The 70,696-nt window shown below is 49.5% G+C and overlaps 9 protein-coding genes across 9 annotated transcripts; 7 read left to right on the plus strand and 2 right to left on the minus strand.

Annotated features, from left to right (window-relative positions):
* Positions 1-7,864: 7,864 nt before the first annotated feature.
* On the plus strand, positions 7,865-10,050 carry EI90DRAFT_3020573 (uncharacterized protein; the record flags this gene model as incomplete). Its single annotated transcript, XM_039057520.1, has 10 exons — positions 7,865-8,259; positions 8,352-8,652; positions 8,755-8,793; positions 8,832-8,932; positions 8,954-9,116; positions 9,157-9,342; positions 9,366-9,495; positions 9,575-9,624; positions 9,669-9,749; positions 9,895-10,050. The coding sequence occupies 10 exons, from the start codon at positions 7,865-7,867 to the stop codon at positions 10,048-10,050; spliced, it is 1,602 nt and encodes a 533-aa protein (XP_038910236.1).
* A 1,523-nt stretch (positions 10,051-11,573) lies between these two features.
* Positions 11,574-14,426, plus strand: EI90DRAFT_3292931 (uncharacterized protein; the record flags this gene model as incomplete). Its single annotated transcript, XM_039067359.1, has 11 exons — positions 11,574-11,681; positions 11,714-12,014; positions 12,071-12,400; positions 12,456-12,601; positions 12,657-12,751; positions 12,977-13,060; positions 13,097-13,320; positions 13,411-13,469; positions 13,635-13,842; positions 13,918-14,030; positions 14,284-14,426. Exons 1-11 carry the CDS (start codon positions 11,633-11,635, stop codon positions 14,424-14,426), a joined length of 1,752 nt encoding a protein of 583 aa, XP_038910237.1. The 5' UTR covers positions 11,574-11,632.
* A 1,680-nt stretch (positions 14,427-16,106) lies between these two features.
* EI90DRAFT_3158169 (uncharacterized protein) lies at positions 16,107-17,920 on the plus strand (the record flags this gene model as incomplete). Its single annotated transcript, XM_039066163.1, has 1 exon — positions 16,107-17,920. The coding sequence occupies exon 1, from the start codon at positions 16,547-16,549 to the stop codon at positions 17,918-17,920; it is 1,374 nt and encodes a 457-aa protein (XP_038910238.1). The 5' UTR covers positions 16,107-16,546.
* Positions 17,921-28,910: 10,990 nt separating this feature from the next.
* Positions 28,911-29,494, minus strand: EI90DRAFT_3132083 (uncharacterized protein; the record flags this gene model as incomplete). The annotated part of the gene is made up of 4 exons (XM_039064450.1): positions 28,911-28,962; positions 29,014-29,216; positions 29,275-29,346; positions 29,468-29,494. 4 exons carry the CDS (start codon positions 29,492-29,494, stop codon positions 28,911-28,913), a joined length of 354 nt encoding a protein of 117 aa, XP_038910239.1.
* Positions 29,495-43,030: 13,536 nt separating this feature from the next.
* On the plus strand, positions 43,031-43,786 carry EI90DRAFT_3132087 (uncharacterized protein; the record flags this gene model as incomplete). The annotated part of the gene is made up of 1 exon (XM_039064451.1): positions 43,031-43,786. One exon carries the CDS (start codon positions 43,031-43,033, stop codon positions 43,784-43,786), a length of 756 nt encoding a protein of 251 aa, XP_038910240.1.
* A 1,452-nt stretch (positions 43,787-45,238) lies between these two features.
* Positions 45,239-45,626, plus strand: EI90DRAFT_2841442 (uncharacterized protein; the record flags this gene model as incomplete). The annotated part of the gene is made up of 2 exons (XM_039053687.1): positions 45,239-45,406; positions 45,456-45,626. Coding segments are annotated over 2 exons (339 nt in total), but the record flags the coding sequence as incomplete, so codon positions are not given.
* Positions 45,627-46,665: 1,039 nt separating this feature from the next.
* On the plus strand, positions 46,666-47,335 carry EI90DRAFT_3020576 (uncharacterized protein; the record flags this gene model as incomplete). Its single annotated transcript, XM_039057521.1, has 2 exons — positions 46,666-46,930; positions 47,013-47,335. 2 exons carry the CDS (start codon positions 46,666-46,668, stop codon positions 47,333-47,335), a joined length of 588 nt encoding a protein of 195 aa, XP_038910242.1.
* Positions 47,336-48,242: 907 nt separating this feature from the next.
* On the plus strand, positions 48,243-49,596 carry EI90DRAFT_3020577 (uncharacterized protein; the record flags this gene model as incomplete). The annotated part of the gene is made up of 6 exons (XM_039057522.1): positions 48,243-48,659; positions 48,712-48,917; positions 49,075-49,198; positions 49,254-49,353; positions 49,400-49,422; positions 49,522-49,596. The coding sequence occupies 6 exons, from the start codon at positions 48,243-48,245 to the stop codon at positions 49,594-49,596; spliced, it is 945 nt and encodes a 314-aa protein (XP_038910243.1).
* A 10,262-nt stretch (positions 49,597-59,858) lies between these two features.
* EI90DRAFT_3132091 (uncharacterized protein) lies at positions 59,859-60,703 on the minus strand (the record flags this gene model as incomplete). The annotated part of the gene is made up of 2 exons (XM_039064452.1): positions 59,859-60,379; positions 60,451-60,703. 2 exons carry the CDS (start codon positions 60,701-60,703, stop codon positions 59,859-59,861), a joined length of 774 nt encoding a protein of 257 aa, XP_038910244.1.
* Positions 60,704-70,696: the final 9,993 nt, after the last annotated feature.

Raw genomic sequence — 70,696 nt, forward strand, 5'->3', positions numbered from 1 at the left:
CTGATCAGCTTTTTGGGCTGATCGTTCAGTGCTTACGTGTTTTTCGCGCAAGTCGATCACCTCGTGTGGAGGTGAGGGATCTTCCCCAGCTTGGGTTAGATTGGGATGTCATGGAGTTCTGGGGGTATTTGGCCCCGCACTTACTCCACATAAGTTTCTAAACCCTTCAGGGACCAGCCCTGAGGTGGTTGCTAATGCCGGATCATGTTGATCCTCGTCATCGTCTGACAATGGCTTTTGGTTTGAATCTCCCATCATGGGAGATTGCGGTTTCTTAATAAACCGCTCGTTTATTTTTAGTGTCGCTGCAGATGCGACTTTGCCCTTGCAGGCGTGTTTAGGCGCCATACATGCTACCGAGTCAGAAGTTAAGATTATGTAGTTGTTGTGGGTTGTGTTGTAAAACACACCTCATACACTCAAAAAAGTGTGAGGTCTTTGGGTAGCTCAGCACACAAGGCCATAAGTGATACAAGAGTGTGTATTTTACGGTGGTGTGTAAGCAGTTACCCAGAGGTTCCCGCTTACCCACGTGACTATATGTATCTAATTTACATATGACTCGGGGTTCGGGGCTATTGCCCTGACAAGGCATCCTCTTAAGAATTACCGGGGGTGCTGGCACTTCAACATATGCCCTATTCGGTGGCACTGCGTGCTTCCTCAACTCATCCTGTGGTATTACTCTGACTTGGGGTGGAGGTGGTGGAGGACTCTTTGGCCGTTCATAAGGTTTCGACTTAGATGGCCTTCCCCTCTCCTTCTCCGTTCGCTCAGCTGGAAACACCTTGTATACAGCATCCCCTAGCCCTCCAAACTCATGATTTGCAGTCTCAAAATCAAAATCCCGCATCCATTCTAAGTTGGCTGTTGTAGTGCACATCGTACCTCTCTGCCTGATCAAATGCACCAGCTTCTCTCCAAAAGCTCGGGGTAACCTACTACCATCTGCCATAACCAATCTGTTGGTGGCATCGTACTTCAACACTCCTGCCGCTAAAAACGCTCTTGTCTCGGGGCATTCCTTAACCCCATGTCCCTCATCGTCACACGCACATGTAACACTTCAAAGTTCCACCCATGGATACCTGAGGCCCAGCTCTGGGTCTGTTTTCCACCTTAGCAAGTTCAATTGTGAGCTTGCTGATCCTATCTGCGAGATCGTCCATGTTGGACTTGAAGCCCACGTCAGGTTTGACTCTAGGAGCTGCGACTGGTGGCTCTGGCTTCTTATCCACAGACTTCGATGCCTCTGTCGTTGATGGAGACTTCTTCTGTACTTTCTTAATGGGCGTCTTTTTCTTCACGACCTTGACCTCTTGTCGCTTGCGAACCATACGCTTCATACTCTCATCATCTGTTGACTCATCGTCTGAACTCCCGTCACTACTCGAATTCGAATCTGAACCGCTATCCGAACCGTCATCATCACTATCCATCTCCACATCTGAATCATCGTCACGATACAAGTCGTGTTTCAACAGATGTTTCGCTGTGGCTACAACTTGGGCCATAACGGGAGGCTTCGTAAGGTCAATATCCACCCACCCTGTGCCTTCAGCTCGTGTTTAATGAGTCTCCTAAAACTTTTAGGCTTAATAAGCAATCGTCACACTCCACAGTGTGGAGCACTCCTCTTTCCTTGAGGGAGGAGGCTATCACCTGAAATTTCCATTGGTAATCATCGAGCTGGGACCGCCATCTAATCTTGCGATCCTTCTTGACAAATTTCCTGAGGTCTCGCATCCCATAAGTGCGATCTTCGTGCTCTGCAGGGTAGAAGCTCAACAGCTCGGACTTGAGCTGATGCCAAAGCTTCAACTTAAATGAGGTAAGCATTCTAATAAACTTCGCCTCCTTTTCCATGCAGTATGAGACAATATACTTGCACTTTTGCACTTCTGATAGGCGTGCACTCCTCGCCTGCAACTCGAATTCATACAAAAACTTTTTCACCTTCTTCCCCTTGAACTTCAGGGCCTCTCTACTCCTTGGTCCTGGCATGCACATAACTGTCATGTGAACGGTCATGGCCGGGACTCCAGCTACGTTCTGAGGAGCTCCATCCAACTCTGGCGCTTCACCACCCTCATCTTCCGGAACCCCTTCCTGCTCTTCGTACTCATACCCCTCTTCAACCCCATCGAACTCGTGCTGAGGAGCATGTTCCTCGGCTTGGACACCAAACGGCTCAACGATGTGTGCCATTAGTTACCCAATGTACCCTTCTCTAAAACTCGCACAATGAAAATCCCTCTCGAACAACCGTGATCTCTTTTGTCTGAACTGATAACCCCAAACCCAGCATCCCTAAGATCCAACTGAGACCTGAGAAACTCCAACGATGCATGAAAAACTTGATGAAATGTCCGATGATGTGAGAGTGTCCCCCTGTAAGGACCACCAGAAATGCAAGAGAGCTAGTGGCTCTCAGCACCAACCAAGCTCGTGGGGGGAAACTCTCCACAAAAACTTCTTTCTCCACTGGCCTCGATCCTAAAACTCCAGGAAATTCTCCGGAAATTCCGCAAGGTCCGGGCTCAGTATCCACTACCCACTCTTTGTGGGCTAGACGACTGCCCTTACTCCTACTGTTGGAATTCCTATTCACTCACACTAACTCTGACACGTCCTAGCGCCTTAGAGAAAATGGGGGAGGGGAGAACTTAATTTTTCAATCCCGGTATGTACAGGATTATAAAGAATAAACATTTTTAGAAATGATTGATGGGAAATATTGGCGCCATATGGCTCCTGGACCCCATTGTAAGCGAAATATTTGAAAAGGGCATCAAAAGAATAAAAGAATATCATCCAATATATCAAAATGATGGTAAAAATGAGGAAAATCGGGAATTTATCAATGATTTCACAAAATTAGTACCCGAAACTGGAAATGTGGCTGGGAATAACCTTTACGCAGCTAAAGAACATTTTTCCCAATTTATTTGATGCCTTGGGAATGTGTGAAGCATGCTTTTCTGACTTCCCGCTTGCCTAAATTGAACTTCCCATGCCTGCACATGACCAGATCCCATGTCGCTGTGGCCAACCTCCCCAACACTTAACTCCACCAAATCTCCACCGATTGGGACGATCTTGACATCGACGGATTCGTAGGAATTAGGAGTATTTTTAGGTACCAAGTTTGTATCGATTTATGGAACGAATGAAGATGATCTTGCATGGTGAAAATGGATATCCAAGCCGGGTCTGTGTGTGGGTGATTATCCTGCCTACATCGTCATGGCTCATCCAACACAGCCCCTTGGTGGCATGTCTGTGACTAGGTCTGGTGGACAAAAGGGTGTGGTGGAAGGATAAGTGTATGGAGAAAGGAACTGTACAGTAGCATGCTGGTGGAGTTTACAAATGGTATATCTGAATCCAGAGTCCAGTCTTGAGTTGAGTCTTGGGTCAGTTTAGACCATTTGGGGCATGTGAGCCCCAACGGCTAGGTTGACAAGATTGACCAGTTTTGATCAATCTTGGGTGAGTTTAGGATTTCAGTCTAGACACCTGACCAATCTTGCCTACCATGAAGCCCCCTAATGTGTGCATGGTGTGCCAGCAAGATCATGGTTGCGAAGCAACCTTTCTAGTTTAGGATACTGGAATTGCCTACATAAAGCCTGATGTTCTGCTTTCCTCCCTCCTCAGTCCTCTGACCACATGCACTCGAGACTGAAGTTAGTCCCCCCTGATTAACATTAACTATGTGAAGTTACTCATGCCATGAACATTACATGCCAGTAGCAGCGATATCTAAAAAGCCACAATGCAACTCTGGATCCTCTTCATGCCACTTGCTCTAGTTCCCATCATGGCAACTAGTTTCTATGTTGGCAAGGACACTTGTCCAACATATTCTTATGGGGCTATGGTCCCTCTAGCAGCAGTGAGCCAAAACTAACGGTATAACCACTTGCTCTGGTAGATAGTAGCTCAGTCTCACTATATGCATGAGAACTATAATATTACTGTAAGGAATGCCCCACTATAAATAACATACAACACATGCAATTACATATATAAATGATGTGGGGTATGATGAATTGAGGGACACTCCTTTCCTCTACCTCATTGAAATATAGCTCTATTCAAACTTATATCTTTGACAGACTTGAGGAGTGAGGAGATACAAGGTTGGCACCTACACCAACCTTACAAGATAGTAGCTATAATGTTATGAGGATGGGGAGAAATTCTCCCCTCTCAACCCATTCTTATAACTGGAAGATGGTTGTAAGATCTTGTTTTTACATTAACAGAATGTGTCATATCCATGCATACCCGATCCCGACCCGACTTCCGGACCTCCTCCTTCCCCACCTCTGGAATCCTACCCTACTGCTGTCCATTCCGATATTCACCTTCGGTCCTGGCACCATACCACCCTTCACCTCCCATGCCACCTCCACTCCTCTGTCACTCTCCTGTCCTATCTCCATCTGCTCCGATAACCATTTTGGACCAAACACCACCCCCCTCGCCACCCTCCTCCTACTCCTCTGCTCACTCCTCCGCTCCCTCCTCTGCTCCCTCCCCCGCTCCCTCCTCACAACACCTCCACCCTTCCGTCATCCTCCTACTCTTCTCCTGTCCACTCCAATACCCACCTTCGGATCTGACACCTCTCCTCTCTTCCTTCCCCTCTTTTCCCTCTGGTCCTCTTCCGCCGACCTCCCACCAAGTTACGACCTTCCACTGCTGACCCGTACTTTGTACTCGGGCACCGCTCGTACCTTTGCTCCGAGCCTCCGTCATAGTTCCTACCTCGGACTTTGACTCCACCTCGGTCTTAGTCCATTGCATTGGTGACCTCATACTACATAAACACCATTGCCAATATTCCTCAGACTCTCAACCCCACCTCCGTAAGCCCTGCAACCTCTGAGCTTTGCGGATCATCTTTGGCACTTTCGCTGCTTGTAATGTATTTCTCACATTCCCCCTCATCCCTATTTGGACTGCTGCTTCTTCCCATTCTAGCCAGTTAGTCATCATCCCCACTTCCCCTCATCCTCCTGCCCCTCTGGGCCTTGCCCTCCCTACCTCCTTTTGGACGTATCACAGGTTCTGCCTTATGACCTTCGGTACCGCTCCGCTTCTGTCATCCCTTTGTTCCCATTCAGATGCCTTCATTCCGATTCGGTTCCCTTTCGTTTCCTTGTGCTTTTGCCCCCTCCATTATATATATTGGCGCTTGTACATACTCGTAGGAGGCTCAGTCCGAAATCGACCTGAAATGCCCCCTAGAGACTTCCTGCTTGCCTACTGTGAAATTAAGGACCAAATGGACAAACAGCAATGGCACAGCACTCCGCTTGAGTCGCTGAGGCCAAGGTCCCTCCACGCTAAGTCTCCAATTCCACTCCGGAGTCGTCTGAATCCGCCTGTTCTAACAGAATGTGTAATTGATGAGTGATCCCAGTCAGGTATGAGAGCAGACAATTGAATCCCCATCGATCATGGTTCATGATGGAGTGAGCTATTAAGGGTTCGATTACATGCAGTCAAAGATGCCAGGGTAGATAGGTCAGCCATGGGTACTTGGTGCTCCTCAGTGGAGCATACCATGCACATGGTTGTGACTTGTACAATGTGTGAGGGTTCCATATTGTTGCTATTGGTTACTTGGCATTTGTAGTATGAATGTACTGGTAGCAGGTTGTTATTATGTGTACCCAGGAAGGAGTATCTAACAGGGCTTGGCATTCCCAAAGGGAATGTACTGATGGCAGTGGGGTGTGATGAATAGCAAGGGAGAGACTAGATGGTTGATGGGTGGCTACTTGGTGCTTGTGTAGTGAGCATGCTGGCATCATGGGAATACAATCTTCAGAGCAGTTGTGGACCTGAGTATCATAGTATGACATTGTCCATCAAGCACTGGCAGAAGAACAAGGTAGTGACATCCTATAGGACATGGGTTCCAGTGGATGATACACAGGTCGTGAGGCTTTAACCTGTGACCTCGAGTTCTCCTGGCAAGAACCACCAGAAGACTTGACATAACCAGACATATAGGACATGTTGAGTTGTACACACACAGGTTCAGTTGAGTCACAGAAGGGAGGTTGTTACAGGGGCAGTGTGTCATATCCATCCATGGCCATCATCCTCCACTACCTCCAGTCCTTCCAGATTACCTCCACTCCTTTGTCACTAACCTCGGAGCCTCTGTATTCTGTAATCACTTCCGACTCCCTTGATGGTCACCACCCCCTCAATCCAGTATATTACCTATGCCTCCCTAAGTACGGAGTCCTGAAGGCCTCCAGACAGCTCCAACGTCTGCTAGCACATTCCCACCTCCACTGGGCAATTCACTTGCTTGCCCTGCAAGCCTACCTTCAGGCCGATCCCTCCTTTCCATTTCTGGGTTATAGTCCGCCACTCCACTAACCCTGTAACCCGACTCATCAGTAATATTCAGTCAGCTAACATGTAACTCCATTAACTCTGCTCTGCTTGGTTCTGCTATTCATGGGCCTGCCCTCTATGTAACTATATATACATAACTTGTAGATAGGTTACACCCTAGTGATAAAATCAACCAGAGTTATCCCCCTTCTAGTTCTCACTGCCAGTTAAGTAAATTAGGGCACAGATGTGTAACTAGGCACAGCACTCCTGGTCTAAGTTGCTGAGGCCAATGCCCTCATCCTGCATCCGGTCTCTGACTCATGAAGGGGGGGGAAGGGATAGAACAGGAGAGGATATGTAGTGTATCTGTCAGAGACCAGGTTCAGGATGAGCGACAATGTCCCTGTGAACAGAGGGCAATGGCCTCAGCAACTTATGCCAGGAGCACTGTGCCAGTAACATGTCAGTGCCCTAATTTACAGACTGAGGGAGAACTCTAGAAGAGGGGGAAAACTCTAGTTGATCTTTTTGTGTAACGTATCTACAAGTTATGTATATATATAGTTACAGGGGGAGTCTAGATGGTGGTCACACAAGAAAGTCATGAAGACCATCTGTCAGAGTGTGCATGTGCAGAGGTATGGGTGGAAGCAAGTGGTGTGTCTGGAAGCACTGTTCAGTGTTGGCAGAATGGGATTGTGGCCTCAGCGACTCAAGGGGAGTGCTGTGCCCTGAGCTTGACATCTGGGGGAGATCCCTTATTTGTGGAGCAGGGACTTACTGTGGACTTCAAGCAAACTTGTGGATGGAGCAGGCCTGTTGGAGATAGGGCAAAACTCAGTGGGGACAGACTCAGAGGGGAGGAGCCCCCTTTTGCAGAACCTGAGACTTGTCCAGACAGGTTGATTTCAGATTAAGGTCCCTGAAAGTATTTACAAGGTATAAATAAGGGAGAGAAATCATGGGAAGGGCCAGTTGGTCCAGTGCAGAAATGAATAAGTAAACAAATGAGTGGTGAGGGTTATCAGTGTGGGAAGAACAACTGAATGGGACTGACAACCTAGGTGCCAATATAAAGTGGATCAAGTGCCACACTAGATCTCAACGACCAATCTCATGACTATGACTACTTCTCTTCCCTGACGATCCATCGACCTACATATCTGCGGCCTGGTCTTGCTTCCGTTTACCCACGCATGCCACTCTCCATCAAACCAAAAAAACTCACTCTCATCCTGACATCCCTATTCCACGCCAAACACGTTTGTCTCCACATCAATCTGTTCATCGATCGTTCTCGTATGAAATACTTGTTCCTTTTGTCTTCCCTTTTCCCGCTTCATTTACCTTTCACCCACGCCCATTCGACTATCGGTCCGGCCCCCATAACCACGTACACACCACCTGGATATTAAATGGAGTGATACCCTTTCCTCTATTCCGTGTTCATCTTTCTCCTTGATCCCAACAAACTTCCCACAACAAATGAGCTCAAATGGCGGTTGCTAATGCCAATGCTGCTGCGGCTGCGGCTGTGAACGCTAATGCTGTGGCAATGTCAGTCGCTAATGCCGCATTAGCAACAACTATGATGAACAATGATGCCAACTTGATGAATCGGGGCGCCAATGGGAGTGTGATTCGAGCAATGATGAAGAGGGATAGGGAGATTTATACCCCTACCCCTCCCACTAGTCCTGATGGTGCTACGGGGTTGGGTGGTTCGTATGGAACTGGAGGTGCTGGAAATGAGGGGAGTATAACACTTCATCCGGTTTCTGAAAGGGCTGGGGGTGATCCATATCCGGGACATGGAGCAACATATGGTGCAATGTCTTCTCTCATGGTGTTGGTGCCACCACTACCGCTGGTGTTGGTGTTGGAGTTGCCGTAGGTGGATATGGTGTCCCTATGAGCAATGGGAAGGGAATGAATGGGTATGGCATCTATGGAGGGGCCTGTGGTATTGTTTTCACCAACAGATGCTGCGTAACCAAAGGGATTACGTCTGCTTACCCTCAACCTCCCCAACCACATTCGCATTCACATCCCCATTCAAGCGGAAGTGAGGGCCATAGAGAAGCTGGTAACCCTTCCTCGAGCTACCCTTCTCCTTTGAGTCATTCTGGAACTGGTGCCGGTGGGAACGGTGTGAATGGGACCAGTGGAACTACCGGCAGCACACACCCTGGAATACATCGTTCTAATTCTTATGCTTCTCATCATTCGAGCACACATGATTCGCCATATCACTCTGCTGTTAACATTAATTCTGGATCTCACGTAAGTCACTTCATTTTCTACGATTTTCCCTCTTCTTCGATGTGCTGGCTTTGCTTCTCTTTCCGAACCATGGTTCCATTGTATTGATGACCATCGCTCCAGACACTCCCCCCTGGCTCCGCATCAGAGTCGCCCACGGAGGTTCGCACCCAGACTCACTCTGCTGGCTATCCGGACAGTTTGGCATACACCATTCCATCGTCGGGCCATTCCCACAGTGGCTCACTAGCAAGTATCCCTTCAATGTCCAGTCTCGGCCGGATCATCAAGCCCAGCAGACGTAATCCCTTTGGTTATGCAGCCACTGTTCCACCTCCACCTCCACTTCCTCCTCGACTCATCATCCCCATGTGCGAATGGTGTGCCTCGGCGACTGCCTTCGAGCGACATCTCATGTATTCATGGACTCAACCCCATCTAATGATGAACTCGGTTTCGATGTGATGCCGGACCCCTCCAACATCGTAAGCGCTACTGTATGTGTCCGTTTTGGATATTCCGCAGGCGGACGGATGGACTGTAGAGCAACATGACGACCCTCACATTCTCCTGCAAGCTCGCTCGCCAGATCTCACCGATCCTTCCCTCTCACCACCCATTCCCTATTTCGGTGCTAAACTGGACACATCCATTCTTCACCCTCTCCTGCCCTATCCCTCATCACCTCGTGTCGCTCTCGACTCTATCAAGGTGACTGCACGAACAGCACAAAGGCACTGCAAAAGAATGATAGGGAGACAAAACCCCGCACCCGCATTGATTCCGAAAAGGAGCGCGAGAAAAAGAAGTGGACTATAGGCTTAGGAAAGGACAGCAAAGACAAAGAGAAGCAAGGCCAAGGCAGTAAGTGCTATTTGGGCACTCGCATGTTAATCCACCCTCTCGTTAACCCCCCATATTAGCCACTGTCGCTGGTACACAGACATCGAGCGTCTTGCAAGGGTCGTCTCAACCGGCTTCGATCTCATCCACGTACATACTCAGTCCAACCACCCCATATCTTTCCCCTGACTCAGCTCATGCCACCTGCGCCTCATCTTGCTTCGCTGACAGAGTACTTGCGGCAGCCCAGCCTGGCGGTGCTGCATGAGAGTACAGTGAGTGTGGCGCGCTCTTTCTCCATCTCTTTCTTTTTTGTCTTTTCTCTTGCTGACAATTGATCTCTGCCGTTCCCCAGGTCTGTAGCCATCCCAGACATGCTGTATCTCCCTCGCCCATAACATCCCATCCTCGCCATTTCAGATGAAGCTGATGGCATTGGATTCACTTGTGGGCTTTCAAACGCCGTCCCATCCCATTTGGAAGAGTGGTTGGGGGAACATGCAAATCACATGCACAGCCACAGCAGCTCTGCTCACCAGCTTTGTCCCCCACTGGGACTGCACAATTCCTTCTTAAGGGACCCGAGCAAAACCATGGTGGATCTCTTGCTGTGCAACCGATGCACTCAGTTCGCTCCATGGCCAGAATAGGTGGTTGGGGTCGCAATTCTCCTGCAACTTCATGGACTCCAAGTGGGAGGCTAGATTCTTGGTGACGGACTGTGCCCCAGTCGTGGAGAATCTGTAACGAGCATGTCATCTCTTGGATTCATTATTGACTCAGGTGTATCTGATCCATTCGGATACAAGGATGAAATATCTGGTCCTCACATCCCATTTCCCCCTGCTCCATTGTCAGGCCATTCCATTCCATAGTCTTCATGTATATAGTAACATAACTGTGTGTGGTGTGTGCGACTCGTTCAAGGATGCCCACCCTATCACCAACCTGTCAATGTCAACCCACTTCAGGCAATTGATGCATCTTTGATGGATAGTGAAATCCTCATTGGACTCCAGCTGCCCCAATGGTATGAAAGGATTAAGGGATGCAATCCCTGGGTGCTGTGTCCCTCACTATCAGCCTGTGCTTTGATGTGACACGTTGTAACGGGTCTATCGCCTAGACTCGAGACAGAGAGAAGGGGGAGGGTGGTAGTGTGCACGGGTGTGGTTCGTTGGGCCGGGTTTTGGTCTGTGGGTGCTACCAAGTCTGCAAAAACCTCAAACAAACACTCACCTATGTCTCTCTTGGACGTCAAGGCTGAGGATTCTGATAAGAGGGGTCTTAGACGTTATCAACTAGCTCAATGGGGGCGTTAGGGTCGTGGATGGCGTCTTTGCCACTTGGATGCAACTTCTGCTTGTCCCTTCACGGGTCTATTCAATACTAACTTGTTATGTACAAGCTGTTATCTAGTTTTTATATGTTTGAAATGAAATGAATGGACTGGGGGAATGTAAACGGGCCGTTACGCAACCGTAAATGATGAATATCCAATTGGGAACAAAGAAACAATAAAAGAAATATGAATGAATGGGGAAAATGTGACAACGGGTCCGAAATGGGAATTGTGAAAATTAACTCCGCAACAGTTGGCCACAGCGCCCGCCTATCCTCCCGTCAGCAACCTCCTCGTCTCCAGCTTTCCAACGAGCCCCTATTCATCCCATTTGGTGCAGTACTTCTTGAGATGTGGCCATTGACAGGTGCTGTCAAGACCACATGAGAGTATACTCCGTGCTGAACCATCCGGGTATGGGATTGCCATTCTGGGAAATGCTCCGGGGGTGAAGAAGGGTGGTAGAGCATCACTATCAGGTGGAAAGACGGCTGGGTTGTGAGTGTGGGTATGGAGGTCTGGAGAGGGGGTGAAATTGGCAGCGTGGTTGGGCATGGGAATTTTGCTTGGGGTTGTCGGGAATGATGGGGAAAATATGAAAAAATATGGAATGAGTGTAAGGAGTGTTGGATAGTGATAGAATGAGTATCAGGAGTGTCAGCGGATATGTACTGCGTGTTGGTGACCAAATTCTGCAGAATCCAACTTTTTGCGGTACACGGAGTTGTCCCCACAACAACGTTCATAACTGCCCATCCATCCTAGTACTTTCACCCACTATGCCCAAAGTTAAGAAGGGATGTCATCTGCTGGAGCATGCAACTTGAAATGTGCGGAAGAAGCTGGCTCCGCACTCTGAGCTGGGGTCAGGCCCCACTTCTGCGCTGGAATTGATAGATACACACCTCCAGTCCACTTCCACGCAACGGAACTATAGCTCAGCAATAACCAATGCCAAGAAGTGGTTGGAAGAGAATTGCCTCAAGTACAGTAACCCACTGTTGTCATCCCCTGAGGATCCAAATCCGGAGGCATATCTCTTTCAACACAAGGATGCTCTCCTTGCTTTCGACAAACCTGTGGAAATTACTGCCAAACTACTGGCTGCATACATCACATTCCGTGCTACTGATCAGAACAAGTCTGTCTCAACTGTAGACATACTCCGCTCCGCATTCAAGTGGCACTTCAGGAAACTGTGAGTAGCGACATAAAATTTACGAAGTGAAGTGATCATTTCTGATTCCCCTCTAGAGGATTTGAGGGCACTTGGCATCCACACCCTTATCCTGAAAAGTGCCAGGGAAACCCATGTGAATCCAGTCTGATCATTGACCTTGTCAAATCTGTGAAGAATTTGCGCGCATCTGAGGGAACTATCCGGAATCATGCAAGGGCAATCCAGATTAGCGACATTAAGGCTATTCAGGCTGTCACTGCTGCTCAATGTCCTCCAGACCTGATTAGCAAGGCTCTTGACCCTAGTATTCCCAGCGAGTCCTTCACCCTTAAACAACATGACAACATCTGCTCCCACCTCATGTTGTGTACACTAACATCTTTGGGCTGGACTCTATGGACAAGGTACCTACATCTCTGCTGTACCAACCCTTTATTCATATTTCAACTTTCAACATAGGAATGAAGAGCTCACTTCAATCCTTATTCAGCATCTTGATTGGGGACACGAGGAAGTCAGTCACAACCTTCCACACCTGCGGGTCACCCTGGTTAACCGCAAGGGCTGGCAAAAACAGAACCATAGTGATGAGTCTGGCTGCCAAGGTAAACTAAATCCAGTGGCCATCAGTCTATTGCTGGTCTGAGTCCGAGTTTATAGGGACACGGTATAATATCTATCCCCTCTATGGCATGGACACATTTTCCCAGCATGACGGACCCAATGTGACTCTGGAGCTTGATGCATATTGCCATGTGAGGCACTGGACTCAGTTTCTTTCTCTGCGATATTGCAGTGGAAAACCCTTGAAGCCTCACTATCCCCTCTTTCCCTCCTGCTCCCACCGTTCTCATGACATTCACTGGAATTCAACGCTCTCAACCACCACCATTAATGATCTTCTTGCCTATTATGGAAGGCAAGTGCAACTGGAAACTGACAGACTGACATCACACTGCTTCAGGCGTGGTGGTCTTCAGTACTGGTTTGCTCTTGCACCGGTTTTCAGAAGGTGGCCACTTCATCAGTGCCAGTGGTGGGGTGGGTGGGCACCTGGAGAAAATGTGAGTCCACACCATTATCTCATCCACATTCCCAAGGCTCTCACAATATTCCAGCCATCTACACTCCTCAAATATGCTATGGATATGCTGATCACCACAGAAACAAACTATGGCGACTCACTTGCCCTGGTTCACATTGACAACTTAGAGTCTCAAAATGGAGCGATGTCGCAACTCAAAGCAATGACTGCAGAAGAAGCCTGCTCTCAGTTTGGCCACCTGGGTGAATACATGGGCTGTTTTGAGGAACGCATGGGCTGGTATGAGGAACACATGCACCACTTCAGGCATGGGCTCTGAAGCATTGATGACAGATTTTCTTCATTCCAAGTCTCACTGGATCAACTCAGGCACACGATAGGCTATCTTATTCCTCCTCACCCTGTTGCCTTCCACCACCATGTTACTGGTATGTCTGCTCAGTAATGGATCATACGTCCCTAACAGTTCAGCCAGGAGGACCTACTCAGTCAATGTGGCCACAGCCAACCTTACCCAGTGCTCCTCCCCCCCTTCCCCCCTGGCCCCATCGCTTCCTCTCCACTTGCCCAGTCTCTATCCCACCCTCCATCAGGCTCCAGTTGGCCCCAGGAGCACCACGATGATGATGGCCAACCCGCTCCGGGCGCTGAGCACACCACCATTCCCCCAGTCCGCACACTTAAGGATGCCATTAAACAATGGCTGCATGGGGATGAGAATGAGCTCCGAGTGCCACTGAAGAACTGGAAGTGGGAATGGTACACTGGCAAGCACCGTCGTGTTGGCAAGAAATATGACAAGTCTGTAGTCTCTTCCTTCTCTTCTCCTTTTGGTGACTAAATATCCACTAACACTAACACTTCCCCACTGTACAGAATGGGTGAGGCGGAGTTCCTGAAACACTATGGACTGAAGATGAGCGACAATTTCAGTACTGCACTTGAAAAGATTGGAGTGGAAGGGAAAAGAGACGGCACCATCAAGAGTCGTAAGAGTGGAAAATTACACCACTGAATGTACCTAAGTGTCATTTCACAATGATTATATTGCTCTTCCCAGTCAGAATCACACATACCATTCGTGAGAGATCAGCGAAGAAATCTGTGCATGGCTAGAAAACCTCACGGCCCATACATCCTCTGAAAACCATCCATTGGAGACGGGACTGACAGTGTCTGAAAGCGCTCGAGTAGGAAAACCCAGGGGATATTTTTGCTGATTTTTGTATCGTTTTCTCCCAGGGCCGACAAAGACATCCGCGAAATATCAGCAAGAGAATTCAGGCACGGCCAGGGAATCTCACAGCCCATACCTCTCTCAAAACTCATCCGTTGGGGACGTGACCGGTGGCGTCCGAAAGCCCTCGAGTAGGGGATTCCAATGAATATTTTCATCGATTTTTATCGTCGGTTTTCCTTCCTCAATGGTGGACAAAGACATTTGCAATCAGCAAGAAAATCCAGGCATGGCTAGGAAATCTCACAGCGCGTACCTGGCTCAAAAACCATCTGTTGGGGACGTGACTGATGGCATCTGAAAGCACTCCAGTAGGGGATTCCAATAGATATTTTCGTTGATTTCCATCGTCGGTTTGCTCCCATGGTGGACAAAGACATTTGCGAAAAATCAGTGAGAAAATCCGGGAATGGCTAGGAAATCTCACAGCGCGTACCTGGCTCAAAAACCATCCGTTGGGGACAGGACCAATGGTATCTGAAAGCGTTCGGGCAGGGTAACCCAGCGGGAAATTTCACCGAATTTTTGTCATCGCTTTCTACTGGACTGGAGGTCGACAAAGACGCTCACGGAAAATGAGCAAAAAAAAAAATCTGGGCATGGCTAGTAACATCTCACCATATGACTCAAAAACCATCCATTCGAGAGCGGGGCTCGAGTCAAGCAGAATGGGATCGACGATGATGGCGGCGGCGAAGCATCAGAAAGGGGCTGTGCACGCAATTTGCATGTTCCCCCAACCGCTCCTCCAAATGGGACAGCATGGCCCACAAGCGAATCCAACGCCATCAGCTTCATCCAGGGCCACGAGGATGGGATGTTGTGGGCAAGGGAGATACAGCGCATTCGGGGAGTGGGGGAGGGGATGGCTACAGCCCAGCCCTGGGGAACGGCAGAGATCGATCGTCAGCAAGAGAAAAAACAAAAAAAAAAAAAAAAAAAAGGTAATGGAGAAAGGGAAAGAAAGAGTGCACCGCACTCACTTGTCTTCACTCTCGTGCTGCCGCAAGTACTTACTCCATCAGTGAGGCGAGGCGAGGTGCAGGCGGCATGAGCTGGTGAGCGGAGCTGGCCGTGGCCGTGCATTCTGCAACGAGAATGTGACTGCAACGTGACCGTGAAGATTGAATATTGGTTGGTGGGGGGGGAGGGAGAGCAAGGAAGGGGAGAAAGCCGAAATCGAACCAAACGAAGAAACGTGACAGGAGCTGGCAGGTGATTTGAATTTTGGGGATGCGAAATAATGAATGGCGGAAAGGGCCGGGTTACATGGGTCCATATGGGGAAACACCCAAAAAAAAATTCCAATGGAAGCAAACCAGCCCACCATGGCATGGACCAAATGAATGCATCCATTTCGGGCTCAGGTTTGGATCCGGATCCTTAAATTCCGAGATACAAGTTAGTATTGAATAGACCCGTGAAAGAGAAAGCAGAAGTTGCATCCAAGTGGCAAAGACGCCATCCACGACTCTAACGCCTCCCCTGAGTTACTTGCTTACATCTGAGACCCCTTTCCTCATAACCCTCGGCCTTGACGTCCAAGAGAGACATAGGTGAGTGTTGAGTTGAGGCTCTAACAGACCCGCTAGCGCCCCAGGACCCAAAAACCCGAACCTCCATCACACACGCATTCACTACCACCCTCCCCCCTTTCCCTGTCTCGAGTCTAGGCGATAGACCCGTTACAAATCTGGTGGTCCTTACAGGGGGGATAATCCACTTGGTCAGGTTTTCAATCACGCAAGTTTGCACAGTTCATTCATTTGGAAATTCATCATTTTGCCGTGGATATCGAGTATCTACATTGGTTACAGACGCAGGTCAAGAAAGTACAAGTATTAGGGATCACACTAGACCACCCAAGCTACACATGCACGCACACACGTTGTTCCTCCTGGCGGACCTCAAGACAAGGCCCAGGAGATCATATTTGATTGCTCAAGTTTAGTTCACTCCTGGTGGATCTCAAGAAGAGGCACAGGAGCCCGTGTTAGGGATCTACGCGTTACGGATCCACACGGTTACGCAAGTTTACACAAGTTATCTCAATCATTGCCTCCTGGCGGACCTCAAGACGAGGCACAGGAGTTCATTTTTCACCACTCAAGTCGTCCTGTGCTGTTTCACCTAAAAATTGTACCAAATTGCCTTCATCTTACCAGGCAATACACTCGTTTTATCCACATTCCTTCAATTGCCGGACATCAATAGACAGACATCCAGAAGTCGTTCCAAGTTTTGCGTGTTTTGTTAACCGATTTCGAGATGGCTGCAAGTCCTGCCATCACAGTGCCCATGTTTTATATCGAAGCCCCATTGATGCCAGGTCACCGAAGCCCAGAAGCACCCCGGTTCAAGGGCAAAATGATTACCAAGTTTTTACGCGAGTTCGAGTTGTTGGCCGACATTGCTTCCCTTACAGACGCAGGCAAGTGCGCCTACATGATCACCTATTGCACCGAAAAGGAAGCCGAATTTGTCCGGACCCTCCCCGGTTTCGAGACCCAGAACTGGCCCATGCTCAAGTCAGAGCTATTGTGCTACTACAGTGCCGATGAAGATGAGCCCGGATATCGAATGGAGGATCTACGAAAGTTTGTCAAGGAAGCCCGCAAGATAAAAAGGGTAGACCATCTTGCACGGTACCGGCGCGAGTTCCATGTTATTGCGAAGTGCCTACAGAAAAGGAATGCCCTTACTGTCGTTGACCGCGATGATTTGTTTTACCGTGGATTTCCGTCAAAGTTCAGACGGGAGCTCAAGTACGAACTCAGGGCACAAGGTCTTTGGTCAGACCTGACCCGACCACCGCACATGAATGATGTTGTAGCAGTTGCACAGGAGCTGCTCCAAGGCGACATATACGATGTTGATTCCAGTGTGAAGTCCGAGCGACGCCCATGTTCCAGAAAGGACGGTGATGATGATCCAGTCAATGACTTGGCGGACCATGGAAGTGACAGCGCAAGCTTGTGCCAGATGGCAGATTCCACGGATTTGGAGTTAGCGGCTGAACAACATGAAGCCCAGGACCTAGAGAGCTCAGCTCCCCATGAGGAAGCCTTGCCACTACATCCCAGTTGCGGCATCCCCGAGTCCAGGTTGTGTGGACAGTCCGAAGTCCCGGCAGTTTCCTTACTGGAGCGGGCGCCAGTTGGTGTTGAAGTTGAAGTCAGAAGCGCAGCGCTTCCAACTGAATTGAGTCATGTTTGCGCCGAACCGATCGTTGTACCCACTGATTACGAGTCTGGATCAGGGTTCAGCACTAAGAACCTAGAAGCTAGCGATTGTGACCAACTAGGGAGCCGTGTCGAAGTACCGGAGCTAGAAGCGAAAGAGCTTAGGCCTATTGGCCTTGAACGCATCTCAGATCCACCAGTTTGCGAAGTCACCTTAGCTCCTCAGACCTCAGATTGGGCTGAGACAGCTCATACGTGCTCAGACAAAGCTAGATTGCCTCAGACAATGGAGGCAATGGCATGCGTTGACAAGAATGAGCTGAATGACTTAAGTGCGACGACTTTGAACTCACGACCTTTTGGCCCGCTCCCGATCTTGGACCTTACTCAGGATCTGGAATGGCGACAATCCGATATGACACTTGAAGCTGTCTTCCCACTGTCAGGGCACACACCCTGACTAGCCTGGACCCGGACCCGCATCCGGACCCGCTACACTTCCCACGCGCATTCCCGTGCCACATGCTCCATGCACTGCATGGTCCGGCCCCGGATCCTGCCTTCATGTGACTTCCGGGTATCCCCGGAAGTTTTCCTGATATGGTGGCCACTGTGGGAAGATGAGAAGTTAGCTTCCTTCTCATCTCCTTACCCACAGTAGGTTGTGCCCTGGATAGGGGTGGTTACACCTCGGGGCTGTGGACCATAGGGGAGGGTCATGGGGACCTGGGAGTCGTCCCCTGACACCCGCGCGTTTTCAGGTTTCTAACTTCATGTCCTTGTATCTCATTCATTTCTGGATGTTTTCTCACGTTCTTGGTATCATAAATTTTTATTTATTCCCACCTTTCCAATGGTACTAAGGTTGTGTCCTATTTCCTGGTATTCGTTGAGTTAGCAAAGATTTGCACACACATTCGGTAATCACGTGCATTGTTCCCATAGTCATTTGTATGCGGGTGCCGTTTTTGTTTAATTATTCGGGATTTATGATATGCGCGGGTGTTTATTTCTTTCATATGGGCTTCTGTGATTTATTTCAGATTTTTCCCTCATGATCTAAGGTTGTTTTGCACTTTCCGTGCTTTGTTTTGACCGGGCTCTTCCTTATTTGGACGGAAATTGGTCTTCGCGATCTGCCAAAGTGTGGATCTCAGTTCCGACGGCCAGTTCCCTGCACATCGCCACCCTCACATGTCATTATACATGATGCGGATTTCTATATTCCCATCATGGGTATAACTTCACAACGGCTGGACCATTTGGGCTGAAAATTTGCATAACTATAGTTCCCCATTTTTAATAATTTCCGTGTAAATTTCGTTGTATGTTTTGATTATGGATCCTACGCAAACATCGTCTTTTCCCTGAGCTCGGACTTTTGATGTCGCTATTCCCGTTATTGGATATCTCATTAACGCATGATCCTTTTATTATGAAACTTTGGGAGGATTAAGATTAGATCCCTTCCTTTCTAATGGGCTATCAAGCTTGTCTCGGTCGTTACTAGTTAATCTTCGCGCTTGCCTTTTAGACATTGTCCTCGTTTTGCAAGAGTTTTAGTCATATCTCCGTCGTTTATGGGTAGTTTCCCCTGTAATTACTCTCATTGGGTCCGTTTGGGGGACATCTACATTTCCTATTATAAACACGACTTTGAACTTTGCATTAGTTCCTGAGGAATCCTTGTTCTGTGGTACTTCCATCCTTGGCTACGTGTGCGGATGTGGGAAAGTAGTTTCCGTGGAGGTTCTGTCATATCCATCCCCGGCCATCGACTTCCGGTCCCTCCGTTCCCTCCGTTCTAACTCCGCTCCTCTCTCACCAACCTCGGAGCCCCCTGTATTCTGCAAACCTCTCGGTACCCCTCGATGGTCACCACCCCCTCATTTCAATTTATTACCTACGCCTCCCTAAGTACGGCGCCCCGAAGACTTCCAGACAGCTCCGACGTCCGCTAGCGCACCCCCGCCTCTGCTGGGCAATACACTCACCTGCCCTGCAGAGCCCACCTTCGGGCCTATCCCTCCTTTCCGTTTCTGGGTTAACGCCTGCCTTTCCACTAACCCCGCAAACCGACTCGTCGGTAATATTCAGTCGGCTAATGTTTTAACCCCGTTAGCTCCGCTCCGTTCGGCTCCGCCAATTGCGGAACCGTCTCCGCTGTAACCATATATATATCCCACTTGTACATAGGTTATGCCCCAGTAGTAAAATCAACTAGAGTTACCCCCCTAGGTTCTAATTGCCAGTCAGTAAGTTAGGGCACGGACGTGTCACTAGGCACAGCGCTCTTGGCAGAAGTCGCTGAGGCCAAAGCCCTCCGTTATGGAGACATTCCTTCGTCTCGAGTCTGGTCTCTGACAGGTTCTCTGATTATTTTTATAGTCAAATCTTGGTCGATTGTCCTAATTCTTGGTTTAATATTTGCTATAAATTCCCCTGAGAATTCCGTCTCGTTGATGGTAAGCTTGAAGTATTTTTGCTATTTTTCTTTCTTTCAATTTATTGTGTATAGTCATAATAATTCGTAAAAATTCGTAAAATTCGTTAAAATTCAGGTCCTTCTATTTTCTCATATCTACTTGTCGTATGAGGTTTTGTGATTTATCTGGCATATTTCCATAATGGGTTTCCATAGTGTGGCCGTTATTTCTCCTACAACGCAAGCCCGGTTTGCATCCCGTGAGGGCCCCTCTGCCAGGCGATACATCTGGATCCCTTCTACCCCAGATGCTGTTGTGGGGACAACTCCGTGTACCGCAAAAAGTCGGATTCTGCAGAATTTGGTCACCAACATGCACTACATATCCGCTGATCCTGATACTCATTCTATCACTATCCAACACTCCATACACTCACTCCATATTTTTTCATATTTTCCCCATCATTCCCGACAACCCCAAGCAAAATTCCCATGCCCAACCATGGTGCCAATTTCACCCCCTCTCCAGACCTCCATAACCACACTCACAACCCAGCCGTTTTTCCACCCGATAGTGATGCTCTACCACCCTTCTTCACCCCCGGAGCATTTCCCAGAATGGCAATCCCATACCCGGATGGTTCAGCATGGAGTATAGTCTCACGTGGTCTTGACAGCACCTGTCAATGGCCACATCTCAAAAAGTACTGCACCAATTGGGATGAATAAGGGCTCATTGGAAAGCTGGAGACGAGGAGGTTGCTGACGGGAGGATAGGCGGGCGCTTTGGCGAAGCGTTGCGGAGTTAACTTTCACAATTCCCATTTCGGACCCGTTATCATATATTCCCCATTCATTCATATTTCTTTTATTGTTTCTTTGTTCCCAATTGGATATTCATCATTTACGGTTGCCTAACGGCCCGTTTACATTCCCCCATGCCATTCATTCCATTTCAAACATATATAAACTAGATAACAGCTTGTACATAACAAGTTAGTACTGAATAGACCCGTGAAGGGACAAGCAGAAGTTACATCCAAGTGGAAAAGACGCCATCCACGACCCTAACGCCCCCTCTGAGCTAGTTGCTCACATCCAAGAGAGACATAGGTGAGTGTTTGTTTGAGGTTTTTGCAGACTCGGTAGCTGTCAGGGCACACCGCCGCCACCGCCACCACCTCCTTTCCTTTCGTCTCATCCTCTTTTTCTCTCTTCTTTCCCTCTTCTCTTTTTCTATCTTTATACGGACGACCTCTCTCTTTCTTTCCTACACTTGTAGCACGGACGCGCCCGACGCTGAGCACCCCATAGGGGCACCGCCACGCCAGATGCGCCGTGCACTCCTACTTGTACTTCCCCTCCAATGCTCGGGATCGACCGCGGAGCCACCCATGGTAACCCAGCTTCGTCCGAAGGTGACGTGGCACTTCCACATGACCCGTTCACACATGTATATAAACTAAGCCGAAGCAGGACCGAAGAAGTAACCTTCTTCTCATTTCCCGCTTCAGGCAAGTACCCTAGTTTAGTCTAGCTTCCCACCCTAATAACAATACATTTCCCACTTCAGCCTAAGAAGCCACACAGGGACGTAAGCCCGAGTGAGGGCTGCTCACTATACGGTCTTACTGCCCTGCCGTCATCTGGGCCGCTAGCACTGAGCGCTACGCCACTACCTCTGCCTCCCTCGAGCCATCCCTGACAGCAGAAGAAGGTTTCCACCTAATCTCCCCCACCTCCTCCAGCATGGTGACTGAAGAGCAGTACCAGGACCTGCTGACTAGGTTTCAGGAACTGCAGGCCATCCTTGAGAGCCATGTCCAGAACCCACCGGCCCTGCCTGCACGCCCGCACCCGCACCCACACCCAAGCTCAAAGCACCCAAGGTTGCCCCCCCCACTGCCTTCGCCGGAGCAAGCGAGGACCTCGACCACTTCAAAGCAGAATGCGGAATCTACTTCCATGTCCGTGCCACGGAGTTCCCCGACACCCTATCCCAAATCCTTTTCGTCCTGTCGTACATGAAAGGAGGAGCTGCAGGAGCATGGGCAACACAGCGCACGATCGCGCTGCTGACAGCGGGATCCCCCGCGATCACTATGGACGAGTTCATGGCAGAGCTAGACACCATGTTTCAAGACCTCAACCGGGAAGCCACTGCCAGGCAGAAGCTTGCCACTTTATGGCAAGGCACCGACTCCGTGGATAAAATCATCCAAGAGTTCGAAATCCACGGTCCCGCTTCACGGCTAGGTGATGTAGGGTTGGTAGACCGCTTCGAACAAGCGATCAACACCCGGCTCCATGAGAGCATCTACTGTCTGCGCCCCATGCCAAGGACCTGGGCAGAATGGAAACAAGAGGCCACCCTCCTTGACAACCAATGGCGGTGCTTCCAGGCGACTCAACCCCGACTCCCCCTGTTCAAGTCACCCCTCCCCCCTGCCAGACCGTCGCCGTCACTCTCTCAGACCCCCCTGCGCCCGCCACCGGGGCCACCACCACGACCCGCCGCGACCCCTACTACCCCCACGACTACAACCCTGCTACCTCAGCTGATGGACCTCGACCGCTCAAGGGCAGACCAACGACGAGGGCTATGCCACAATTGCAATGCCCCTGGGCACTTCGCACGAGACTGCCCCCTCCCGAAGGTCCGCCGAGTATGCCGCATGCACCCAGAAGACCTCCGAGTACTCGCAGAAGGGCTGAGGAGCCAGCTGATGGGGACACCCGAGGGGAACGAGGAGGAGAGGGAGGAAGGGAACCCCTCTGCAGATTTTCAAGAAGGTGACCAGTGAATGATGCGTCCCGGCCGCCTGCAAGCAACGATACCCAGTGTAAATACAGAAAGATGCGCGAGTCTGCGCTGCTGTCCAAATTCCACTGGGTGATTGCTAAGAAACAGAGGAAAATCGCACCCTCGACCAGAAAGAGCACCAAAACCGCTAGCCTACCCTCTGAGGTGGCTGTCTCCCCACCTGCCATCTATGTGCTTGCCAAGCAATCCCCCCGCTCCCTCAATATGAAAGTGAAGGTGACTGCCCTACCGTCCCTCCCTGCAGTCGCTGTGTCGGCACTGCTAGACTCCGGCGCGACCGGGAACTTTGTGAACCCAGACTTCATCCGGAAGCACAGGCTCGAGACGACCCCGCTCCCCCAACCCATCCCAGTTCGCAATGTGGACGGGATGCCTAACAAGAACGGAGCCATCACAGAGGAACTAGAGGCCTTGTTGACATTTGGCCAACATACAGAGCGTGCCCGCTTCACCGTAGCGAACTTAGGGCAGCAATCCCTCATCATTGGGCACTCATGGCTGTTACACCACAACCCAGAGGTCGACTGGGCACAGCAGAAGGTCATCATGTCCCGCTGCCCCTCCTCCTGCCAATCGCCGCGAGTGGATGTCAGGCAAGCCCTCGAAGTAGAGCCTGGTGATGGAATCTATGCCACCGTAATCCCACCGGGGTGGGGACACGACCTAAGGGCAACCACAACGCTGTCCCAACGCCTGGCAGAGGAAGCCCAAGACACAGAGGCGAAGCCGCTGACGCTGGAAGAGCTAGTACCCGAGCATTACAGGGACTTCCAAGATGTGTTCTCAAAAGAAGCCTTCGATGTCCTGCCCCCACGAAAGCCCTGGGACCACACCATTGACCTGACCCCCAATGCCAAGCTACCCAGAGGCAAGACGTTCCCCCTATCCTGGCCAGAGCAGAAGGAACTAGATGAGTTCCTGCGCGAGAACCTGCGGAACGGGCGCATACGCTGTAGGCGGGATAATCGCCCATGCACAGACTCGGCTCGGATACCCACTTCCACGATCAGAAAACAACTTTCATTCACGCGACGACTCGGTACAAATTTGGTATCCAAAAATAGTCCTAATTCGTACGATTCTGACGATACCAAGAACGTCCCAATCGGTGGAGATTTGACGGAGTTCCGTGTTGGAGAAGTTAGGCACAGCAGGTCACGGGCATGTGCGGGCGTGGGAATCTCAAGCGGCAACCCAGAATTCCAGCCTCACTCGTTCCCACGGCGTCTAATAAATTGGTAAAAATGCTTATTGGCTGTGTGAGAGTTATCTCCGGCTACATTTCCAATTTAGGCTCTTAATTCCGCAAATCCATTGAGAAATCGCTTATTTTCATATATTTTCATATTTTGCCATCATTTCAGTTATTGATCATTATTCTTTTATTGTTACTGTTACCCTTTTTTATTACTTTTGCCTAATAAGGTATGCAGGTGCCATATGGTACCAATATTTCTCATCAATTATTCTAAAAATAATTGTTCCTTATATCCTGTACATACCGGATTTTGGAATAGAAGTTCTCCCCTCCCCCAAAATTCTCTAAGGTGCTAGGACGCGCTAGAGAGGGTGTGAGTGTGTGGAATTCCAACAGTAGGAATAAGGGCAGTGATCTAGCTCACAACGAGTGAGTAGTGGACACTGAGCCCGGACCTTGCGGAATCCCGGAGAACCCACACGGAGTTAAGGATCGAGAACGTAGCGAGTTTAGTGGAGAAAGTAGAGTTTAGGGAGAGTTGTCCCCCACGAGCTGTGTCGGCATAGAGAGCCGCGAGCCCTCTTGCAACGCCCATCAAAATCGCCAATGGGTGCCCCTGTATTCTTCGTCAAGAAGAAGGATGGGTCTCTGCGCCTGGTTCAGGACTACCGAAAACTCAACGAGATAATGGTCAAGAACTCATACCCCCTCCCACTCATTTCCAACGTCCTTGCGTGCCTTCACAATGCAAAGTATTTCTCGGTGCTGGATTTGCGCTGGGGGTTTAACAACGTGCGGATCAAAGATGGCGATGAGTGGAAGGCGGCGTTCGCGACCAACCGAGGCCTGTTTGAGCCCATGGTAATGTTCTTCGGACTGTGCAACTCCCCAGCAACCTTCCAAACCATGATGAACGACATTCTTCGGGATTTCATTGACCGAGAAGTCGTCATTTGGTACATGGACGACATCTTGATCTTCATGTCCACCCTAGAGGAACATCGGAAGGTCGTGCAGGAAGTGCTGGGAACGCTGAAAGAGGGCTAGCGGCTCTCTATGCCGACTAAGCTCGTGGGGCCAAACTCTCCAAAACCTCTACTTTCTCTCTTGACTTCGCTATGCTCGATCCTAAAACTCCGTGGTGGGTTCTCCGGGATTCCGCAAGGTCCGGGCTCAACTAATCTACTACCCACTCGTTGTGGGCTAGACAGTTGCCCTTATTCCTACTGTTGGATTCCACACACTCACTCCAACTCTAGCGCGTCCTAGAGAATTTTGGGGGAGGGGAGAACTTCTATTTCAAAATCCGGTATGTACAGGATTATAAGAAATAATTATTTTTAGAAATAATAGATGGCAAATATTGGTGCCATATGGCACCTGGGTACCTTATTAGGCGAAATAATAAAAAGAGTAACAGTAACAATAAAAGAATATCAATCAATATCTAAAATGATGGCAAAATATGAAAATATAAGAAAATAAGCGATATCTCAACGGATTTACGGAATTAAGAGCCGAAATTGGAAATGAAGCCGGAGATAACTCTCACGCAGCCGATGAGCATTTTTACCAATTTATTAGACGCCGTGGGAACGAGTGAGGCTGGAATTCTGGGTTGCCGCTTGAGATTCCCACGCCCGCACATGCCCGTGACCTGCTGTGCCTAACTTCTCCAACACGGAACTCCGTCAAATCTCCACCGATTGGGATGTTCTTGGTATCGTCAGAATCGTACGAATTAGGACTATTTTTGGATACCAAATTCGTATCGAGTTGTCGCGTGAATGGAAGTGGTTTCTGAATGTTGGAAGCGGGTATCCGAGCCGGCTCTGCGCGTGGGCGATTATCCCGCCTACAGCGTGGGCGATTATCCCGCCTACAACGCTGTGGAGGAGGAAACTCTTCCTCAAACCAGAGAAGTGCAAGTTCGAGCGACGCCACATCAAGTACCTCGGACTTGTCATCTCCGAAGGCAACGTGGCCATGGACCCGGTGAAAATCCAAGGAGTCCTCGACTGGCCGATGCCGATGAAGGTGAAAGAAGTGCAGTCCTTAGGCTTCGTAAACTTCTACCGCCGCTTCATCAAAGACTTCTCCGAGACAGCGTGCCCACTCCATGTGCTAACCCGCAAAGCAAAGGTCTGGGAATGGGGAGAGAGCGAAGAAAATGCCTTCAACGCTCTTAAGAAAGCTGTCACCTCCGCCCCCGTCCTCACCTTCCCTGCCAACAGCGGCCACTACAAACTCGAATGCGACGCCTCCAACTTTGCCACCGGCGCCGTCCTGTCCCAGCTCCAAGCCGACAGCGAATTCCACCCCATAGCCTTCATGTCCAAAAGCTTCACTGAGGTAGAACGAAACTATGAAATCTATGATAAGGAAATGCTCGCGATAGTCCGAGCGCTAGAAGAGTGGCGTCACTTCATAGAAGGAGCGGAAGAAAAGGTCGATATCTACACTGACCACTGTAACTTGGGCTATTTCCGCACTGCACAGCGGCTGAATCGCCGCCAAGCATGGTGGTCACTCTTCCTATCCCGCTTCCACTTCACCCTCATCCACTGCCCAGGAAAGCTCATGGGGAAACCGGATGCCCTCTCACGCCGTGCCGACCACCTGAAAGGGAAAGACGACAACGAGAGCTTGACCCTCTTACAGCCAGAGTGGTTCGAAGCCCATGCGATGGAGGCCGTCACAGTGGAGGGAGAAGAGATGACCATCCTGGAGAGAATACGCGTGGCGAAGGACCGCAATGAGAAAGTGGTGAAGGCACTGAAGGAACTAGGAGATGGGACACTCAGGTCAGATGAATGGAGCAAAGACAGAGAACTGGTCCTCTACCGAGGAAAGGTGTATGTCCCGAAAGACATGCAACTCCGCCACGACCTGGTGCGGCTACACCATAAGGCGCGGGCGACGGGACACCCAGGGCGATGGAAAACCCTGGAACTCGTCTCCCGCGACTACTGGTGGCCCCGGATGGCGGAGTACATAGGCCGCTACGTAGCGGGGTGCGACGCCTGCAACCGAGTCAAATCGTTCCCTTCACGGAAGGTGGGGAAACTCATGCCGAACAAGATCCCCACCCGCCGCTGGCAGGTAATCTCTGTAGATATGATCGGGGAGCTCCCCGAGTCAAAAGGTTACAATGCCATCCTGGTTGTAGTAGATCGCCTCTCCAAGCGCATCCATGCAATCCCCACGGTCACAACGGTGGACTCGGTGGGAATCGCCCAACTTTTCCTTGAACATGTCTGGAAGCATCATGGCCTCCCCGAGGAAATTCTCAGCGACAGAAGGAGCGCCTTTGTCTCCCAGTTCTCCAAAGAACTGGCAGCCCTGCTAGCGGTCAAATTGACCCCCTTGATGCCCTACCACCCACAGACAGACAGGCAGACAGAGCAGGTAAACCAAGAGATAGAAGCATACCTCCGAGTGTTTGTTAACCACCATCAAGACGACTGGGCAGATTGGCTCCCGCTAGCGGAGTTCTCCCATAACAACCGCATCCACGCATCCACCTGCCGCACCCCCTTCGAGCTCGACACCGGCCAGCACCCCAGAATGGGGACAGAACCTACACGCACGTCAGAAGTCGAAGCCGCAGATGCGTTCACCTCGAGGATGATGAAAATGCAAGAGGAGGCGAAAGCGGCGCTCAAGCATGCAGCAAAGGAGATGGCCCGCTACTATGACCGGAATCAGGAAGCGGCGCCTGAGTACAAAGAGGGTGACCAAGTCTGGCTCAGCACCCAAAACTACACCACAGACTGCCCAACCAAGAAGCTGGACCACAAATGGACAGGCCCCTTTAAAATTCTTAAGGTCGTATCCCCCGCTGCCATCAAGCTCCAACTTACAGCATGGCAAAAGGGAGTCCACCCAGTGGTGTCAGTGACGAATATCCGACCCCACCACCCAGACGAAATCGCCGAACGACCCACCGACCCTCGCCCAGGCCCCGAAATCATAGACAGGGGAAGAGTACGAAGTTGAGAAGGTCCTCGACTCCCGCTGGCGCTGCAGGAAGCTCTGGTATTTGGTAAAGTTCACAGGCTGGCCAAACTCCGAAAATGAATGGCTCCCCCTCGACAACCTGGCCAATGCACGTGACTGAATCGAGGAGTTCTACAGAGCACACCCAGACGCCCCCGGAAGAGAACGAGGGAACCCCCTAGCCACTTCGAGGCAAAGTGGCTTAAGGGGGGGGTGATGTCAGGGCACACCGCCGCCGCCACCGCTGCCACCTCCTTTCCTTTCGTCTCATCCTCTTTTTCTCTCTTCTTTCCCTCTTCTCTTTTTCTATCTTTATATGGATGACCTCTCTCTTTCTTTCCTACACTTGTAGCACGGACACGCCCAACACTGAGCACCCCGTAGGGGCACCGCCATGCTGGACACGCCGCGCACTCCTACTTGTACTTCCCCTCCAACACTCGGGATCGACCGCGGAGCCACCCATGGTAACCCGGCTTCGTCCGAAGGTGACGTGGCACTTCCACGTGACCCGTTCACACATGTATATAAACTAAGCTGAAGCAGGACCGAAGAAGTAACCTTCTTCTCATTTCCCGCTTCAGGCAAGTACCCTAGTTTAGTCTAGCTTCCCACCCTAATAACAATACATTTCCCGCTTCAGCCTAAGAAGCCACACAGGGACGTAAGCCCGAGTGAGGGCTGCTCACTATACGGTCTTACCGCCCTGCTGCCATCCGGGCCGCTAGCGCCGAGCGCTACGCCGCTACCTCTGCCTCCCTCGAGCCGTCCCTGACAGTAGCGCCCCAGGACCAAAACCCGGCCCCACGAACCACACCCGCACACACTACCACCCTCCCCCTTCTCTCTGTCTCGAGTCTAGGCAAATAGACCCGTTACAACGCATCCCTGACAAGTCTTCATGAGGCTTGAGGCACCAAACACCTCGCTGGTAGATTTATCAGGGTTTGTAAACACCCCAAGATGTTGAAGAAAGGTTCTGCACCTATTTCAGCCAATGCGGGCTAGGAGACAAATTGCTCATACCTCTGTTTAATGGCATCGGGTTGATATGGGCTGGAAGGATATGAGTAAGTTATTTGTGCCTTTCCTGCATAAACCTTGTACCTGAATGCCTTTATCCTGTTGTAGAAGTTCCTCATGGCTAAGGCACTATCCTCTGTGAGGGGTAGGCCCATAGCTTTGACCATTTCCGCAATCATTGGTGAGCTCGTAAATGCGATAGTTGAATCCCAAGGGGCAAGCTTGTCATCTGCTATGAACCCCACTAACACCACCCCAACAGGATGAATGGAGCTGAGTGCAGCAAGCTATCAGCAAATTTTTCAGTACAATCGATTGCGATAGTTACTGGATTCTGTACTATACCTGAGCAGCGTATTTTCCCGTTATTTTCTGCAACAGATAAAGGCCTTCATTTGGTTGAGCCTCCCTCTCGTCCTTCAATAAAACAAGGTCCCCTCAATGTATCAGAATTTTATCATAGAACGCTTTTGCTTCTTCTGCCTGGTCAGGTGTCACGACCCAGCAATTCCCACGGTCAGGTGACCACTCCCCGCACCTTCTCCCTCCTCCGCTTCCACCCCATCAACTCCGCTACCTGCCCGATGCCACCTGAACAAGCCCGTTACCCTTCCCCATCACTGCTACCTGTTCCACAGCCCATCACGGGCCTATGAGTCATTCCTTATCATGCTTGTTTTTCTTGATGGCCGTGCATGGCCATCCTTCTCCCACACTCTTTGTTTGTTTTCATTCCTTCTTAAGCCCGCCCGCAATCTCTGTGAGATCTGGTGAATTATTTCTATTCATTCTGTTACACTTAAATACCGGTTGTATACTACCTCGTACTTTAGTTCGAAAATCAACTAGGGTTACCCCCTGCACTCTCTGTCTGACTCAGTCACATCCTCTGCCCTCTGAAATATCGGGGCCACATCAAGTACGAGGTGGAACGCTCACAAATGAGTGATTGAAGCCAAAACCCCGTTTCACTGCAATTGTCATCCCCGCCCTTAACGGGCTGTTACACCGGAGCAGCGCACCCTAACAGTCGCCAATGGCGAGTCACGGTAACGTTTTCCCATGCCCTGACATCAGGGTACTTCCTATCGATATCCTGTTGCTGTAATTTATGCAGGCATGCTGCTTCTTGACTGTCAATTCCAGCTAGGAAATGATTAGTTCCTAATATCTTTCAAGTATGTGGTTAACTTATGGTGAAGCTTAAGCCATGTTTGCCAAGCCGTTTGGCCTGCTTCAGTGGGATTGTGTAAACGGAACCTCTTCATGACTTCTTGGGGGGACTTCCCCTTTTTCTGTGCGTAGCCAGCAATGCAAGCTTCTAAAAAAACTGCAGGGGGTCTTTGAGTATTTCTAAATGGTGTAAGCAACAGAGACACCAATGCACCTTCGAGGCTCAAATCATCTGTAACGAGTCCCTTCTCTAGTATATTGCCAATATCTCCAACTGTCTCAATAGATGAATGACCCCATATTTTCTGCACAATTCCCTTCACAATTTGATCGGGGGGACAAGTGGTTGGAATTGTGGCCTGTCTTCGATGGAAGCACGTTGTGCAATAATGTCAGAGACCGGATCGAGACGAAAGAATTGTCTCCATGGCAGAGGGCTTCGGCCTCAGTGACTCAAGCCAGGAGTGCTGTGCCAAGTTACACGTTGTTGTGGGGACAACTCCGTGTACCGCAAAAAGTCGGATTCTGCGGAATTTGGTCACTAACACGCAGTACATATTCGCTGACGCTCCCGATACTCATTCTATCACTATCCAACACTCCATACACTCATTCCATATTTTTCCATATTTTCCCCATCATTCCCGACAGCCCCAAGCCAAATTCCCACGCCCAACCACGCCGCCAATTTCACCCCCTCTCCACATCTCAAGAACCACTGCACCAATTGGGACGAATAAGGGCTCATTGGAAAGCTGGAGACGAGGAGGTTGCTGTCGGGAGGATAGGCGGGCGCTGTGGCGAAGCGTTGCGGAGTTAACTTTTACATTTCCCATTTTGGACCCATTGTCACATTTTCCCCATTCATTCATATTTCTTTTATTGTTTCTTTGTTCCCAATTGGATATTCATCATTTACGGTTGCCTAACGGCCCGTTTACATTCCCCCACTCCATTCATTCCATTTCCAACTCATATAAAATAGATAACAGCTTGTACATAACAAGTTAGTATTGAATAGACCCGTGAAGGGACAAGCAGAAGTTGCATCCAAGTGGCAAAGACGCCATCCACGACCCTAACGCCCCCATTGAGCTAGTTGCTTACGTCTAAGACCCCTCTCATCATACTACTCAGCCTTGACGTCCAAGAGAGACGTAGGTGAGTGTTTGTTTGAGGTTTTTGCAGACACCTACAGCACCCACGGACCAAAACCCGGCCCAACGAACCACACCCGCGCACACTACCACCCTCCCCCTTCTCTCTGTCTCGAGTCTAGGCGATAGACCCGTTACAACGTCCATGCCCTAATTTACTTACTGGCAACGAGAACTAAAGGGGGATCAACTCTAGTCAATTTTATCACTGAAGTGTAACCTATGTACAAGTTAAGTATATATAGTTACAGCAAGGGCGAGCCCATGAATGGCGGGACCGAGCAGAGTGGAGCTAATGGAGTTAAACATTAGCTGATTGAATATTACTGACAAGTCAGGTTACAGGGTTAGCGGAATGGCAGGCAATAACCCAGAAATGGAAAGGAGGGATAGGCCTGAAGGTGGACTTGCAGGGCAAGCAAGTGAATTGCCCAGCGGAGGCAGGAGTGTGCTAGCGGATGTCAGAGCTGTCCGGAAGCCTTTGGGGCTCCATACTTAGGGAGGCATAGGTAATATATTGAAAAGAGGGGGTGGTGACCATCAAGGGAGGCAGAGGTGATTGCGGAATATGGGAGCTCCGAGGTTAGTGAAGAAGGAGCGGAGGTAGTCCGGAGGGGCCAGAGGTAATGAAGGACGATGGCCATGGATGGATATGACAAATAAGCTCTTTCAACTCTGCAAATGGGCCATCTGTAGCTCTGAGGAAGTTGTTGGCAGTGGAAGCCGTAGTCAACAAGGTCATGCCACTGGAGAAAGTGGCCTGAAGGGTCAGAATTGATGAGTCAAATGCATTTGAAGATGCGTTCTGCAGGAGGGAAGGCAATCTGGGGTGATTTCTTGTTCTACCAGTGATTTCTGGCCTGGGGGGAACGGAAAATTTTCCTCAAATTTGCATCCAAACTATCAATTTTGATCTAGCAACAAGCCTGAAGAGAGGAATTTGTATCTACGCCATTTCACCAGCCTTTACCCTGTTTGACCCATCCTCTACATTGCAACCTTGTATCAGGTAGCAGACACAGAATTCAAACAGAAGGTTGGACGTTCTGACCCTTTCCTCGATGCTGCACATCTACACCCATCTGCAGCCAACTACAGGCCGATTTCCCCTTTAGCACCCCGTTTGACTTGTTTGCCGGTCCAACACAGTGTGCAAGAGCTCTAAGTGGCACTCCGGAACATCAGGCAGGCCGCAATCGGAGCCGCTATTTGTATTGTAAGTACAGTCAGGGTTTCAATGTAAATAATCGGCATGTGAACGAAATGTCCCTGGATCTGAATCATGTGTGTCCACAGAGACAGTGGGGCCCAGGCCGCATCCCTCAATAACCCAAATGGTGTAATCTGTGCAAGGTCTACAGAGGTCAGGTGTAGTGGGTGGTGGCAGTGCCACCCCCATTTGACCACATTCATACCCCATCACTCCTATATCATGCAACCATATGCATTCCCCCAAACGGGACATAGCCACCTGGCCTGAGGATTGAGGAGTCACCGAGGCCGGCACCCCAACCGGCCTTACACTTTTTTAGACTGATTGGTAGTCTGGGACCCGACTGACCCTACTGAATAGAGGTCAGAATGTGGCCAGATATGGAAATGCTGCATAAGGGAATACTGAATAGTGTCTGTGATGTGGTTCAAATATTTTGTATTGTACATGTAATTATGATGACCAATGCCGGAGTCCAGTTTGCAGAGGGTTGTGCAACAAGTCATTTAGTGTTAACCCATGTGGTCGTTGCACCCAACCCAACCCTGGGAGCTTGAGGAAGCACAGTCAAGGTCATGGAGTCAATACCTGGGCATGCAGAACAATTAATGGTTTAAATATTAGTTGTAACTGTGACTGTTGTTGGTGTGCTGTAGTGTAGATGTTATAGCGTGAGTTGAGGCTATGCAGTCTTTTTGGCTGCATGTGTTCGATTCCCACTTGTTGCCACCTTTTTCTGGCATTCTCTGTGCTCAGGTATCGACTCTGCAGCTTTGACTCTGCGCTTCCTCAGTGCTGGGCATGCGATTATTGCATGGGAGAATGCTAAAAAAAAGTTGCAACAAGCGAGAATTGAACACATGCAGCCAAAAAGACTGCATAGCCTCAACTCACACTATAACATCTACACTACAGCGCACCAACAACAGTCACAGTTATAACTAATATTTAAACCATTAATTATTGTTCCGCATGCCCAGGTATTGACTCCATGACCTTGACTGTGCTTCCTCAAGCTCCCAGGGTTGGGTTGGGTGCAACGACTGCATGGGTTAACACTAAATGACTTGTTGCACGACCCTCTGCAAACTGGACTCCGGCATTGGTCATCATAATTACATGTACAATACACAATATTTGAATCACATCACAGATGCTATTCAGTATTCCCTTATGCGGCATTTCCATATCTGGCCACATTCTGACCTCTATTCAGTAGGGACATCCAAGTTCTCTAAGTCGACCTTGCATGCTTAACGCATCTACATGTGGTTTTAATGCCAATTCACGCACTTTCCTGGGGGGACACACACGAAATTCCCGTGTGCACTTAGATATTTGTGCTCACGCATCTCTGGTCTTTCCTCAACGTGTAACTCACACATTGACGACATTTCAGACTCGTGTTAGCGTCGTCTAGGCTGTACCAACTACATGAAATGCAACTCAGACAAACACAACTCAGAAAACCATTGTTGTATCAGCTCGACAGTCGCAATCTCCCTCAGGACGATCCTCTCTCTAGTCCTCGTGGACTACTGGGACTTGCCTGGACACGCTGAAATCAAAGAAGTGTTGTATCTACACGTGATGGATGATTACTTGCAGTCTCAACCTGCAACTGTTGCAGATGATCACCCTCGCTGGTCAATCTCTGCTGACAAACCTGTCAAACCCGTCATCTCGTGTCCTGGAGACGTCCTTGCCACATCAATTCATCGATTGTGTGGCCTCCACTTTCCATCCATCAACCTGAACCAACTCGCTGAGTGCTGATGCCAACGCATCACCAGCTACGGTTCATCCACACTTCCTATTTCCTGCCAGCCACATCGATCCCCATTCCCAGCACCAGCCACACAATTCTGCGACTCTGGCGACCCCTTCAAGTCCTTTGAGTCCGGCCATCTCACCGTCTTCAACTCTGACTTCAACGACCCCGATTCGTCATTGTCATTGTCAAGGTCAGACTAAGTGCTGTCCGATTCTGCATCGTCCAATGTCGACGCAATGCTGCCAACCATGACAAATCTCTGCTGTGCTGCCATCTATGATGTCGATGTCACTTTTCCCCCCAGCTGCAACGCATCTGCTCCATTCCGCGTTGTCACTCTCGCTGTCGATGCGCTGAAGGAGAGAACGAAGGAAGATCAGTTGGGAGGTTCAAACGAGACCACCACCAAGCTGTTCCCTGGTTCTTTAGTTAGGATGGGGAAGTGTACTAGTATTATTTGTTGTAAATATAGTACCAATCCGAGTGTTTTGGCTAATTCTATTTTTATGGGTTAGTCTAAAGTTTCTGGGAATTGACTTACAGATAAACCGAGCCCTGCGGAGCTGTTATTTTATTGAATTTCTTAATTTGTCTAGGTGTAATTCTGTGTAGCGTGGTTTAATTTGGAATTTAACTTGAATTAAATCTTCTACTTGGTGAAGTTTCAAAGATTCTACTCAGTTAATGGATTTGGATTGTGTCTGGAGTGTCCCTTGAGTTTGTTTTATTTTTGTCTTATTTTATTGCTTGTTTTAACAGTAGCAAAATAACTATTTTGTGTTTACACTTTGAAATCTGGTGTTAACCAGCTCTCCTGTTGAAATATCTACTTAATATTTCTCTCCCTAATTGTTGCCTTTTACTACAGTGGCAATCTTAACTGTATATCACTTTTTCGCACTGGAGTGACAACCAGAAATGCTTGAGAAAAATAATACTCTATTTTCTTACTTCTCTAAGGGGGGCGAAAAGTCGCAGAAAGGGTCTCCCTTTTATACTCCTTGGGTCGCCTTCCTTTTTCACGCTCTACCTCGTATTTACAGGATTTATTTACAGTGTATTTTTCTCAAACTGAATAAAAAATGAAATTTTCATGCTATAGTTCTACTCCACTCAGCTGTGCTGACAATGGGCTCCCCTGGGCTTACCATGGACGAGTTCAACACGGAACTTGACGCCATGTTCCAAGACCCGAACTGCGAAGCCACAGCCAGGCAGAAGCTGGCCACCTTGCGACAAGGCACCAACTCTGTGGACAAGGTCATCCAAGAGTTCGAGATCCTCGGCCCCACCTCGCAGCTAGGAGATGTAGGGCTAGTAGACCGCTTTGAACAGGCAATCAACTCCTGACTCCGAGAAAGCATCTACTGCCTCCACCCCATGCTGACTACCTGGGCCGAGTGGAAATGCAAGGCCACCCTCCTCAACAACCAGTGGCGATGCTTCCAGGCAACCCAGCCCCGCTTGCCCCAAGTCAGGCCCCAGCTCCCACCTGCGAGACTCCCACTCCCCACCACCTTCCCGCAAGCCCACTCAGCCCCCGCACCACCATGCCCCCAACCCGCCGCTGCACTGCAGCCTCCTGCAGCTTGCCCTGTGGCAGGGGGAGGGCCACAACCTATGGACCTTGGCCACTCGAGGATAGACCAAAGACGAAACGGCCTCTGCTACAATTGCAACACACCAGTGCACATTGTGCAGGACTGCCTGCAGCCAAAAACCCGCCAAGCCAGACGGATGCACCCAGAGGACCTCAGGGCACTCATGGAGGGGCTGAGAAGGCAACTGGTGGATGAGCCAGGGAGGGAGACGGATGGAGGAGAAGGGCAGGAGGTGTCAGGGCACACCCGCCTGACCCGGTTCCACCCGGGCCCACCTGGGCCCACCTCACCCGCTCACCCGCTCACCCGCTCACCCGCTCCCCGCTACCCATCCTTCCTCCCTCTTCCCCTTTCCTCCCTCTTCCCTCTTTTCTCTTCCTCCTTTATTTCACTCTCCCTTTCTGTTTATTCTTTCTATTTACACGGACCACCTTCCCTTGTATCATTGTACTGTTGACCCGTCCGGCTCGGACACCCCGGGCGACCTCCCGCTATGCCCAGCACGCGCGGACGCCCTTGGGATCCCCCGCGGGGATACCCGGATGGCTGTGGCCCTCTCCGCAGATGACGTGGCACCCATCACGTGACCCAAGCCGCATGTACATAAATGTACCTGAAGTGGGAACTGAAGAAGTAACCTTCTTCTCACGTTTTCCACTTCAGGTAAGTAGTGTAGTTCTTCCTTTTAATAACAATTCACGTTTTCCACTTCAGTCTAAGTGGCCAGGGACTATAGTCCCAGATCGGGCCCGTCAGTACGCGGGCCCGCTTCGTCCCCCGAGAGGGTCCCTCTGCTGGGCGCTACAGCTGGGCCCCCTCCACCCCGGACGCGTCCCTGACAGGAGGTAGAAGCCCAAGAGGATTTTCAGGAAGGTGACCGGCAAGGGATGCGCCCCAGCCACCTGTAGGCGATAGTACTAGCTCATGTAGATACCGTGACGCACCTAAGCCAGCGCCAACGTCCAAATCCCACCAAGTCATTTCCAAGAAAAAGAGGAAAACCGTGTCCTCAATCAGTAAGGACAGAGAAACACCAAGCGCAGCGCTGGGAGTAGTGGTCCTGCCACCCGCCATCTACATGCTGTCCAAGCAACCCCCCAGATCCCTCAACCTAGCTGTAAAGCTGACTGCCCTGACCTCCCTCGCCACTGTCTCTGTGTCGGCCCTCCTGGACTCGGGAGCCACTGGGAACTTTGTAGGCCCCGAGTTTGTCAGAAAACACCAGCTCAAAAGATGACCCCACTCCCCCAACCCATTCCTGTCCGCAACGTTGATGGGACCCCAAACGAGAATGGGGCCATAACTGAGGAACTAGAGGCCCTCCTGACATTCGGACGGCACATGGAGCGAGCCCGCTTCGCCATCGCGAACCTCAGGCGGCAGTCCCTCATCATAGGACACTCGTGGTTGCTGCACCACAACCCAGAGGTAGACTGGATGCAGCAAAAGGTCAGTATGTCCCACTGCCCATCCTCCTGCCAGTCAGCATGAGGATGCGCCAATTCGGACCCCATGGTGGAACCTGGGGACGGGATTTATGCTGCCATCATCCCTCCAGGGTGGGGACACAAACTAAGAGTGACCACGACGCCATCTCAGCAGATGGCCCAGGAAGCCCACGAACCAGAAGCAGAACCTGCGCCATTTGAGGCGCTAGTCCCAGAACAGTACCAGGACTTCCGGGATGTGTTCTCGAAAGAGGCCTTCGACCAGCTGCCCCCCGAAAGCCCTGGGACCACACAATAGACCTGGTGCTGGATGCCAAACTCCTGAGAGGGAGGACCTTCCCCCTGTCACGACCAGAACAGAAGGAACTAGACGAGTTCCTGCGTGAGAACCCATGGAACAGGCGCATACAGGCGTCCAAATCCCTGATGGGAGCCCCAGTCTTCTTTGTCAAGAAGAAGGACAGATCTCTGTGCCTGGTCCAGGACTACCAAAAGCTCAACGAGATCACAGTCAAAAACTCATACCCCCTCCCACTCATTTCAGACGTTCTCACACGCCTCCGAAATGCTAAGTACTTCTTGGTGCTAGACCTGTGCTGGGGATTTAACAACGTCCGCATCAAGGATGGCGACAAGTGGAAGGCAGCGTTTTCAACCAACCAGGGATTATTTGAGCCTACTGTTATGTTCTTTAGCCTGTGTAACTCCCCAGCGACGTTCCAAACAATGATGAATGACATTCTCCAAGACTTCATCGACCGAGAGGTCGTCATCTGCTACATGGATGACATCTTGATTTTCACTGCCACCCTGGAGGAACACCGGAGGGTCGTCCGAGAGGTCCTGGAGACACTGCGGAAGCAGAGACTCTTCTTGAAGCCGGAAAAGTGTAAGTTCGGGCAGAAGCAGATCAAGTACCTTGGCCTCATCATCTCCGAGGGAAGTGTCGTGATGGACCCCGTGAAAGTCTGCGGAGTTCTCGACTGGCCAACCCCAACCAAGGTCAAAGAAGTACAGTCCTTCTTGGGGTTTGTCAACTTCTACCGCCGGTTCATCAGACTTTTCCAAGACAGCCCACCCCCTCCACATGCTAACCCGCAAAACCAAGGCATGGACCTGGGGACCAGACAAAGACCGTGCCTTCCAGGCCCTCAAAGACGCCGTCACCTCTGCCCTGGTCCTCACCTTCCCTGCCAATACAGGTCACTTCAAACTCGAGTGCAACGCCTCTAACTTTGCGACCGGTGTGGTCCTATCCCAGCTCCAGACAGATGGGGAGTTCCACCCTGTAGCTTTCATGTCCAAGAGCTTTACAGATGTAGAGCGCAACTACGAGGTGTACGACAAGGAAATGCTTGCGATTGTATGCACCCTCGAGGAGTGGCGGCATTTCCTACAAGGAGCGGAGGAGAAAGTTGATGTCTACTCCGACCACCACAACCTAGGGTATTTCCGCACTGCCCAATGGCTGAATCAGTGCCAAGCGCAGTGGTCACTCTTCCTCTCCCAATTCCACTTCACCCTCATCCACCGCCCAGGGAAACTCATGGGGAAACCCAATGCACTCTCGCGCTGCACTGACCACCCGAAAGGCAAGGACGACAATGACGGGTTGACTCTCCTCCAACCCACCTGGTTTGAGGCCTGCACAGCAGAGGTGGTCATGGTGTAAGGCGAAGGGATGACTATCCTCGAGAGGATCATCAAGGCAAAGGACCTGGATGAGAAGGTGGTAAAGGCAATGTGGGAACTGGGAGAGGGCACGCTGAGGTCAGATGAGTGGGAGAAACAAGGAGAGCTGGTTCTGTACAGAGGAAAAGTATATGTCCCGAAAGACCCGCAACTCCGCCACGACCTGGTGCGCTTGTACCATGACACACGCGTGACAGGGCACCCAGGGCAGTGGAAGACCCTGGAACTCGTCTCCCGCGACTACTGGTGGCCACAGATGGCAGAGTATGTCGGGCGGTATGTACATGGATGCGACACCTGCAACTGTGTCAAATCCTTCCCCTCTCGTAAAGTGGGAAAGCTCATCCTGAACAAGATCCCTGCCTGCTGCTGGCAAGTGATCTCAGTAGACATGATTGGAGAACTCCCCAAGTTGAAGGGCTACAATGCTGTCCTGGTTGTAGTGGACCACCTATCCAAATGCATCCAATGGTGACGATGGTGGACTCAGCGGGGATCGCACGGCTTTTCCTTGAACACGTCTGGAAGCACCACAGTCTCCCTGAAGAGATCCTCAGTGACAGAGGGAGCGCCTTTGTCTCGCGATTCTCGAAAGAACTTGTGGACCTCCTTGGCATCAAGCTCACCCCCTCGATGCCCTACCACCCCCAGACAGATGGGCAGACAGAGAGAGTAAACCAAGAGGTAGAGGCTTACCTCTGGGTATTCGTCAACCACCGCCAAGACGACTGGGTGGACTGGCTCCTGCTAGTGGAGTTTGCCTATAACAACTGCGTCCACTCCTCCACCCACCAAGCCCCTTTCGAGCTCGACACAGGCCAACACCCTAGGATGGGGACAGAGCCCACATGCACATCTGAGGTAGAAGCCACTGATGCCTTCTCATCGAGGATGATGAAGATGCAAGAAGAGGTGAAGGCAGTGCTAGAGCATGCAGTGGACGAGATGGCCCACTACTACGACCGGAACCACGAGGTGGCCCCTATGTACCAAGAAGGCGACCAGGTCTGGCTCAGCACCCAGAATTACACAACAGACCGCCTGACCAAGAAGCTGGACCATAAATGTACCGGCCCCTTCACAATTATTAAAGTCATCTCCCCCACCACTGTCAAACTCCAGCTCACTGCCTGACAAAGAGGGATTCACCTGTTAGAACCGGGTGGATTCAGACGACTCCGGAGTGGAATCAGAGACTTAGCATGGAAGGACCTTGGCCTCAGCGACTCAGGCAGAGCGCTGTGCCATTGCTGGTTGTCCTAGGGGTCTGTTAGAGATGGGCGGATTCAGACGACTCCGGAGTGGAATTGGAGACTTAGCGTGGAGGGACCTTGGCCTCAGCGACTCAAGCGGAGCACTGTGCCATTGCTGTTTGTCCATTTGGTCCTTAATTTCACAGTAGGTGAGCAGGAAGTCTCTAGAGGGCATTTCAGGTCGATTTCGGACTGAACCCACGAGTATGTACAAGCACCGATATATATAATGGGAGGGCAAAGGCACAAGGAAACAAAGGGGAACCGAATCGGAACAAAGACGTCCGAACGGGGACAAAGGGAAGAAGGAGCGGAACGGTACCGAAAGGTCATAAGGAAGGACCTGTGATACGTCCGAAAGGAGGTAGGGAGGGCAAGGCCCAGAGGGGCAGGAGGATGAGGAGAAGTGGGGATGATGACTACTGGCTAGAATGGGAAGAAGCAGTAGTCCAAATAGGGATGAGGGGTAAACGCGAGAGATACATTACAAGTGGCGAGAGTGCCGAAGGCGATCCGCGAAGCTCGGGGGTTGCGGAGCTTATGGGGGTTACGGAAGCGGGGTTGAAAGTCTGAGGGATATTGGCAATGGTGTTTACGTAGTATGAGGTCACCAATGCAATGGACTAAGCCCAAGGTGGAGTCAAAGTCCGAGGTCGGGACTATGACAGAGGCTCGGAGCGGAGATACGATCGGCGTCCGCATAAGAAGTACGGGACAGCGGTGGAAGGTCGTAACTTGGCGGAAGGGTGGCGGAGGAGTACCAGAGGGAGGAGAGAGGGGAAAGGTAAGGGGGAAGGAGTGGCGGAGAGGAGGGTTGTCAGGACCGAAGGCGAGTATCGGAGCGGACGGGGGAAGCGTAGGAGGATTACGGGAGGGTGGAGGCGTTGCGGAGGGGGAGTGGAGTAGGAGGAGGAGGAGTAGAGGTGGCGTGGGGGGTAAGGAGGAGGTGTGTTGCCAAGACCAAAGGTGAGTATTGGAACGGCAGCGGTAGGTTATGACTCCGGAGGTGAAGAGGGTGGAGGTCTGGAAGTCAGGTCGGGGTCGGGTATGCACGGATATGACAGGGTCCCTAATTTCGGATCTAGCAGAGGGGAAGTCTCTTGGGGGAATTCAAGTCGATTTCGGACTGAGGTTACAAGTTACTAGGTACATTGTATATAAGGAGGGGTCCGGAATCAAAAGGAACAAGGGTAGGATGAAAGGAGACAAAGGGAGATGGAAAGAGGAACAACACCGAGGGTCAAGTGTTTGACTCAATGGTGTTTCCCAAATGAGGAGTGAAGGGCCAAGGCCCAAGGAGGAAGGATGGAGGATGGGAGTGGGGAATGGCCAGCTGACTGAATAGAAAGGAAGCAGCAGCCCAAATAGGAATGAGGGAGTATAGCAGACTTGAATGGAGCAATGCAATAGTTGCAAGGTCCGACATAAGTCTGGAAAGTCTGAACTCGGAAGTTAAACTCCAGAATATTGGCAAACGTAATTAAATGGGATGAGCTAACCAATACAATGGGTATAAGCAGAGGTGGGGTCAAAGTCCGAGGTTGGAGCTAAGACCGGAGGTTCCGGAGACAGAGATGCAGGATTCCGGAGTGGAGGTCCGGAGTCAGGGGCATAGGTGTTGTGTGCTTGTCTGGGAGGTGTCGAGGTTGAGGTCGGACCTGGAATGTTCTGGAGTCGGACCGAAGGTGGTGTTGGAGCCGGAGGTGGGATAACCTCTTGGAAGTTGGCAAGGAGGGGGTGGAAGAAGGGAAGTAGGACTCTGGAAGTCAGGTTCGGAGTTCCGGGAGCCCGGAGCGGAGGTTGGGATTGTACGGATATGACATCACCCAGTCGTATCTGTGACAAACATCAGACCGCACTGCCCTGATGAGATCACAGAATGCCCTGCCGGCCCCCGCCCAGGCCCAGACCTTGTAGATGGAGAAGAGGAGTACAAAGTTGAGAAAATCCTGGACTCTAAGTGGCTATGCAGAAAACTCCGGTACCTGGTAAAGTTAAACTTCGGAATATTGGCAAATGTAATTAAATGGAATGAGCTAACCAATACAATGGGTATAAGTGGAGGTGGGGTCAAAGTCCGAGGTCGGAGCTAGGACTGGAGGTTCCGGAGACAGAGACACGAACGGGATTCCAGAGCGGAGGTCCAGAGTCGGGAGCATAGGTGTTGCGTGCTCATCTGGAAGGTGTCGAGGTTGAGGTCGGACCTGGGATGTTCCGGAGTCGGACTGAAGGTGGTGTCAGAGACGGAGGTGGGATAACCTCTTGGAAGTTGGCAAGGAGAAGGTGACGGAAGGGAAGTAGGGCTCCAGAGTCGGTTTCGGAGTTCCGGGAGCCCGGAGCGGAGGTCGGGATTGTATGGATATGACACAGTGGGACTGTATTCATATCCACTGTCCAGCAACCACACACCCCTCAATCGGCGCTAAAGCGATGTCAGAAACAGTACAGTTGGGCTGGGACTTCAACCCGACGTGTGCCCTCACCACTGCCTGCCGCTGAATATCCAATACCCAAAGACCTTTATAAGACCAGTGCCCATGCTATACATATATTCCTCAGCGCCAAGCGAGCACCAGTAATCGCCCTTCTTCACCACAAATCGTCCCATTTGGTGTCTGTTCCTATTGGTATGTACTACAGCTACACACATGAATATGCAGCTGAGTGCATGTCTCTCTTACAGGTCGGCTACCGGCATAACTCGGCCGATATACCCACACTTGTTGGGGGAGACCTATCCCGTTCTGCTCCTTTGACCCGAACCCATTAGTTTCTTTAGCAGCTACTCCCATGCCAAGGCATAAGCCTGTAATTCCACCCCTTACTACTTCGCCTGTGAAAAAATATCAGCCATATAATTTAAAAAGACCTAAAAAATATGCCGATTTCCTTGGCCCCCAATCCGCACCTGAATCTGAACCCTCAACGTCCAAAAAGAAAGGACATAAGCACGTCCCAGCCACTGAAGTCCCTATTTCCCAGCTGTCACGATGCATTGAGATAGCAAACGCCAGCAGCACCGTGATGACACAATGCTGGGGGCCTGGCATTGAGCCTATGCATTGGTGGCAGGTGCCAAATTGCCATGATCATGTAGGAAATGCAATGTCAGCGGATGCCAGCAATGTTTCGACTCCCCCTTCAATGCCAGCTCTAAAAAAGGAATCACCAATATGGGAAGCATCCCCTCAGGGTTGGCTGGAAAATATCACAGAGCCCACTCCTTCAGGCCCAGACACTGCTCTGTCCCCTACACTGTTGCGGTCAGCTTCCCGAAAGCAGGCCAAGAGAGCATTACAAAATCTGCAAAAGCAAGTTGCATGGCTCCATTGGCGCTGTGATGTAATACACAAAGCGGTGGAAATCTATCTAGGTCTAGAGGCGAAGAAGGCAGGACATGTGCCCCTTGCCACCCCCAGCGAGACGTTGTATGATGGAAATGGAAAACTGCAAACACCAGCAGCATCGCTGTGCTCCCACTGCAATACATCTTTCCAGTTTCATTCACTCATGATGATCACATTCTCAGGTACATTTGCGTTCTGACCTCCCTTAGCAGTGTCCCAATGACCCTGAGCCAGGTGCCATGTGGTGGACGTTCAAATATTGCAAATGTCCATCCAATACTCTCCTGCTTAGCATCATCCAGTCTGGCTACTTTCCAGGGTCACCTGTAACGCCCCAAGTTGCCTTTCATTTCGACGTCCTTTCGCTGTATTCAGCTTTGCATGTGGACTCGTACACCCTGATTGCCTCCTTTCATGCCACTTTGTTTGCCATGTTATGAGAGAATGGTTACGAATTCACCCACAACGTAAGATCTATTTGTTGCATGTTGGGAGTTGGCACCTTCATGATCCGGCGCACATATAGGACCCCTTTCTGCAGTCGTTTAGCGAGGCGATAACATGGTTTCAAGCCCTACATGACTTGGTAGAGGTTGAAACAGAGAGAGAGTTTCTCCTACCCACATCCCCTGCAGCACCCGATGCACTGCTATGTCATTCCATGCCGGTTGAGTCCGCTGCATTTACCCATGTCGCTCCTGCCCACAATGGCGATCCGTCGGTCACTGCATCCCATGGCATGATGACCGTTAACCATGGCATCCCAACCTCCATAGGGATGTTGTTGTGGGGACAAGTCCGTGCAGGTCAAACCAACCCTTATCACACATTTCACCCCCTACTGCATCAGGGACTAGGATTGGTGAGTCGTGGTAATAGTAGGAGTTGTAGAGACTGTAGAGATGGTTCTGACGAGTCCAAGATCGTCGGATTTGGTGGAGTGATTGAAGAGATATGACTTTTTCTTTATTTTCCTTACTATTTTCATTCATTCACATGTGACTTTCCTTTTATATTTGTATCGGACTCTTCCGTGACAACTGTACAGACAGTTAGTTAGAGGTTAGACAGAGTATCAGCACCGTACTCCCAAGAACCATCCTACCTGAGAGATAGAGAGAGACCTACCCCCCTAGACCTGAGCCACGAGTCTAGATTGATAGACCCGTTACAACATCACCGGACCTTCCATCGTGAACAAAGCTGATTCGCAACCCATCCGACAGCAGTGCAAGTCCATACCTCCGCATGAGATGCCTGCAATGTTTTGGAGGCTCAATGTGGGGCAATTCAGCCAACGAGTTAGTCCTCTCATACATATGCTTCGGGAACAGGCTAAGCGATTCCCTAGATATCCTGATGTCATCGTCGCCATGAATGGTAATATGCAACATAAGCAATACATGTTCATTGGAGGAGAGATGATTCTTCCCTGGAATGAAACTTGCACATTCCTCACTGATGCCAAAATCGAGGAAGCTGCCTGCCATATCTCTGATGCACGAGCTGCATCTAGAGGCTGTTCAGAAGTATCTCATCCCTCATCCCTTGTGCTATTGATGAATGCAAAAAATCACACAGAGCCACGAAACATGGAAAGCAGTCAGCCTCAAAAACGGATACCTTCCGTTCGAAGGGCCTAATGGCAACCATATGCCATCATGACATCCCCCTTTTCCTCTGCAATGTATGCACTCCAGGTGAACAGCAGCACTTTTCGATTGCCATGCTCCTTGCACTTAGCCACCAACTACCCTCAAATGCCACTATTGGATTAATGTATGATGTTGGGTGTGTTCTTGATCGATTGATCGCCAAGGTATGGCCTTGCATGGTCTGCAACTACAACCTCTGATATTTGAACAAAGTACAATCTTATCCCCGAAATCGCTCCTAGATTGAGCATCACCATTTCAGTCTTCCATGCCTATGCACATCAATTCTGTTGTCAAATCGCATTTCACCCCTGGAAACGAAATGAGCGATTATGGTCCTTGATTGTTGATACAATTGCACCTGAACGCATAATGAGTGTGAGTCCCAACACTGTTCAGTCGACAACTGTCAGGGCACACCCGCCTGACCCAGCCCCACCCGGCCCCACTTCACCCGGTACCCCGCCACCCAGTCTTCCCCTACCTCCTCCCCCCCTTCTTCTTTCTTTCTTTCTCCATTCCACTCTCTCTTTACTTATCTCACCTTCTCTTTATTTTCTCTTTATTCTACATGGACAACCTTTCCTTGTATCAATGTACCATTGACCCACCTGCAGCACACTCACGACACACCCAGCCCGGGTGCCTCGGGCAACCCCCGCTATGTCCAGCTCGCGTGTTCACAGCAGACGCCCTCGGGATCCCCCACGGGGACACCCGGGTGACTACGGCTGTATGCGAGGATGATGTGGCACCTGTCATGTGACCTAAGCCGCATGTATATAAACATACCTGAAGTGGGAACCGAAGAAGTAGCCTTCTTCTCACCCTTTTCCACTTCAGTCTAAGTGGCCAGGGACTGCCTCCTGAGCCGGGCCCGCCAGTATGCACGCCCGCTCCACACCCCGTGAGGCTTCTAGTGTCAGGCGTCTCACCCGGGCCTCCTCTACCCTGGACGCGTCCCTGACAACAACCCTCTCTTATGCAATGTTGTCCCAAAACTATAGCCGGCAAAACAAATCACAACTATCGACAACAAAATCAAGATGATTGCATGCTGTGGCCGAGACTGCCTTGCTTCATTGGCTAGGTCCAAATTGGCTGCCATTGTTCGTGAGGAGGCACTTCTAACTGACCTCCTGCAAGATTTGAAGAGTAAGAGGGGATTCACAACTCCTTTCCTTCAATCCCAGTGGGAAGAGCAAAAGTCTTTGCAGCTCTCTGTATGCCCATTCCCGATCTCATGTTTGGCATTGACTTATGCTGTTATGCCCTAGACAATGATCAAGCCAGAATGAAAAAGTTCGCCAAACTTTTGGAAGCCGAACAATCAGCCCAGGCACATTCGGATGCATTGGACACCATAAAGGAGCTGGACCATATCAGCTTGGCATGAACACTGTCCCATAGTCCTATCGATCTCATGGAGCATTTCCAAGCCGCTCAGCATGTACGATCATTGCATGATAAATCTCAAGAATGCCTATGCGATCTGACAGCTCAAATTGGCCTGTCCGATTTGAAACTTCCGCAAAATCTGTCTAGCACAGAAAGGGACTACATGGAGAAGTACATTCTGGCCCAATTCCGCAAACATGCCATTCTTATCCACTTAGCCAAGTACCAGGACAAGATTAACCCTATTTGGAGCTCACAATGGCATGGAGGATGGCTGGTTACAAAAGTCGGTAAGCATACCCCATTTGAGGCAAATTCTGATGTGCTCGAAAATTCATCCGGTACTTTGAGGATATTTGAAAATGGTCTCAGTGTTCAATAGTGCAAACGACCATGCCCGTATTATTTCCACCCATGTTGCACAATATAACGAGCTTGTCAACTGCCTTGAGCGTTCTGTTAGGCCATCCTGGCTCCCGGACTCTTTGAAACACGCCAAAATGAATGTCAAGGAGCTGCTTAACATGGATCCCAGTGATGAACAGTGGACAAAGATGTGGGAGAGCCTGTGGGATTCCAACTGGAACTTGGACGAGAAACCACCAGCTTTTATCGTCAACCAACAGGTTCACCATGGCATAGTAGTGGTGCTATCGCTCGCTCATATTGAGGAGGAAAAGCTTAGGCTCGCTTGAGAGGAACTTAATGTGCACACCTGGATTGTCCAATCGGTAGACTTGTTGATTCGGATCACGGACAATATTCATCATATGTCCTACAAATTCCACATTACCAATGTGCTGATTTGTCCTCGATCCCAGCCCTGTTTAAATATCGATGGCAACTCCGCATAAAGTTGTTACTCAAATGCCAAGATATGATCGTGAATGGACCATTTCCTCATGTCAATCTATGGCATGCATCGCCGCACTATCTGCTAGCAAACCTAGAACGTCCAGACTCCCAAGCTGCACCGATGTCAGGGCCCGGCCTCGGACTCGGAGGCTCCTTGACCTCAGCCCTCATCTAACCTGTCCTCACACTATGCGGGGCATGAGATGTATAGTAAAAAGGAAAGATAATATACACTTGCCTATGCGGGGCATGAGATGAGAAGAAGGGTAAAGGTCTCATCTCCCCGCATGGTTGCTATATAAAGGAATGGGTCACATGCCCACAACTATACAGCTCCTAGAGTTGTGTAGTGTGACCTGGAGGGAACATCCAGGTGGCAGTGCCCAGTAAGCGTGGGAACGTTCTGGGCGAGTTGCTTGCCCAGAACTGTGGCTGTGACCCGTGGGAACATTCTGGGTGAGCTGCTCGCTCAGAAAGTTCCCACGCTATCCCGTGCGCGCATGTACACAACACACAAAGGCAACAACAAGGCAACAGTCAAAGAATAAAAGGGGGTAAAGTAGGTGGGGAGTCCGGGGCACCCTAAGGCAGGGTGCTGAACCCTGACAACCGAGTACTGCGGAGTATTCTTCTTTCTGCCTTCCCCCCCCTGGTTCTGCCACTCTGGCCTCAGGAACCAATGGCATAGACCCCAAAGATGATTCTCAAGTTAGAAACGAGCTAAGCACACTCGATGGACTTATCAGGATGAGCCCAGAGCTGGGTGTAGCTGATGACGATGAGCATGTTGAGCCCTACCTGTCTACCGACAGTGGCAGTGGCCCAGGTGATACTCTCAGCCCTGAGATGCTGGTAAACCCTCCAGATAGCGAACCTGAGACATGGCCAGATGAGACAATGGACCCCACAGACAATGTCGAAACACATGCTGAGCCTCTTACTGACTTGGTCCCTCCTAGTGGGTTTGGAGATGTGGATAGTCCCAGCTGTGACGAGGATATTGAGGAGAGGTTCTGGAATGAGAACCCTTGTCCCCAAAGCCTTCCTCCAATTAGAACAATCTTCGATGCCATCCACTCACCCACCCAGTCTACCCAACAACAAAAGCCAACAAAAATCTGGAAGGAAATAATGGAGTTGCATTTACCTCAGGAGACTGAAAAAGTAAGAATGTTTCCAAGTTCCCCTGTGACTGATGCCACTGATGTCTCATTAGATAGTGAACGACAGCAAGACCAGAGACAAAGCAAGATATTACAAACATATTGCGATCTTCCCTGATGAACTACCAACAGTCAATCGCTGGTGGCTGATACACAGAGCAATAATCGATGCCTATGTGATGCTGAAAGACCTTACAGATGAAAAGCTGCAGGACATACTCAAGACCACTCATCCCTGTGTGATTATGATTCCTACCCAGTGTGAAGGAATGAGACATTGCATGGCAGTTTGCCTGTTGGATGTATGTGGGAATACACCGATGGAATCTGTACTGACCAATATTTTAGTGAGCAACAAAGAAGGTCTGAACCAATCTTTTCAATGCAACCAGTTGGACGATTCCATGTTACTCAAGGAGGCATGGTCACTGGCTGCTCAGTGTTGTCAACTTCAAACAACGAGAGCTGCACTATCTTGACAGCATACCTCTACAACAAAGTGCCCATATCAATCACCATGGTCCACAGTGCGTGTTTACAGTGCGTTTCCTAATTCTAGCCCACATTCCAGTCTTAATGTTACCGCTTTCTTCAGATACCTCGAGGCCTAGTTAATGCCATCTGGTTGTTCATTCACCCTGATGATGAGCATGGATACAACTGGTCCAATTGGTCCACCAGAGTAATCACTGTAGGTGTGCCATCTTGCTGTATGAACATCATATACATTACAAGTCCTAGATGGAACAGCACCAATGGAACAGGTATGATTGTGGGGTTTGGACCATGGCTGACATTCAAGCTGTACACATCAGGCTCGATGCTGCACCGAAAGACACGAACATCGATGATTTTCGGGATAGGGTGAAACACCAAATCCTTTCTATTCCTCTGTTAACACCGAGCTGGCAGCCTACCTGGAGAACCCTAAATCCTGACCTTATTTGTGAACTGTGGTGCTGAGCTGCTAAAGTGGCCACAAACTTTCCCGTTGATTATGCCCAGCTTGGAATTGATCATATGGACATTCCTTTAGTGTTAGATAATGAACAGGGAAAAATAGATTTAACTGACTAGCGGAGTTTATGTATGCCAGTGTTGAGCCTCTCCTAATAAGATACTTGATGCACCAGTCAAGAGTCAAGCATTCTAGGCTGATGTGTCAGGGACAGCTCCGAAAGCAGTGAAGTCCCAGCATGAGGGACTTGGTGGGACAGATGTTGGCTGTGCATAGCGGTGATCCCGTTGTGGGGTGAGCATCCCTGACCACTTAGTCTGAAGTGGGAAGTTGAGAAGAAGGCTGCTTCTTCTGTTCCCACCCCAGGTGCTATTATATATGCGGTTAGGGTCATGTGGAGGAAGCCACATCATCTCTGGGCACAGCTGCACCTCCCTGGGTGTCTCTGCAGGAGATCCCAGAGGTGGCCACTCAGTAGGCAGGAGTGTGCATGGCACGTGTGCCGATCAGGGGAGCGGGGTTAGGTATGTAGTGGTACATGGAGAAAAGGGAAATCGACCATAGAATAGAAATAGAGAGAAAGGGGGAAAAGGGGAAAGAAGGGACGGGGAGTGATAGTGGGGGGAGCAGAGTAGGGCAGTACAGCGTGGGGTGCAGTGCAGGGTCAGGCAGGTGTGCCCTGACACAATGCCAGGTAGCAGCAACCTGGAAACGATGACATGGGATGCCAGGAGGCACTCTTAACCTCCTTGGCTTATGTTCCGTCATTTTGAAGAACTGTCAGTTGAAATCAGTACAAAAACAGCTCGCGTTCCCAATTAAGCGGACATACATTCCAGTACTCCACAAGCACGTTGAGGCAGGCGAAGTGGAAGACAATCCATCCAAATCGTCTTTTGGTGACTTGAACTGCAGGAAGTGGTAGGCAAGTATAAATTTGGTGGTGCTACATGGTACTATGCTCGTTTGAGTGAAGTCATTCAGAAGGTTGCCTGTATTGGGGGACTTCTTGCTGCTCTCATTCCTGCAACACTGCATGAAATGGACATGTGTACACCTGTAGGACATCGTCCCTTCTGGAGCTTTTGAGTGGTCCACATGCTCAAAATCCAGATTGGCCTGACACCACACTTCATAACCATCCTCACTGCAAAACGCTCAAAATTTCGAATGGTGTGCCATCTGGTTTCAAGAACAGTGAGCTGGGGCGTTTGACGTCTGAGGTGCAGTGACATCTGTCATATAAGCCTGTAACCTCTAGCTGGACCATTTCGCATCACCAAGCATGTAATGGGTGAACTTCCTACTTTGTAAACCCTGTCGCAGCAATCTCCCTGTGTCCCCTGTACATTTCAGCTTAACTTCTCTCTTTATGTTCATTATGCTAACTTACATCTCCTACCTTTTAGTTTTTCCCATGTTTCCTCAGAGCGTGTTGTTCTTTTGTTGGCTTGCTTCTCTCCTACCTCGCCTTTCACTGCATGATACAGTAAGTTATTCATTCTTGCCAATGGTGAAGACACTATCTTCGGTGGGTTTCAGCAAGTTGGGCCCCGAATGAGTTTGTGCTGTGACCGCCCTTCCTTTTTGTCATCTACAAGTGGGTTCTTCTCTTTCTAACCTGGGCTTTCACATCTTCTGTATCGGCGCTACCACCCTCCCCTATCTCCTCTTGTTAGTTTTTCCTTTCTTTTTATCATTGTATGTCCGGGCCCATGCTCTGTTTGTTTGCATGCATGATGTATAATGGCTAAAACGTGTCAACATAATGTATTTTCAGCTCCCCCCAACAAACACCTGTAACCTGGGCGGTAACTTCTGGATAAGTAAACTAAACTAAGGCACCCGTTTAGATCTCTGTTCAAAGTCTCTGAACATCATCCTCCAGCTCCATGCATCTCGATGTGAGCTGTGCATACTCATCAACATTGACGCTGCAGTGGGGGCACTTCGGGTTCTCTCTGATGGCAGGCCAATGTTCCATAGCTGAGAATTCGTCATCCATTTCTAGCATGCCTGAATGCGCCATTCACAGTACCGGATGTAGTGCTGGTTTGGCCTGCCATAGTATTTCTTAGTATTCAGCCTTGCCTATTAGCGAGGCATCTTACTGCTCAGGTGTGTGAGTTCCCATTGAATGAGTAGCAGATACCTTGGTTGTGGCATTCAGGGGTTCCAATACAAGCCCGATCTCTCTTATTCAACGACATGTTAGCCTACAATCTATTTCTGACATTCACAATTGTCTCCTACACTTTGAGTCTTCCACAACGATTGCGTTGTTTCAGTGTATTAGCTGCCCGGTGCTCATCAGCTGTTGTGTACAATTGGGGGCGTCCACAACCCCATTTCTCCACAACACCAGCTAATACAGTGCTTCTGTCCTATAATACATTATATCAGCGGTTAAAGAGTCATCAGAAGAGGCAGGTAGCACCTCATGAGTATTCATGACAGCTTCAGAATTATTATGACAACTTCACACACCAATTGAAGTCACGAGCCTGCAAGATCAAACACCATTTTCAACACTTTTATCTTTTTGAATATGCATATTGCCTCTGAGCCCCACCGTTAAATATTAGTGCACATCTGTTCTATAATACACTATTAAAGAACCATCAGAAGAGGTGGGTGGCACCCCCTTGATTGTCCATGACAATATTGTCATGATTAACTCAATAGAGGTCATGAGCCAGTGGTTTCGTTCGCCTGCTCCACCTCTCCCCATCTTGCTTCCTCACCTTGTGGCTCTGCCACCATGGCCAGTGTCACATCTTTTCTCTCAGTCAGGTCCCAGATGTATAGCTGCATCGTCAAGTAAGTAACAACCTCACTTAATATATTCTACAGTTCCCATTCAAAACAGAGGAGCCGCAGCTTAGTGGCGTTTGGTGTTTCTGGAAAGCAGAGTGTTCTAGCGACTCACTGCTATTACAGAGACATCAGATGCCCCCCCCCACTCAAATCACTCAGGTCGTGTGGGGTGTTTACACACCGCTGTACCAGGGTGCGAGAGATCTTTCCACTGTGGTGTCGCTTTGACTTCCCTTTGCTTGGCATCCCAGGGCAAAGCCCACTGGTAGGCCATGCCCGGCTTTCGACACGTCTCCAACTACTCAGGTCATGTGGAGTGCTTACACACTGCTGTACCAGGGTATGATAGATATCTCTGTGTTTGTTGCCTTTGCACCTTTTTGCCCAGCACCCTAGCTCGAAGCCTGATAACAGGCCACACCTGGCTTTACACACGGCTAGGGCTCCTAGCGGATCGGATCGGTCCGGATCCGGATCAGAATAAGCGAATTTTTAGAGGTTTGAAACAAAAACCGTATCCGGCAGTTAGCAATCCGCGGATATGCGGATCAACCGCGGATTATAGATAATACGTTCCAAAATTATATTTTGTTAGAACGGCCCTGATGAGAGCTTTCTAACAATACCAAATATGTCCATATTGGTGGAGAACTGACAGAGATATGGGGAAAATGGCACAAAAGAGGGGTGTCAGATGCCAAATTTGGAAATAACGGGCCTGGGTGGTTAGATAGGACTTGAAAAAATTGGGAGAAAATATAAAAACATAGGAGCGGTATCTAGGGAAGTGGGATATATTTAATCCACGGACAATCCGCCTATCTGCGGACTAGAAACCATGAATATTCCTCTCAAAAGCCACAGTAGAGTAGGAGTTACAGTAAATATGGGGAATTTCACCCTTATAAAACTGCAGATAATCCGCAAATCCGCGGATTAAAAACCGCAGATATTTTCCTCTGAAAATCCAAAACCGGATCCGTGAATTTCCGGATGCAGTTGCGGATATCTGCAGATCATCCAATCCGCTAGGAGCCCTACACACGGCTGATCTTCCAACTGCCATCTTACTCCCTTCCTCCACAAAGCCACTTTCCTCCAGCTTGCACTGCATTTGCATTCATGAACATGAGTTCTGAAGCTGTTGTGACATCGCCTATCCCTGTTCCCAATGCTGAGCATGCTCACCAAGGCTGGAAAGTAAACCATCAGGGTGTATTCTATATTCGTGCACTTGGGCCACCCACACAGGACAGCCCACTGCATCCTGGTCGCTTTCTTTCAGGCATGGAACAAATTGCGAAGGTGGAGGAGGTGATTAGTCCTGTTGTGGATCATTCACTGGATGGAATGTTTCAGAGATGTAAACTGGATCCATCGTACTCGACGCATTACTACCATGCTGTGTTTGATGTATACATCCTTCCATCCTTAATCCTCATTCCCCGACCATGGCTTCAAAATGCGATTAATTCATGTATACAAAACGACTCCGAACTCTTTCCTCCAGAACATAACCAATTTCCCCATGGAGCGCGATGGTATTTGCAGTGTTTTGTTCATCCTATGCCACCGCCTATACCATCACCCGAGCCTATTCCCTTTGCAGACCCTGATGGTAAAGCCAGCTGGACTGTAGAAAGACTTTCAGAGAAGTCTTCCTCAAGAGGCTTGACCCATCCGAGTGGACAAAGTCTATGAGGAAGGCAACAATGGACAATGACCAGGGTATTGTGGAATGCATCTGCGTGTGGCACTACATAGAGAATATCGATTATGCAGCATCAGGATTGCTCGGCATATTGCATGAGATGGCCTCTATATTCGACGATACCCATTATCGCAACTGTTACAGGCCTGCCAGACCAACGTACCCTCCTGGGGCAGTTTGGTTCTTTTCTCTGTACACTTTGACACAGGGTGGACATATCCTGCTGAGATTCAATGGTCATCCATTCTGCCACCTGGAGGATGATGATGGGGTTTCATCTGATCCAGAAGAGTTCCTTAGCGAGAACAACTGGGATGAAGAGGAGCCTTCTGCATCAGCCTCAGAAAGGAATAATTCTCCTGTACTATCAACATCACACACCTTTCGCCTCCACTCCCAGCATGGTGGAAGGCCTAGGGGGCATTCGCCACATCCACAGGTCCCCCCTCAGAGGCCAAGCTCCGTTCACCAGTGGCGTCGACGAAGCCGTTCCCCTCACCAGTGCTCACCTGCACAAAGAAGAGGATCGCCTGGTCTCCCACCAGATTCATACCATTGCTCTGAGGTGCAAGGGGGTGAGCAGCGTCCACTTCATCGAAGCTCCCAGCATCCACATCTGGTGTCTTCCAGATTGCCTTCGCCCCATGAAGTCTCTTGTCCTTCCTCCCATTTCACGCACCATTCAGGATCCGGATCCTTTGCACGCCATCGCCATGGGCCTGCAAAGCCTCCATACACTCCACCACGCCACCATGCCCCGCCTCCAGCCATGGAAGGTCGATTCCACAAAGCCCGAATGCCATCAGCCAAAGCTTCCATTCCCATTCCCCAATACTGACCAGAATTCCAGTCTTCTTGTTCACTTCCCCTGCCATCCTCCGTGAAGCCGCCAGCACCTCTGTATGACCCAGAACGTCGTCACCCTCCTCTATCCATGGAAGATGTTCAGTTCAGCGAAGCCCAAATCCCATTGGCCCATACCCCAGTCCCCATCTCGCAGTACCATCCAGAATCCCCACCCCATCGTCCACTCCCCCTGCCCTCCTCCTACGATCCACTGCCAAGACTAAGGGCGCTGCAAGAGAGCTAGTGGCTCTCAGCGCCAACCAAGCTCGTGGGGGGAAACTCTCCACAAAAACTTCTTTCTCCACTGGCCTCGATCCTAAAACTCCAGGAAATTCTCCGGAAATTCCGCAAGGTCCGGGCTCAGTATCCACTACCCACTCTTTGTGGGCTAGACGACTGCCCTTACTCCTACTGTTGGAATTCCTGTTCACTCACACTAACTCTGACGCATCCTAGCGCCTTAGAGAAAATTGGGGAGGGGAGAACTTAATTTTTGAATCCCGGTATGTACAGGATTATAAAGAATAAACATTTTTAGAAATGATTGATGGGAAATATTGGCGCCATATGGCTCCTGGACCCCATCGTAAGCGAAATATTTGAAAAGGGCATCAAAAGAATAAAAGAATATCATCCAATATATCAAAATGATGGTAAAAATGTGAAAATATGAGGAAAATCGGGAATTTATCAATGATTTCACAGAATTAGTACCCGAAACTGGAAATGTGGCTGGGAATAACCTTTACGCGGCTAAAGAACATTTTTCCCAATTTATTTGATGCCTTGGGAATGTGTGAAGCATGCTTTTCTGACTTCCCGCTTGCCTAAATTGAACTTCCCACGCCCGCACATGACCAGATCCTGTGACCCGCGCCGTGGCCAACCTCCCCAACACTTAACTCCACCAAATCTCCACCGATTGGGACGATCTTGACATCGACGGATTCGTAGGAATTAGGAGTATTTTTAGGTACCAAGTTTGTATCGATTTATGGAACGAATGAAGATGATTCTTGCATGGTGAAAATGGATATCCGAGCCGGGTCTGTGTGTGGGCGATTATCCCGCCTACAGCGCCACCACCAGATATCGCACACTTCATCTCAGTTGAACAGATCATGGTGCAGGACAGAGGAACAACGTCCTTGCTAAGAGATGCTATGGTTATTCAAGGTATGCATAGTATGTCTAGGAATGTTTTAACTGTTATTCTCACACAGTGTGATGTTTTCACCAGGTGCACCTCTTCAACCTGTTCAGCCACTTTCCCCCACCCCCGAAGCTGCAGCCCACGTTGAAAATTGGAGAACAGAATTATCCTGTAAGCTGATCACTATCGCCTCATTCCCAGTCTAATACATAAAGGATGTCCTAGGTGGCACCATCAAGCACACTTACTGTCAGACACCGATTCGTATCATGGCACTGAACACCCATGCTATGTGCTCCTACGATAGATCATACGCCTCATGGGTGAATGCCACCCCTTCAACGAGGACAAGTGTCCTTAACACCTCTCAAAGATATCGCGAGTTTGTGGACTTTTGTCAGAGACCAGTCAGCTTCAACCCGCTCTGCCTGCACCTCCCACTCATCGAATGCCATTCCCCTTTTCATTATATCCCATCGCCTATTCTTAATATTGACTTGCAATGTTCCCCTGACAGTTTGAATTGGCTCCCAATGTCTGAGTGGAGGGAGCGGATTATAGGCACAAACTCGTTGCTGAAACAACTTCTTCGCCACATTTGGACTACCATTTCTCATCTCTGCCATGCAGAAATCCTCCCTTCACATCATGAAACTATGACAATACTCAAGCATGAATCGGATGTCTACCTTGAAAAGCTGCTTCAATCCCGGATGATTGTGGAGTCCGAGAACTATCACCATGAAACAGTTGGTGAGATCAAACATCGGATTGGAGAGCTACAAGGCTATCTTCGTTATTGCCTCCTCGTTTCCCTCAATGCATGCGCCATACTGGGTGGTATGGAACTTCTGATGTGGCCAATTCAAAAATTAGCCATTGGGACCATCTTCAATGGCTCGGATGGCACTCACACCAAGGTCCATGACTCCACCCTCAGTGCTTCTGCTCAGGCTTTTGCCCTCACTCTGGAATGGTGGGGAGTTCCTCATTGGAGGGTGGAATATGGTGAAAAACGCTTTGCAGTCTGTCGATCATGTTCACCATTGCATGATCATGCAGCAGAACATGCTCTTCAACAGGAGATACGGAGCTGTGCTCAAACGGCATCAGGGGATATCACTGTAGGATTCGACTTTGTTGTTATGGAAACCATTACATGTTCCCACCCACAGCAATTCCTGCTCACAGCTCCACAAGATGATCCCCCTACTCAGCACTTTGCCATGGAACAATGTCTGAAAGCGCTTGCCCCTGAGGGGGATCCTACTCCATTCAAACCCCTCTCTGCCTTAATGAAGGGTGTGCTTCAAGGAGTCTGGCTGGATTTAAAATACGAGGAGGGCCTGCATTTGAGCGTGGCCTTGGAAGGGGCCAAATGGAAGAAAATGAGAGTACCATTCCCCATCGGTGTGCATGCTCCATTGATGGCAGCATTTGTCAAAATCCCTTTCTCATACTACCAACCTCAACATCCCCTTCCATTGTCGAATCAGTCCGTACCCTTTACTGGCATGTCCAGTGCTATTTTGTTGTCCGAGGCCGGCTCTGTCACTGCCACTGACACATGGCTAGGCATATCCATATGCCTGTCAGGCCCTACGCTGGAGCTACATCATGACTTGGAAGCGGTCAAGCAGCAGGGCATTCTTGCCTACCGAGAAGTGCATGACTGCATGGTGAACCAGAAAGTGGACAGGTGGGATGGTTCGATGCACTGTCTTAACCTACTCTGCAAGACACAGAAGGAAGCTCAAAGCCTTAAGCGGTACCTCCAAGAAAGATTCCCTGATGCCCTTCTCAGAGATATCAATATGCAGGATTACCCCAAGCGGGTACATTGGCGTCTATGAGCTTGGATATACTGGTGAAGTCTTTTCTCATGGATTTGACAAAACTACAATCAAAACCCTACTGGATCATGCACCAGCCCCGCTCATCCCTCAGGGCCCAGACACATTACCATCCGAAGCAACAGAGCTATGGATGTGCATGTATTCACAGGATCTCTTTGAATACAATCGCTTCTGGATTATGACGACGACAACCAGCCAAGGGCATATGCTGTTCAATATGGTGGAGGTGACCTTCAAATGCGAAGTGTTAAAAAAAATATGCCTGCATAGGCCATTCGAGTTAAGCGAAGAAGAGTACTTTGGCCTCCTTCATTTTTGTCTCATTCTCTGTCGCCTTCACCACTTCAAATGCACATTCCGCCAGCGGATCTACCCTGCTGAAGACTCTATTTACCCTCATGTTGTCTGTTTCATTGCCAATTCTGGGAGGCAGCTTTTCGAGGGCATCGAATTCCGACCAACCAAGATGTTGAAGAGATCAGGAAACCTGCCTCAAGAAGAGTTTGAGTCCATTCACTGGCAGCCAAAAACTGGTCTTTTTGCACTCAAAGTTGCAGAGAGTCCTCCTGCTCCCCCAAACAAGCCGACTCCAGAAGAGTTAAGCGGCAAGTAGTAGTCGGAGAGCATCACACAGTAGCTGTCTGTGACCATTTTCCGTTCACTTTGTATATACTCTAGAATAATTTGTAGCATATAACTTCCCGATGTATTTTACGTTTGCTGAGCTTACGCCTTGCACTTGTGCCCAGCCCATAGGTTTAATAATGACACATGCAATATTTTCATTGTAAGATACCTATGTATCCTTCCAATGATCGGTTGTGATGTTTGGGTCACTCAACTGGGCAACATCTGTATCCACGTAGCTATCACATCCTCGTCGTCGTTCACTTCCAACTCATCAAGCAGTTGGACCACCCTCCTGGCAACCTTTCCTACATCAGCCCCCCTGTCATGAAGCTCATTTCCATGGCATTTGTCAAAAACCTGGATCATAGGGGTAAATGTGTGAGTCCGAATGCAGGTGGGGCTCAACTAGAGGGGGAATCCGAGAGCTCCGGTGGTGGACCGAAGCTTCTCCAGGAAGCCCGGTTCTGCTGGATGGTACAAGAGGCTCTAAGAGGGATGTGGCCTCAGCGACTCGGAGGGAGCGCTGTGCCTCCGTTACATCTCAGTTAGTCCTTGTATTTCTTATGTCTGAGGTATCTTGTAGAACGGAACAGGATTCACTCAGAGGGACTTTGGGTAGCATATTAGTCGAGATTAGAACTGAGGAGCTACAGGTTCTACAGGTATTTATAAAGGGGAGTGGAAAGGACTTAGTCAAAGTCCAAATGACAATGGGACGACACCGAAAGGTGCCGAATGATACCGAGAGGTACCGAAAGGTCCCGAACAATATCTTTAACAGGGAATCGAGGTGTCGGACCATAGAGGGCGGAGTAAGAGGCCGGAAAATGAATGGGAACGAGAAATGGGTAAGGGGGGGTTAGCTGACTGAATGGTAAGAAGAAGATAGTCATGCTAAGAGTGGAGGGTGACTAATAAGTGATGACGTGAGTGAGATCACTGAAGGATGCGGGTAAATCCGAAAGCGGAGTTGCATATCCAAAGGATGTTGGGTGACTCAAATAAATGAAATGGGTGGAGAAATGGTTTAAGGGTGTGTCACGGGATGTCGGAGGTCCATCGGGATATTGGAGCAAATCCGGAGTCTCCGAATGTTCCAACTCAGGACCGAGCTTCCGGGATGGGAGTGGCCAAGGTTTGGTGTGCCGCAACCAGACCGGAGCTGAGACAGTCAGGAGGGAAGGTGACTTGGGGAGTGGGGAGGCATGGTGTAGGGGATGGTGAAGTTGTTAGGAAGGTGTGATGTGGTGGGAGTGCGCGGGGTCGGGATTCCAGGATATGACAGCACTAATCATTCTCCAGTGTTGAGCGACATCTAAGACTTCAGGAGGTGGCTCCTTCTCGGTAACATGCAGGGCAATGATGTCGATGTTGACTAGGAGTTCAATGTTTTCTTCCATTAGCACCTTCAAATGAACCACTGGCAACATTTTCAATGCAGCCCACCACACTGAGTTTTGTGCACACCTGAACAAGGTGTCAAAGGTGGGAGGCTCACCGCTTAGGCTTGATAGGGATGACGGTGCCTCCAACGGTGCCCAGGATGTTGGACCTTCGTTCACAGTGAGGTGCGTACTTCCATTGGTCTTTAACACTGGTTGAACTTTGAGGGGAGTACTATGTGGTGTTGGATGGATGAGCCTAATTGGAGGGATGACCATTGGCATATGTGATTCCGGAATGGCTTGCTCCATGAAGACATCGTTTTCTGGGTCATCAGGGAGTTGTGGCCCACATCCTTGCTGGAAGCCTGAGCATACACCCGATGGGAACGTTGTCAGGTTTATTGCCCTAACTTTACTAATGATGATGATGACCCACCCGGTTCAGGTGAGTTGCAAGGTGGTGTCTCGGGTACAATGCCATCGTCCTGTGGACCTTTCACCTTGTTCTCTGGTACTGCAGCTTCTTTCATTTGGTTGTGGCCCCCAGGTGTCACATGGGGAGGTTTTGCCTTCGTGAGGGTGCATGCACAAGTGGCTTTGGACTTCTTGCATCGCTTGGAAGATGGGGATGATATTTGATTATCACCAACCGAATCTCCTTCCATCTCCACAGTTGGGGAGTTTGGCATGCTTTCCTTACGTTTTTGGGTTCATGCGGGGACAACCACTGTCCTCGCAATTTCCCTCCTTGTCTCATGTTCAGGCAATACGTATTTCGTAATATTCCCTTTCGCATCTGGTGCATAGTGTAGCACCTCACACGTCAGGTACTCATCTGGTAAGCCCAAACTGGTGAGCTGTGTTTTTTTGAAGTTTCATTGACATTTTCCTCACCATCTGTCATTTGTTCCACCCTCAACGTCTGCTCCGGATCCTGGTGAGTGAGCTGCATTATACACTGTGCAGACTCGTGTGGGGTCCAATCGCATGGTAGTGACTTGTTCAAGCATGGGACACCACGATGCCAACCAACAAAATGGAGACGATGCTCAAGCATGAATGAAAGTATGTTGGCAACTCTCCAGTTGTGCCCAAGCTCAGTTATCCCTGTTGCCTCCACTACAAGTAGATGTCAGATGAGCAATCAGACAGCATGGCAAAAGGACATACAAATGTGTGAGGTCTCAGGGTAGCTCAGCACACAGAGCCGTAAGTGATACAAGGGTGTGTACTGTATTTTATGGTAGTGTGTAAGCAGTTACCTGGAGGTTCCCGCTTACCCACGTGACTATATGTATCTTAATTACATGTGGCTCGGGGTTCAAGGCTATTGCCCTGACATTCTCCCCCCTTGCGTTGCATTTGCGATGCATACAAGGTTAATGGTGAAGAAAATAGAGTTTAAGAATTGATTTACATTGAGTTTGAAATTATCAATGAGCGTTTTATTGTCGCCACTTTAAAGTGGGCAATTTGTACATGTCAGTGAAGGAGAGAGAAAAAGGTTTTGGGAATAAGTGAGTGTGGGCCATCACTTTGAAGTGAACAGCGATACATGGGTATCGTAGAGAGGAAAGTAATGGAGTTTGTCGAAAATGAATTTCGACCCAAAGGTTGTACGTCTTTGGTGTTCCTCACTTGTTCTGTGAGGGTTCGTGTGTAAATGGTGTTTGCACACGGGTGGTGGTGGATGTGGGTTTTATGACGAAGTAGAGATTTCTGCAATTGTTACTTGCAGTTCCTCGCATACAATATTGTGTGCAGGGCCTCAAGTTGGGGGAAGGTGTTTTCATGGGCACCTCGATGGTGTATTACCATGTCACTTTCCCTTCCCTCAAGGGTGGAGTTATTGCCCTGGAGGAGGGTTTTCCTCCAGGTTGTTTATCTGGACATCCGATTGCTGCATCGGATGCAATGATGTAGCCTGGGCTACATTGTCAAGCTGTGGGCTCGACAAAGTGGGCACTCCCTGGGTGGGAGTGGGTTGTTGTGTTCCTGAGCTACTTGGCTCAGGTGTGGAGTACAGTAGGTCTACCGTTCTTCCCGTGGGGAAGGGTGGTCGTTGGCCTGGGTGTCCAGTGCAGAGACTTGCATCTCTTTCTCGGTATTTGGAAGCTTTCGCTTCCCGTTCCGCATTTTTTGCAGCACGTTCCTCAGGAGTTCTGAGTGGTTTGAACTGGGACTTTATATAGGCAGCTTTGCCTAGACTTTCCCAGGAGATTTTTCCCTTGTTCTCTGGGGAATTGTACTCCTCTGCGAGTCTTGCAATACTCAGGAGTCCCAAGAAGTATTTCTCGGTTTCCTTCGCTTGTTCATGAAGGACTCTATGTACCTTGCCGCTTTTGAAGACGGCTTCAGCCTGTTCATACCTAGGGCTCCTAGCGGATTGGATGATCTGCGGATATCCGCAACTGCATCCGGAAATTCATGGATCCGGTTTTGGATTTTCAGAGGAAAATATCTGCGGTTTTTAATCCGCGGATTTGCGGATTATCTGCAGTTTTATAACATGATTTATTGCTTGCAGATATGCAGGAGATCTGAGGCAAATAAGGGTGAAATTCCCCATATTTACTGTAACTCCTACTCTACTGTGGCTTTTGAGAGGAATATTCATGGTTTCTAGTCCGCAGATAGGCGGATTGTCCGTGGATTAAATATATCCCACTTCCCTAGATACCGCTCCTATGTTTCCATATTTTCTCCCAATTTTTTCAAGTCCTATCTAACCACCCAGGCCCGTTATTTCCAAATTTGGCATCTGACACCCATCTTTTGTGCCATTTTCCCCATATCTCTGTCAGTTCTCCACCAATATGGACATATTTGGTATTGTTAGAAAGCTCTCATCAGGGCCGTCCTAACGAAATATAATTTTGGAACGTATTATCTATAATCCGCGGATTGCTAACTGCCGGATACGGTTTTTGTTTCAAACCTCTAAAAATTTGCGGATTCTGATCCGGATCCGGACTGATCTGATCCGCTAGAAGCCCTATTCATACCAGTGTATGAATTCTTTCCCACTCGCGCTTGTCCACCAAGTGTATGCAGCGTCATGCACCGCTTCTGACCCCGCTATTCTCCTCATGGGGAAGTTGGGGTCGATTGTTATGTCGACTGGAGCTTCGACTTTGCCAAACTCATTGAGTTTGGCGGTCTCATATAACATGTGGACACTTCCCTGCAGGGTAGCTTGCCCATAGGGTGCTGAGGTACTCAGCGGCCCGCTGCCTCTGGCAGTGGTCCCCATTTTAGGGTCTGCCATCAGTTGCCTACCGCTCTCCCTCTTCCCCTCGACATGGGTTTGCCCTTCTGAGGGCGGGCCCTTATGCAACCCGGACAGGGTCGCCTGCCCATGGGGTGGCAGGATAGTCGGTGCCCCAGCACTGTATCCCCTCCCCCTGACCTGGGAGGCCCCCATCATGATGGGTTTGGCAGTGAGGTCTGCCAGTGTGCATGCCTCCCTGAGCTCGCATTTTAGTAATTCAATCTCCCTCTTTTGGAGATCAACCTCTCTCTCTGTGTCTTTCAGAGAGTCGAAGATGCCCTCGGCATCTCTTCATGCTCTGTTGTATTCACACCTCCAATGGGTGCAATTGTTGCAGGCATCTTCTGACACCCTCGAGTTATCAGACCGTGCCCATTTGGACAGTCTGGACAAGGAGCCGCTATCGCTCCCTCATCTCCCTCCTATGAGGGACTTCATCTCTTTCAGCTCCTTGCGGAGCTGGCCTGTCTGAGCAGCTACCGCTGATGCGATAGCTGATTCCCAGCCTGCATTTGGCTGGGGTGTTGTTGGACCTGGGCCGAATTGGCTGATCCAGGGGTTGATCTGGCCAGGGAAGTTCCCTGGGGAGTATACCTGGGGCTGCAGCAGCAAATGCTGCCCCTGGAATGGTGCTTGTTGTGCCATTGGTGCAGTTTGCACTGTGTATGGTTGGAAGCCCCTCTGAGGAGGCTGGGGGTATACAGTGCCTGTTGGCAACGTGGATGTTTGTTGGTTCACAGCACTCATTTGTGCTGCATGTGTCATGTAGTCCATGGCGCTTATCTGCACCTGGTGTTGTTGTTGTTCCGGGGAGCCTTGCTCCCCAGGTTGTCATATCTCAATGTCCAGTGGCTTGTTTGGATCGAACTGAGGGTTACCTCCCCCAGAGAATGACATTTTGTCGTTATGTTTCTCATGGTGGTGGGAGGGGTTTTAGTTCTTGCATGCATGGGATTCACCGCAATTGTGTGTGCTTTTACATGTGAGCCTGTGGTTCACGTGGTCTAGGCGAGTTACTCACCTGGCCCATGTGATCTCTAGCACATGGTGTGGCTGTCCGGGCGAGTTGCTCGCCCAGAACTTTCCCATGCTCTTGGCTGTGGGCCATCGTCCCTTGGCTTTACTTCCTCCATCTCCATTTTTGGGGGTGTAGTGATGCCGAGAGTTCCCTGTCTTCTTTGATAGGGAGGTTTTCTGGTTCCCTCACATTTTGTAGTGTGAGGTACTCATCCAGGTGGATGAGGTCGTTGCAATTTCCTAGGGGTTCCCATGTGGTGTCCCCTAGCTCCCATTTAACCTTAAACCAGAGTTCATTGTGGGCCCATGCATGGTTTAAGATTTCGCGAACTACTGCTTCGCAATCGGGGTCTTCCCCGAAGTCATAGAATATGTTTACTTCCCTATTTGGGAAGATTTCTTGGTCATTTGGCTCATGAGGTACGAGCCAGGATACATGGAATCTTGGGTGGATTCTGTGTTGTTCAAGTTGTGGTGGCAACTTGAGGACATAGTTTGACGTCTCTGGAAATGTTTCCAGAATTTCATAAGGCCCTATGTATAAGGGCTTTGATTTACCTGCCCTCCCTTTGGGTAGGTTCAGCTTATCCGTGGATAAGTATGCAAGCTTGGCTTTTCTCAAAGGCGGGTCCGGGCATCTTTTCTTATTCACCTGGATTGTTTGGGTGGCACGATTGTGTATTATCGCATTGTGTGCTGCCGTGAGGTTTTCCTTCACCTTTTGGGCGAAGTCGTTTACTCCTGGGTAGTCTGAGGGTGGTGCTGTTAGGCACATCTTTGGCATGTGGCCGTAGATTAATTCGAATGGGGCAAATCCTGTTGATGTGTTCGAGCTCGCATTGATTGTGAATTCCACCATCAACAGCTTCGCTGCCCAGTTGCATTGATCTGGTCTGACCATTGCATGTAGTATTTGTACTACTTTTTGTATCATTCTTTCCGCTTGGCCGTCACCTTGCAGGTGGAATGCAGTTGTGAATTTCAACTGCACACCGAGTATTTGGTGTAGTTCGCACCAAAATTTTGACATGAATTTCGAATTTCGATCTGATATGATAAGTGTGGTAGACTGTGGAGTCTTACAACTTCACAAAGAAATACGAACGCTAGTTCTAATGTGTTCATTGTTGTTTTTATTGGAATTAGGTGGACATTGGACGTCAACCTGCAGATGATTACCCAGAGGTAATCATATCCCAAGCTTGTTGGGAATGGACCTGTGAAGTCCATGGCTATTGATGGCCACGGTGTTTCCGGGGTCAGGAGTGGGTGAAGCAGTCCGGGATTTCTCCTGGTGCTTTTCTTTGTTGTTTGACAAGTTCCACAAGATCTGCAGAACTTGTGGGTGTCCCTCCTCATTGACTTCCACCAGAAGTATCGATGGAGGGTTTCCACTGTTTTCTTGGATCCTAGGTGTCCAAGTGTTTCATGGATGTTTTCGAGGATTATTCCTTGAATGGACTTCCTTTCATAATTCCCTTTTGGGACTACTATTTGTGTCATTCCTCCTTCTCCAAGTTGGGTTATCAGCCCATCTTTTATGGAGAAGTTTTTGAAATTCCTCATGTTCTCTAGGATTTCCCGGTGGATCTGGCTTTGCAAGTATCCAGATTTTATTGCCTCAATGAGGTCTTTTCCTTCAAATTGTTTTCAAAGGTTCTCCTCTGGAGTTATGATTTCTTCCAGGTTTTGGGTGCTCCCCCTAGAGCTTCCTCTAGGGTATTTCTCGTGCATATTGCTGTGAGTCTCTTTTTCTCTGAGTTTTTACTCAGGGTACTGCTTAGCAGCAGTTCTTCATATTCCTCGATTCTGTTGGGGATAGTATCTTCTGCATTTTTGTCCAGATGGATGTCCGCTGACACGTAGTTGTCAAAATGCAGATCCTCGTCAGTTGATGAGTCGTAGTACCGTGAAAGTGCATCTGCTACTTTGTTCTTGTGGCCTTCCACGTATTTTATTTCGCAATTAAAGCTTGCGAAGAAGGCTTGCCATCTCAGGTGTCTACCTGAGTTGTGGTTTTTTGCTTTGAAATATTCCAAAGCTTTGTGGTCCGTGATTACTGTGAATTTGCAGCCTCCCATGAGATCGTCTTGCCATCTCATGAGTGCTTCAAGGACACCCGGTGCCTCGAGCTTGTAGGCAAAGTACCTATGTTGTGTGTTGGTGAACTTTTTGGACATGAATGCGGCCAGGCTGCAAGTCTGCCACTTTTCACCTTGTCCAATTAGTGTGCCCATGCCTGCTGGGCATCCATCTGTTATGACCCAGATGTGGAGTTTGCTCCTCTCTTCTTCTGAGAGGCTTTCCGGTGGATTCCACTGGACAGGCTTCAGGATCAGAGCCCTGCATGCTAGACGTCTGATCTTGTCAAAGCATTTCTGGTGGAGTGGTGTCCACCTGAATGTCTGCTTGTTTGAGCAGATTGTTTGCAGTGGTCCTGTGTAGCCACTGACGTTTGGCATGAATATCGATAGATATTCTACCATTCCCAGGAATCTTAGGACTCCTGTGTGGTCTACTGGCTCTCACCAGTTGCGGATTTTTTCCATTTTATCCACTTGAGCATGGATGCCTTGTTTGTCCATGCAGCTTCCTAGAACGTCTAGGATTGGAGCAAATGGCTGGAATTTTTTCGGCTTATGTAGAACTTCGCCCCCTTGAGGCAAGTGAACAACCACAATAATGCTTTATTGTGGTTCTCCACCAAGCTTGTGCTGGTGAATATATCATTGAACCAGACATGTAGGCATCTGCCTACTTCTCCTCATAGTTCCCAGGTCAGCGTGTGCTGGAAAGTACAGGGAGCGTTGCAGTCTCCTTGCTGCATCGTGTTCGAGTTGTACATCCCGTAGGGCATAGAGAATGTCGTCCTATGGACGTCGTCTGGATCCACGTGTATTTGTTCGTATGTGTCTGACATATCGATCTTGGATCGGTATGTTGCTCTGGTGACTGATTCTTGGATCAGTCGCATGTCTGGCATTGGTGTGACATTGAGGATCGTGTTTGAGTTACAATTCCTCACATCTATTACTGTGCGCAAAGATCCATCTGCTTTGCGGATACACAGTAGTGGGCATGCTTACTCGCTGTTCACAGGATACCACCATCCTGCTTTTACATAGTGATCTATTTTGGTTGCTAGTGCTTCCTGCAGTGCTGCAGGACATCTTGGGGTGTTTTCCCGAAATTTTTTGTTCAGATCCTTCAACGGGTGTCAGGGCACAGCCCTTGACCCACTCACCCTCAGACACCCTCACCCCTTCCCTAACCACCCTCTCCCCACATTTCCCATTCCCCCTATCCTTCCCCCCACTGTTTCACATAATGACGCGCACGCGCGAACCCGTGGGAACATTCTGGGCGAGCAGCTTGCCCAGAACTTTCCCACGGGTCACACCCGTTATGGAAAGTCGGCAGCAAGCGGGAACTGTATAGTTCCTAGGGTCCTTTTGTGTCGGCCTCACAGGGGGCTGAGAAGCTTACCCTTCTTCTCAGCTCATTCCCTGTGAAGGCTGAGGCTAGTCCCCTCAGCGACTTCGAGGAGTTAGCAGCTGGGGAGAGTACCCCAGCTTCCACACCCGGCCTCACCCTCTGGCCACTCCCAGCTGGGGTCCGGATCCTGACACAGGATTCAATGGTTCACCTCCCTCAAGGGAGGCATTTCTAATGGTGCTGGTGCCATTACGGTTTTGAATTTCTCTCTCCACCACTCCCTGAGTATTTCAAACTCGGGGTTGTTCATGGAGAGACCTTCCAGATGTGGTACATCTGGAAGTTCTAGTCCTTCCGGACTAGGGTTGGGCCAACCTTCAGGGTACTTTCTTTCGATTACCCTGAGGTGTGTTTCAATCCTGCCTCCTTGTCAGGGGGGCTTCTTTTTTGGTTGTTCTCGAGCTCTTGCTTGAGTTTTCCATCTGTGTGATCTCGTCACATGGTCTTCACTGACTCCAAGGGTATCTATGTTGCCCTTGTTCACCGTTCTCACTTTGTGGGACCGGAAGTCTAAGCTTACCTGGTTTTTGTTTAACCAGGGGGCACCGAATATGGCATCGTATCTATCGATGTTAATTACATCAAAGTAGTGTTTTTCTACGTGGCCATTGATCTCAACGTCCACATTTGTTCCAAACAGGATCTGTGATCTTGTTCCTTTTGTCCCCATTTGAAGGACGACTGGGTTCTCCAATTGGAGAATTGGGATATGGACTGCGTGGACAAAGTCTGGCAATATAGCATCCGTTTTGGCTCCACTGTCAAATAGCGTGTAGGCTTTTACGCCTGCTATTTTTATATGAGCTGTCAGTGTTCTCTTTGTTGAGAGCAGTCTGTTTGTGGGGTATTTTCCTGCATCTTTCAAGATGCGGAATTTCACATCAAACAAGGGGGTCTGGGTTTCAATGGACTTTTGGTCCTTCTTCCCTTTTTCCTTGTTTTCCTTGGGTACTTTGGTGTATTTCCCCAAGGCGTCTTTTCTTGGTGCTTCCACCAAGGCTTCAGCGACTTTTTTCGTCTGCTGTGTTTTCTGACTGGCATGCTACAGCCAGTTTGATTTTATAATTTATGTCGTCATAATTGATGACTGACATTGGGCCCATTCTTATGGTCCCAACGTTGACTTCCTCACCCTCTGAGTCGGGTGAGTATTGAGGTCCTTCGTATGGGTCCTCTACTTCGAAGCTTGATGCTCCGGAGTTACCAGAGTTGTTCTCTGGTTTTTCGTCTGATGAGTCTTCCAACTCCTCTTCTGATGTGTTTGCAATCTCCATGGCAGCTATGCACCTTGGTTTTTCATCGCTTGTTGCATTGTATCTTGGGCAATCTTTCATTTGCCCTATTTTGCCACATTTGCTGCAAATTGGAACTGACTTTTGGTCAGTTTTCCTCCAGTTTTTCGAGGATGTATCCTCTTTCCATCTGGATTTTGGCTCTTCAGCCTTCTTTCCTGATGGGAGGGCTCTACCATGGCTTGTGGTTGCCATGGTAGTTGTTCGGGTATAATATCCCAATTTGTAGGCTGAAGACATCTTCAGCCTGTTGATATCTCGTCTACACGAGATATTGCTTTTAACATCTCCTCATTTGAGGAGAAGTCTGCTCTGATTCTGTCATGAGCGATCATTTCCCTCTTCCATTCGAGGGGAGTGTAGTTTAGGAACCTGGTGTTGAAGGATGCCTGGTCTGGCGGCATCACCATCTGGGACACTGCTTTAGACAGTTCTAGGTAGAACTGTTTTAGGCCTTTTTCCGCTTCGTATTTAACATTGTGGTACTTCTTTGTCACGTTCAATGCAGCAGAGGCTTTAATGAAGGTTCTCATCAATATGTTGAGAACTTCGAGGAACATGCCCTCATCTCCTCTGAGGAGGGTTTCGTCTTGGAGTTTTATTCCGAGGTCAAACACGGGTCCCCCTAATCCATGAATCAAGCAGTCCAGATGGACTTTGTCAAATTGGGGGCCTTTGCATCCTTGCGAGGCAAGGAATCCCAGTAGTTCTGTGAACAACTGCCAGAACGATTCCATGTCGTTCTCCCCTGACCATTTCTTGTCAGGAAAAGCCAGCCCATTTTTTAGAGCTTCAGGCTTCACTCCCTCTGGGTAGGGAGTGAGTATTCTCACTTCGGCCATTCTTATGGCCTTTTTGTACCATTTCTCTAGGTACTCCTCTTGCTCCCCTGCCTTCGCAGGGTTGCTATCCAATGGAGATCTCTCCTTTGGGGGGGTTTTCGCTGGGGGGAATCTTCCTTGCAGCGTTTCTTTGGTTTCAGGCAAATTTGCCTGAAGTTGTATTTGGATTCTCTCATTGTTTTGAGAGAGTGTGGTTGAGTTACCTCTCTGTTCAAGAGGTTCATCGAAGGTGGATGTTTGGCCAAACCTTTGCTACGTGCCGATTCTCCTCCTAATTTCTGAACAATGCCTTCTTTCGGCATCGTCTTCTCCTATCCTTGGGAGAAGGATCTCCTTAGCATCTCTGTCGAGTCGCTGATGGTATTCCAGTGTGCTTTCACTGGTGGTTCTTTTCGTGAATTTTTCACGAGTTCTGTTTTTGTCCTGGCCCGTGGCCCAGGGGTATTTTTTTGTTTCCTCACTATTTTGTGAGAAGTTTATCTCCTTCAGCAAGTCTGTCTGCTTGCTGATTTTTTCAGTCAACACATCGATTGCATTGGCCATTCTTTCTAGAGTTATCTCTAGACAAGGCGTACTATTGTGGTTCATTTCCTCGATCTTTTTTTGGATCAAGTTTATTGTGTTTATTATGTGTGATTCCTGGTTTTCCAGGAGGAAGTTTGGTTGGGCGAGCAGTGACTCTCCCCAGTTGACATTGCCACTTCTGGGGGTTCCAGAAGGGGTTCTTGGAGTGAACACTCCATGCTCGCTTTGTTTAGGTGAGGC

Source organism: Cantharellus anzutake (genome assembly GCF_015039405.1).
Source record: "Cantharellus anzutake strain C23 chromosome Unknown EI90scaffold_84, whole genome shotgun sequence".
NCBI classification, from domain to species: Eukaryota; Fungi; Basidiomycota; class Agaricomycetes; order Cantharellales; family Hydnaceae; genus Cantharellus; species Cantharellus anzutake.